General features: G+C 40.4%; 1 protein-coding gene across 4 annotated transcripts; it reads right to left on the bottom strand.

The window, feature by feature from the left end:
- Window positions 1–21,897: 21,897 nt before the first annotated feature.
- Window positions 21,898–57,875, bottom strand: BTBD3 (BTB domain containing 3). 4 transcript variants are annotated; one of them, XM_043602895.1, is made up of 5 exons: window positions 57,681–57,875; window positions 30,268–30,553; window positions 29,686–29,776; window positions 28,976–29,094; window positions 21,898–25,903 (listed from the first exon to the last, which is right to left on the bottom strand). In XM_043602895.1, exons 2-5 carry the CDS (start codon window positions 30,408–30,410, stop codon window positions 24,871–24,873), a joined length of 1,386 nt encoding a protein of 461 aa, XP_043458830.1. In that variant the 5' UTR covers window positions 30,411–30,553; window positions 57,681–57,875; the 3' UTR covers window positions 21,898–24,870. The 4 variants fall into 4 exon arrangements, with proteins under 4 accessions (XP_043458830.1, XP_043458829.1, XP_043458831.1 ...); XM_043602894.1 differs by lacking the exon at window positions 57,681–57,875 and adding an exon at window positions 32,126–32,363 and having other exon boundaries at window positions 30,268–31,894; XM_043602896.1 differs by lacking the exons at window positions 28,976–29,094; window positions 29,686–29,776; window positions 57,681–57,875 and adding an exon at window positions 32,126–32,390 and having other exon boundaries at window positions 30,268–31,894.
- Window positions 57,876–72,089: the final 14,214 nt, after the last annotated feature.

The following is a 72,089-nucleotide window of genomic DNA, read 5'->3' as shown; positions in this document are numbered from 1 at the left end:
AGGGGAGCTGCTCAGGATAAAATGCTGAGATTGCATGAATCCATCTCTAAGCAGAAACCTGAGGCAGATGCCATTATTTTTTCATGTCATCTTAATAGACTTGCTTTAAGAAAACAGTGGTGTGTTTGTGCCAGGGTCCTTGGTATTTTAAATTGGCTTCTGTAAGGATGCTTTATGATGGCAGAATACGCTGTTTGGGGAACCAAATGTTCCCTCAACATTTCACAAGAGTTCCTTTACTCATAGTTCCATTACTCATAGTTTTCCTTCTCTTCTGATCCACGCCTTTACTTTTGCCCTGGCTCAGAACAATCTCTGTTTCCTCTACTCAACAAATACTTCTGAGCACCTGTTTCATGCCAGGCTCTGAGCAGGGCTCTGGGGATAGGGTGGTGTGCAGATGGCAGTCACTGCCCCTGACTCTTAAGGGGCTTGCCACTGAGGCTGCGTTCTGCTAATGACGCTTCTCCATTATTTAATTTGTCAGTGCCCTCTAAACAATGACTCCTTGAACACTGTCTAGGTTGTGTCTACCTCACTGTCCCCAGTCAGAATTACAGTGGCAGGTTTGTAGGGTGAGGGCAGGTGCTCAGCCCATGGCATTGAAGGAATAATTGAATGTTCGATAGGGTAGTTTGCCTGAATGTTATAACAAGAACAGTCTACTTTGTATTTCACACTAACAGCCTTGGTTTTGTTGCCCAGGGCCTGGAGATGAAGAATAAAAGGATTGAAACACTCTCCCAGGAACTCTTATTTCTGTTCTACAAGGGAAAAGATCTTTATTCATTCACTCATTCAGCAAATATTTATTGACGGCCTGCTATGTGCCACAACTGTTCTAGGTCTAAGACAGATAAGCCCTTGCACTAACAGAGCTAACTTGCAACTCTGTAGGAATGATAGGCTATCGGTAAATAAATCATAAATAAACAATATAATTTCTGACCATGATAAGTACTGCTATGGAAAAGATATTAAGCAGGGTGTTCCAGTTACTACTTCATCATAACAAACCACCCCCAAAAGTAAATGGCAATAAACAAACTATTTGAGTATGCTCGTGGATTCGGTAGTTCAGGAATTTAACAGGGCACAATATAGATAGATTGTTTCTGTCATGATATCTCCTCATCTGGGAAGATTCTAAGACTGGGGTGCTTGGCTGCTGCAGGCTAAACCCTCTGAAGGCACCTTGTGCACATCTGGTGACTGAGGCTGGTTGTCACCAAGGATATGGGCTGTGAGTGCCAACTGGAGCCCTGGCCCATGGCCTTTCTATGTGGTTTGGGCTTCCTCCCACCATGGCGGCAGCCTCAGGATAGCTGGCCTTTATTCCTGCTGGCTCAGAGCTCCAAAAGCAAGTGTCCCAGCAGACACTGTGTAAATTCTATCACCTTTAATAACTTGACCCCAGAAGTTACTGTGAGTTATGCAGTGTCATTTCTGCTATGTTTCGTTGGTTTTAACAGAGTCTTTGAGACTGGCTCAGATTCAAGGGGTGGGGATTTAAGCCCCATCTCAGATGAAAGCAGTGTCTAAGAATGTGTAGACTAGACATGTCATAGAGCTGCCAGAGATGATAGAGAGTGGCCAAGGAGTCAGAGAAGACCACCCTCAGAAGGTCAGTTTGGGGCTAAGTTGTAAGTGACAAGAAAGCCATACATACAACAGTTATGGGAGAAATGCCTTCCAGACACAGGAAATATCCAGCCCCCTGAGTAGGGAGCCTACCCAGTGTATTCTACCACATCAGGGGCACTGAGCCTGCCTGAGTGTGAGGCTCAGTGTTCAGAAACCCACCTTCTCATAGACATAAGCCAAAGTCTCCATCACCAACTGCATTTTAGAACATTTACCTCCATCTGCCATCTACTTAGTCTTTTCAGTTGGTTCAGAATGTAGGTGGGGAGATACCCTTTATTGTCACCCTCCACCCCCTAATAACCTGCAGCAACTGGGCAACTGGTCCAGGAACCTGGAAGCATGTCACGGGTGTGTGATTGGTGGGTCACAATAACAAATGGAGATGCTTAGGATGGGTCTGTGACACAGTGTGGGGTTGCGAACCCAGAAAATTACAGATGCTTATGTTAGCCCTGAGGCTTGGTTTTACTATTCTGTGATTAAGCCCTAAGTGCTATGACCCAGGCAGATGGCTTTAAGCCTAAAGTGCCAGTTTCACAAGACTTCACCATGGCAGAGGCTTTGTCCACAGGTGAACAGATATATTCTTGGAGGCAAGGCAGTGAGCAAAAGTGAGTGCCTCGGCAAAGATGCTTACCTTTGCTCCAAGGAACAACCTTAATCCTATGCCAAGAGGGCAGCAAACACCAGTCAACTGTCAGGAGCCTAAGAAGCAAATACTGTCCTAGACTCAACAAGGAAAAGCCTCAAGAAAGGTAGGGCTACATGGGTCCTATGCCAGCTCTGACCCAACCTACTCAGTGTCTTCAAGTTCAATTCTCTCATATTACAAAAGAGGGAAGAAAAGCACAAAGGCAGGCACAGAGTATGTGCTAAGTAAATGATCACATTATTATCTGGGAAGACAAAACTAGTGTTCCTTAAGAGTGGATGGAATGAAAAGAGAGTGGGGCAAGGACACCTCATTAGCAGTGACAAGTATTAATGGAACTGATTCACTGACAGTGGGAAGGACTTGATGAATATTTAAGCCAACAGTCTTTACTAGGATGAAGAGACACTCTCAAGAAGGAGAACTCCTCCATTTGGCTGATGAGCTGACTGGTTGATTTGAAATGGAGGCCGCTCTTTCCCTTTGTACTGTCATGCTCCCAGGAGAGGTTCAATGGGAAAAGACTTAGGGATTGGTTCCTTAGGCTCAGAGCAACCAAGGGGTAATGATATTCCAGGACCACTTTTTCCTTAATAGGGAAAAGCTTACGCTGGAACACTAAACAGCCAGAGAAAATAGATATACAGCTTCTGAAATTAGACAGGACTCGTATCAACCCAATTAATAAATGACACAAGGGATTTGAGTGCAGGGATGTCACATACAAAAGTGTATATTGTGTCAGAGGATAAGGCCCGAAGGAGCTATTGATACCACAGACTGTGAACAGCAATCTTTGATGTTGTGCAGTGTACAAGTTGCACAGCTGTACATGTGACCCTGCTTAGGTGGAAACTTGTAACTTATTAAGCTAATGTGGAAATTCTCAGATCTTATTCCTTTGTCTTTGGAACAGTGGCAACTTTCTCTAGACTAGGCCTAACACAAACTTGGTGCAACATTTTTTCTTCCTGAGACTTAGGGCAGATTTGAGTTTCTACATGATTTCCCATGCTCTTTGAGAGTGTTTCCATCAATGTTTGATTTCCCTTGACAGTGGAGTGACACCCTGCACCTTCCAAGTTGGATCACATGACTTTACTGCTTCTGTTGGTACTCTAAACTTCTGTACTTCACAGCCATTCAGGAATACAACTGGGTCCAGAAGCTATATCCCTGGACTTCTTCCCAGGGTTCTTTCCACTGGAATTTGAAAGTATTAATATATCACCTAACAAATGGTGACTACATTAAGCTTCATATATCCACTTACTGTTTAAATGAATGAATAGAATAGACATTCGACACTTGGGGAAGATTAGGTCCCAAGGTCCTTCGTAAATCTACAAATCTTCAAATGCTATTAAAGCTATAGTTCTCAAACTGGCTAAGAAGGATATGAGATCAATACCCCCCATTAAATTTTTTGTTGGAATCATGAAGGATTGTGTACAGTTTAGGAAAAGCAAATTCAACATACCGATAGATAGTATTTTTAACATAAGCCATAGAGCACAAAGGTCAATAAAACTGTGGTAGAAATAGAAAGTAAACTGAGAGAGCATTTCAAAAGATATAATTAAAAAAAACAGACTGAGTAACTGTCTACTAAAACATGTAATTTTTTTTCCATAAGAGACAGTAAATTATAACTGGAAATTTTAAGTGACCCATTCAGACTCCTGAATATTCCATAAATATAGGATTAAAGTCACAGATGCAAACTTCTGCTGAGTAAGACATTTCACTCTTTAATTTATAGGAAACTTTGACTTTCTGACTAAGAACTGTCTCCTACATATCTATGCATTCTTTTCCTAGAAGCACTAGTGGCTGAATTTTTGGGATGAGGTGCAATTTTAAGGGAGGAGCAAAGCACTGTTCTGTTGAATCTCAGTTGAGTTTCTCCAAAGAGAAAACTCCAATCACACAGGCTGGAATGACATCAGAATTCACTGGCTTATGTGTCTCTAAAGACCGGGGGTGCTGGCTTGATGCAGATGTCTTCAGGATCCTGAGAGCTGTGACATGGTTCTTCTGCAATTCTTTTGGTTCTGTTTTCCCTTGTATACTGTCCTTGTCCTCAGGCTGGCTTCCCCTGTATAGCAAGAAGGCTGCAAGGAGCTCTGGGGACTTCCATCCACTTCCTTATTCATATCCAGAAGTGAACAAAGACATTTCACTCTGACCCTGGTAGACTGATTGTAAAAATGGCTCCAATTCTTTACCTCCACATCCCAGAAACCATGCCCTTGGCAATGTGAGCTTGTAGTTCCCCTCATCATGAAGTGGAGTCTGTTTCTCCACCCCATGAATGTGGGCTGGCCTCACGCCTCTTTTGCCAACGGAATAAGGTGGAAGTAACAAGGTGCCAGTTCTGAGCCTGGGCCTCAGAAGAGGGTCACCTTTCACACTCACTTGGAAGCCTGGCTCCGCTAAAAGAACAAACCTCGGCTGCCCTTCTGGGCAATGAAAGACCACATGAGGCAGAAGCAATCTATCTCAGTTGAGCCCGACCTATGCTAATCTCCAGCCAGCTGACCTCTGTACACATGGGAGAGCCTAACCTGGAACAGCAAAGCCACGTGCAGACCTGCAGCTAACTACAGACACATAGAGAAGCTCAGCTGAGATCAGAACCACACAGCTGACTTGGAGAGCTATGACAAATTGTTGGAAGCAACTCTGAGTTTTTGGGTGGTTTGTTACACAGCAATAGCTAAATGATACCCAGATTTTCTAAGGTTGCCTTGATTAATTACATTGTTTTAAGCCACATGGTCACTCCCAAACCAATGACGATGGTTGACTCTCATCCAATCAAGGCCCACCTTAACCTGTAATGGGGAAGTAGAAGTGGAAACCTGAAGGAACATAAAAATGATCAGGAGGCAGAGAGGAGAAAGGTGGGGATGAATGCATTATGAGCAAACAACTGCTACCATCGCTGCAAAAGAATTCCCAGGTGGGTGATGATGGAATGAGGCAAGGGCGATGAGGTGGCCCACTGGGTGCACACTCTTCCCCTTCACAGCACATTCAGAGTAAATGGGCTGCTTCAGCAAAATTACAAGTCACTAACTTCCCTGAAATTTCTTGAACATTTTTAAAACCACGTCAAATCCACCAAAGCCAAGGTTTTAAGTACTAATGGTTTCTCCCACTCCACATAAAATATATAAATAGATCAAATCCCATGGTTTTAAGCTCAGAAATCCTTCAAAGAAGAGAGCTGATGCACTAAGTAGGGCACATTTCCCCACGAGTATCTACTGTAGGCCCATAACTCACACATCATTTTCTCCAGGTGCCCTTTGCAACAAGGGATCCCTCCTGCAATACATCTAGTGCAATGGAGCCACTTTGTAACTCTGTTTGGAGGTAAGTTACAACACGAGGTTTTACTTAAATATGCTTTTAAAATGCCATGTTCTAAGTCTTTTTGAAATGCAACTGGAAAGGGATTGAAATCATCCTTAAAGAAAGAGAAAGAACAACCATATGAAATAGAAGGATACTAAGCAATGGGTATAAATGTTGCGAAAGAATCATCTAATATAAAATCAGTAATGGCAGTAGGACTTCAAAGAGCAAAGAGCTACTACTAAAGGGAAAGTGAGTAGTGTTTCCTTTTCAGTCAGGGGTAAAGATAATCATGGGTCTCTGGTAACAAACATCCCATGCTCTGCATTTTCTTTTTTGAATCTCCCTTTTACTTTTGTAAGATAAAGAGCCAAGGAATGTATGTGAGGAGGAAAGTCATCTACAGTTCTAAAAAAACAAAACAAAACACCAATTTTTTTGACATTTTAAAAATAGTATTTGGAAGTAGTCAGGTTTTTATTACTAGATAGCATACTAAAGCTTAGGGGAAGCCTCTGGCAACCAACAAAAGAAGGTAATTCCAAGAGATTTTGGTGTGAAAACTGTCCAAATATGCTGGAGAGGATTTAACAAGAACAATCCTGTGTACATTTAAGAAATCATTTGTTAAAACTTAAGGAAAATTGGGTTGGATTAAAGAGCTGTAGAAAACAGGGACACATGAATGAGGGGTTTGCCATCTTGAAAATATTCCTATAACTTGACATATTTAAAGCAACCTTAGTGGATTGTGGTGGTATATTAACTGTATTAACAGCCCCAGTTTATAACAACTGCCTCATCCATGCCCTTGAGTACCACCCTCCCAGGTGACTCTGTGCTTGGACATGTGATTCTTTGGCCAACAGGACAGTAGCAAATTTCACTCAAGTAGAGGCTCGAAAAATGCTTGTGAATTTTCTCATCCTCTCTTGGATTCCTGTCACCCTCATGTTTGCAAGTCCAGGCCAGCCTGCTGCAGCCATGTGAAGCTGGCTGAGTCAATGCAGCCTAGAGGGGTTTGAACCCATGAGGATATTATACTCATAGAATCAAGGAGAAGACAGACACATTCTTAAAATCCTTAAAGGATCTGTTGTCCGACTTCATTTCTGGTGCCAAAATCCGTACTAGCTATCTCTTGGGGCATAACAAAGTAACCTAACATGTAAGGGCTTAAAAATAATGAATATTTATTATTCTATGCAGTTTTTGTGTGGGTCGGAAACCTTGGTGCAGCTTAACAGGGTAGCTCTGGTTTGGGGTCTCCAAAGAGGTTGAAGTCACGATGTGGACTGAAGCGATAGTCAGCTGAAAACTTGACTGAGGCTGGAATATCTGCTTCCAAGATGGCACATGTACAAGGCTATTGCCAAGACACTTCAATTCCACACCACTTGGAACTTCCCGTAGGATAGCCTGAGGGTCCTTACCACATGACTGCTGGCTGCCCACCGACTGAGTGATCCAAAAGAGTAGCTCAGAGGCTATGATGTATTTTACGGCCTAGCAGCTAAAATCACACATCGTAGGGGTGCCTGGGTGGCTCTTCGGTTAAGCGTCCGACTTCGGCTCAGGTCCTGATCTTACAGTCTGTGGGTTCGAGCCCTGCATCGGGCTCTGTCCTGACAGCTCAGAGCCTGGAGCCTGCTTCCGATTCTGTGTCTCCCTCTCTCTCTGGCCCTCCCCTGCTCATGTTCTGTCTCTCTCTGTCGCAAAAATAAATAAAAACATTTAAAAAAAATTTAAAATCACACACCGTTATTTGTGTGATAGCCTACTGGTTTCCCAGGTCAGCCTATCCAGTGTGTGCCGAATCCCACAATGGTTTGAATACCCAGATGTGGGGATCATTGGAGGCCGTCTTGGAGGCTGACTGCCATAATGGTTTTACAGAATTAGATTTACAATTTAGTTTTCAAAGACCTGTGTATTTTTTTCCAGATCAGTCTCTCGTATTACCTGAATTTCCTCTTGGCCTCCCCAGCTTGCAGCACCAAGGGAATACTACTTCAGTGGTTTCTCCTAATATCCGTGGACTCATTGGCTACCACAGCCAAAGGGTAGCATCTCATCCCACCCCTTTCCTTACATCTCTCCAACAGTCAACAGAGTTGGTAGAGGCTAGTTTTCTTTGTCTCATGTTTAATTTGTTGTAACCTCCTCTTCCGTTACGGAAGACATCTGTAGACGCCTCTCCTACTTTACTGGTCCACATAGCTGTTTCTGCAGGAACCTCTCCTGGGCACCTTTTCTCTCTGATGCTACTGCTGTTGCTGTCACTGCTACCTGAACTTCCACCCCCAGATACCCCCAGATGCCCTGGTGTTGAAAAGCCTTCCAGTGGGTCATGTTCTCAGAGGCACCAGGCAATCCATGAACTCGTGTGTTCATCTCTCCAGCAGATTAGAAGGAACTTTCCTTCTGCTCACATGTGTGTGTGTGTCTGTGTGTGTGTTTGTGTGTGCATGCATGCATGTATCCACACTTGCATGTGGAAAAAACTGCACAGTCCCTTAGTGAAATGTATTTTCACATTTTAAGCTACATCTTGCTCCTAACCATGGTGCAGAGGAGACCCCACCTATTGGAGCTTTCATACTAACCTAACACTTCTGGTCTCCTCTCCCAGCCCAGTCCCATTACTGAGAGTGAACAGTAACCTTCCTTACTTATGGTGATTTTGTTTTCCACTCCTGACCCCAAAGCCACTTCCTGCAATCTGGCTTCCACTGTCCCACCTTTCAAGTCTATCAAATGTGTCTCTGTGTATTTGAAACTTGATTGTGGTCCATAAATTCTTACTTTCTTTCTAGTGCAAACAGATCTATCTACTGGACACATAGATCTTAGTACCGAAAGTTTTTGTGGGAATATTTTATAAAATTGTTTAAAGCAACTGAGTTTTGGGGTGACATGTTATTACATAGCAATAACTAACTATACACAAATCTTCTAAGAGTGAATTTACATTCTAATGTTTTATCTTATTGTCTCTCTTAGCACTAGATTATTTCACATGTATAGGACCTTCAGTTTACAGGTTTATTTTAATGGGAGATCCTCCCCCAGTACACACCTCTTTCCTTCTGTGTGTCTCTCTCATTGTCTAATACTACAGTTCCCTGCACCTGGACCTCCACTGCCACCAGTTAGAACTAGATCTCAGATGGTGGTGCAGAGCCAGTGGCGGCTTGGTTCAGCTTTTGGTCTCAAGGATGTGCCTGTATCATCCACTTTCCCATGCCTTTACTTGGCAGGAGCTATCATCAGTGGCAGTAGTGGGATGGTCTTTTTCCACCTCATTTTATGACTCTGAAGACAACCCCCAGTCTATATACTTCAAGCAGGGGTCTCCTCAGAAGAAATAGCTCATGGAGCCCATATGCCTTTCCAGGACCTACTTACTGCTTGCTTTGACTGCAAGACTGGAGCTGCCATCGCATTCACTCTGTGCGTGTGCATGTGTGTGAGTGTGTGTTTCATTCCATTTCCTTTTCCTGGACTTGTTTATTCTGTATTTAATCCCAGCTTTGCTGTTCAATTTTTCACATGTAATATATACGTTCATTACTATTTGTTTAGAGAAGTGGGTAGTTGGGGAGAGAGTGGTGGTTGGGAAGCACTGAAGTCTTCACTCACTACACCATCCTTTGCCTGGAAATCCTGATTTATGTTTTTGAAAGAAGTTCCTCGTTGCTGTTGGGAAAACATTCTAGAGTGGCTAGGTTTGGATACCAGGAACGTGTTAGGGGGCTGTTTCAGGTGAAAGACAGTGGTGATTAGGGCTAGCCTATGGGCAGTGGAGTTGAGGCAAAATAGATGAGAGGTCTATTTTCAATGTCAAAACGGCGAGATTTCTTAACAGATTAGATGTGGGAAATGATGCAAAAAGAATCTAGGATGACTGTGTCTTCAGTATTTAGATGGGAGCTCGTGACCTGTACTAATACTGGGAAGATAGACAAGTTGTTTTTGTTTGTTTGTTGCTGGGAGGCAGTGGTGACAATCGAGACTTTCATTTTGGAAGTGGACATTTTCAGATGCTCACTTAGAAATCCCAGTGGAGGGGCGCCTGGGTGGTTCAGTCGGTTCAGCGTCCAACTTCGGCTCAGGTCGTGATCTCACGGTTCGTGGGTTCAAGCCCTGCGTTGGGCTCTGTGCTGACAGCTCAGAGCCTGGAGCCTGCTTTGGAGCCTGGAGCCTGCTTCGGATTCTGTGTCTCCCTCTGTCTCTGCCCCTCCCCCACTCACACTCTGTCTCTCTCTCTTTTTCTCTCTCTCAAAAAATAGACATTAAAAAAAAAATTAAAAAAGAAAGGAAAGAAATCCCAGTGGAGTTATGAGAAGGCAGCTGAACACACAAACCTGGAACTCAGGTCTGGACTGGGGACATACATTTAGAAGTCACTGTATGTCCTGACCCAAATCTTAGTGGAGTAACAAAAAACACTTCATTCCGCTCACAGATATTGTGGGTCAGTACTGGAAAATGCACAGTGAGGACAGAACCTCGCTGTTCCCTAAAGTCCAGGCCTCCGTTGGGAGTGACATAAGTGGCTGAGGCTGAAACAGCTGGACCAGGAGGATCCACTTCCAAGGTAGCTTTTCCCACTCCTGTGTCGTGCCTGGGCTAAAGGACTCACTCAGCAGGGAATGTCAACCAGAACACCAACATGTGACTCTCCAGCATGGTGGTCTATTTCTTATGTGACCATGCAGAGCTCCAGGAGTGAGCGTTTCCAGTGACCAGTGTCATGGCCTTGGATGACCTATCCTCGGAAGTCACCCAGCATCCCTTTCATTAGGCTCTATGGACCACCCAAGTTCAAGAGATCAGAATTTGACTCTACTTTGCATTGGATGGAATACCAAAGAATTTAGGATCGTGGTTAAAATGGCCACATCTTCCTTATCAACTGTTTACTCATGAGAAAATGAGCTCTGTGACATAGATTTTTGTCTTCTGTTCTGTATTCTACTGTATCCCCAGTACCTAGAAATATGAGTATTTGTTGGATGAATGAATGAGGAATATAAAGCCATGGAACCAGATTAGATCACTGAGGAATAAAGGATGAGAGGAAAGATTACCAAGCCCTGGGTGTGAGAGGAAAGATTATGGAGCCAACATTTAGGACCTGATGGAGGAGAAGCAGACAGAGTTCTTTGCCAAGGATTTCATTAACTCTTTGCAAATCAATCCAGGGGACATGCTTACCTAAAACCCATGCCTCAATCTCTGCATCGTGCAGTACCCGGGAGCCTAGAATTTTCTGTCTTCACGGCCTCAAAGCCACTTCCTCACAAGGACAGATATAGCACCATTATGTGTACCCTTAGCCCCCAGGGGTGGTTCTTTGCTGTTGGATTGGGATAGACAACATTGCATGTATGGGCCTGAGGAGACATACAATCAAGGTTTATAAGAGAAAAGAAATACACTATTCGAAGGGACCCATAAGCTCTTAATAACCACATTCCCCAGTACAGAACCCTGAAGGGCCAATAATTTAAAATTTCAACCTGGCCTTCCAGGTTGCTATGAAGTCCTATTTGTCAAGATAGAATGCTTATTTAGCATGTGTTAGTTTGATACGTAACTTTTAATATTTAGACATAGAATATATAGGTAACTTTGTTTCAATTGCCCTGGGCCCTATAACTGTTAAGGTCAGGCATGGCTAAATGGAGGATCTGAGGTGCAGGGGACAGTGGTGCTACTTAAGGAAGCTAGAATATCTCATACTCAACTCCAATCCACATAAATCCTTTCTGCACTTGCAATTAAAATTTGCTAAAATTAGATCATGTTGCCACCAGGGGAACTGTAAGAATGCCCTAATTAAATCATGATCTAAACTTCCAGGCTTCTCCCAGATATGATTAGCAAAGATCAAGAATTTAGAATGCCTTTCCCATTTAATTAGGAATCTTATGAAGTAGGAGTCTTCATTTAAGCAACTAAACATAACTGTCAATCCCTGCATCTAAGAAGATGCATAATTTAAGTTTTAAAATTCGGACATCTAGCATTTGTGAAAACCTTAGTCTGTGTTTATACGACTCCAGAGGTGGGCTGATCACAGAGAAGCCTTTGTCTACGTGTATGTCTAAAACAAACTAAGTTGACTTTCAAACATGCTTTCAGCTGTACATTACTGGAATGGGTCCCGCTGGCACTGCAGATTTAAATGTAGGGGGAAAGGGGCCTCTGCCTAGGACCTACCTGACAGGTATGAGCTCATTGATCTATTCCTACCTGAATTAAAATATTTTTTTCTTGTGGGAATTTTCAAACATACACAAATGTAGACTGTACAACACAATGAAAGCCAAGTGTTCCTCACCTCGTTCAATGATAATCAACATTCTCTTCAGTTTTTTGTTTGGTGGTAATTCTCTAATAGCCTCAAATCAAATCCTTTTCTTTGACTGAAGGCAATGGGTTTCTTCTTGGTTTGGACTTGCTTTTCATTTTATTTCTTTATTTTTCTTTCCTTATCTTAGTACCTGAATGAGATTCATCCTTCTTTGTGTCATCCAGAATGATGGGATACGCAGATAAATAAATGCATTCATCCCACTGAGGGGTTTTCACAGCATTCGTGTTTGGCCACTTTTCTCCCTTGATTATTGCACAAATGTTTCCATTGTTAACCAGAAAGGAAAATGCTTCTGGGAAGAAATTGGAAAGATGACATCAATTTAACACTGCCTTTTGGGGTTAGCACAGAATGACAGGACAGCAGGAAGCAGTTAAAAAGCTTCCCCTGACAAGAGACAGAAACTAAATGATTCTGAGAGCCTCTCCCAATCAGGCATGGTATTGACAAGAGACCCACTCTGATAATGACCTATGAAAGACTGCATTCTGGACGCATGCAGTAATTTGTTTTTCTAACCAGGGCATCTTAGTGGGAGTTTGGGAAGACTGCACAGCCCTTGTGTAAATGGCAGTCACATGGCAAAGCCTGACAAGTGGCACATGTAGGCTGTAAGAAGCCACTCGTCTTTTCTTGTCTATGGGTCAGGGATTAGGTGTCTGGTGACATTCACCTCTTTGTTCTGACCTATCTTCATTACTGTGACAACATGGCACCTCTGGGCTCTTCTACCTGCTTTGTCCCTACCTATTCCCCCACCGCCTGTTAAGTGGCCTTTTAGCTGTGAGAGGTGAACACAGTTCTGGTAGCAAAGAACTCCCTCACCTTTAACATCTTCATGAATGAATGTGGGGATAGCGGGCAGGAAATGAGATGGATTGTTCAAGTTCAAAAGCTATAGGTGGAGTCCGTGAGCAGCAGAGGAACGGTGCCTTTGAGGCAAGAAGGATAGAAAAGAAAGGATGAACACATGCATGCCAAGAAGACCTCTGGCTCCCCATGCAGGGCAGACTCCACCCAGCCTGAGGGTTGGGCACAGCAGAGCAGTAAGGAAACTTCAACACCATCTTCTGGATTCCAAGTATGTCTGAAGCTGCCATGAACCAGACGTGGCTCTTCCTGATGAAGGACAAAGCTTGTACATCTTTCCAGCTGCTACATGGCCTGACGGCAATACGTGATGCAAAGGAAGCCCTAGTTTCTGGCCTCACTCCTCTACTCTGAATGGTTGGTGGGTCTGGCCTACACTCTGGGCTCGATTTGGAGGCCCAGAAGCTAAAAAGCCTCTAAGAAACAGACCTGAGAAAGTCACCCATGGGGCTCTCACAGAAAGCTTAGCAAACCCACAAAGACTCGTTACAGAGTGTGGGTGGTAGACGAGGGGGGTCTAACAGAGCCACCCCCTCTCCCTCTGGCCACCTGTCACCACTGGACATCACTCACTCACTCCACCCAAAGAACTCCTTTCCTTCTTCATCCAAAGGCTTTGTTTGCATCTCAGAGGAAATGGGGAGGCACCAGTGTACTTTCTCTCACCCCCACCCCCCATTCTGACCCTGTACTATCTTGTTTCTAGTCCCATTCATGCTCACTTCTGAAGCTTTCTTGGAGGCCAAGGTGACTTGCATATATGGAGGATTTGGTGTTATCAATCCAACAACTGTTTACCTGAAAAGGTAGGTAGGTGTTTCTTTGCCCTTGTAAGGAAGGGCTTAGTTCATTTCCCACATGACTTCTGAACTCTGAATAAATGAAACATTAAAGAATGGCAATAAAACCTACCACGAACATCTACAAAACACCCCCAAACAGAGTGTTTTTGCACTCCACGTTGGTCTGTGCACTGTAATCTTACTGGAAATGGCAGTAGTACAATCTGCTTGACTATACTCCCTTGGAAGGTACATTCTTCCTGAATGCAGTTGAGGAGGGAGGAAAGGGGGATGAGAAACTTTAACATGAAGAAGTTTGTCCCAAGAGGTGCTCAAATTCAGCCAGTTTTGTGATTGGGGTGAATGACAGAGTCAGTCTCTGGGAAGCCACCATGTGACATGGTTCCCACTCACACTGAATGTTACCTCCAACCCAAATTATGCCTATAGTCTGGAATTTTTACAAGCGGTAATGACACTCTTACTGGGTGAATGTGAAAATATTTAAAGTCTATCACAATTGTTCTATTTCTGTAATTCTTTATCTGAGGCAAATAAGCCTAAACAAAAGGAATGGCATGAGATTTCTGATAAACCTATTTGTCAAGTAAATCTGAAATGTGAGGAAGGAGTGGACCTATTTAGCAACTCTTTCAGCAATCAAGACTTTGGTTACTAGCAGTAACCAAGTATACTGTCTCTGTAGGGAATGAAAGATCTGGGACACTCCAGTAGTTAAAATTTTCTGTCCTGTAGAAGAAAAACAGATACAAAGTGGCCAGGGCTTTCCTCCAAGAGCACTGGTGAGGGAGGGGTTCTTCAGAGAAGAAAGGAATGGAAGTAGGGTCAAGGGCACTGTCATATTCCCCCAAAGACCAGAGAGTACACAGCTGGCTTATGAATGTTCACGTGAGGTGACAAAGCACTGCTGGAAAGATTAGATAAGCAAATGTTCTGTTGATGAGGCCTTGGTGATATGGTCACAATATGCAGAGAAGATTAAGAAAGCCCTTGGCAAACAGACCTTAGAGGAATACAAGTGATATGCCCATCCCACCGGCTGGTGGATTCACCCAAAACAGTCCTTTCTGCTGAACTTCCCCAGATCAAACACTGTGTGGTCCCAGGTCAGGCATTCCCAAAGAGTTGAGAAATGGGAGAGAGGCTCCAGGTAGAAAAGCTGTGTGAGGTTTCCTGCTCACCTGAGTGAGACCCCATACTTGCTCCCTGCTCCAACCAACCCTCTCCCTCCAGTTCCTTCTGGCCCCAAGGGATGGCTGAGCTGTTGTATCAACCTACGACTTCCTCTTTTCTTCCTGCCCCTGAGGGCCTACCCAGTCTCTCTCCATCCACCTGTACCTGGAAGAAGATCATGAACCATCTAAAGTTTCCTAGGGGTGTTGCTGTTGATGATAATGAAGAAACACACAAGGGAAAGGCTCCTTCCTCTCCACCTCCACAACCTTTTTTTTGCTTTACTAGGGCCTGGTTTTCTGAGTTAAATCGTACAGCAATGCTAATGGGGAAGTATACAAGAGTGGAAGTGATTTCAGTGACAATATTACATCTAACAAGGTGTCTAATACTCCAGGTGAAGGCTCCAGTTTGAGGAGCTGGAGCTAGGGGATGAGATGTGGTCTGATGAGAAGACAGTTTTGCCTGGGGAACTGAGGCCAAGAAGCAACTCGTTAGCAGAACCAACTACGTGGTGAGGACCCTTGCCAAATGGATATTTGGGAAGTATATGCTATGAGTATGAGAAAGATTCCTCCTCCTCTCCCCTATGAAATCCTCATGTTCACTTAATGCCTTTGGGGATTGTGGATTCTCTGTGGGTAACTTCTAGTGGCACTGACTCTGAGGTCCTGGTTAGAAAGGAGCACAGGGTCTGCATGTAGGTACCTCCAACACTGATGGCATAAATGGCCCAATACGATACTCATCTTTTTATCCACAGCCCTTGCTACATGACTCTGCAGCTCTTCTCAGTAAAGAGGTAGAGTCTAATTCACCACCCCTTGCTTCTGGGTGGCCTTGTGACATCTTCTGGCCAACACAACGCGGAAGTGATGGTGCACAAATACTGAGCCCAAGTCCCCAGAGGCCAGGCACGTTCCTTCTTGTTGTAGGTAATTCTCTTGTGCCTTGGCCACTGGCCTGAAGCCACCCAGACCAGCTTGCTGGAGGATAAGAGACAATCGGAGCAAAGTTGCCCCAACGAAGACAGCCAGTACCCAAATGTGAATGAACCCAATCAAGTATGTGTCGCTGCCAAGACAACCCACAGCCGTTCTTAGGCACCAGAGCATAAATGTATTGCCGTGCACTCCTGAGGTTTTGTATTTGTTATGTGATACTTGTGCAACACAAAGCTGCCAAAAATCTATTTTAAGTATGCCATTGTGGGGGTCTGGTGGAAGATGAGAAGAAGAGAACAGAGAGTGAGGGCTACAGAAGAGGCTGGGCACAGGGCTCTGTCAGGACCAGTGGCCAGGAATATCAGCCTGGAAGAGGAGACACTGCACGCTGAATGAACAGGCTGGCACATGTCTGAAGGAAGTGGAATGGTTACAGAGACAGGACTCAGAAGTGGGGTTCCAAACATGGGCGGGCACCAAGACCACTTAATAAAGGTGATTAGAACTTAAGCAGGGGGCATGGTCAAGTGGACTAGAGATGGGACCAGGACATTGCTGAAAAAACTGGATCTTTGAGCTTTTGAGGTGCAGATGGAGGGCTGGGGGGGTATAGGGAGACTGATGAGAGCAAGAATAACAAGCAGAGGTCAGTGTCAAGCAGTCAGGGAGTCAGAGAATAGGCCTTCAGATTCCCCTGGTTTACTTTATCCACTAATGCTGACTGTGGCCTTGCTTGGGGCCAGTTCCAAGATTCATTGAGTTCAGGGCATATGCATGAGACTGATTTCTGAGAGTCTGTGGTGCCAGGGTCCCCAGCAAAGAGCAGGGTGCTGAAGCTAAATGTCCATGTGGGTGTAAGAAAAGGTTCCAAGAGGCTTGTCTATACCTGTGGTTCCCAAATTTTCATGCGCATCAGGATCCCCACACACCTGCTCTGAGCTTCAGATAAAAGTGACTGGTCCCTGAATGAGAATCTCTGGAGAGTGAGGCTCCTAAAAGCGTATTTTGCAAAACAGAGAATCCAGCCCTAAACCAGGGACCAAAAATTAGCTGATGTCAGGGCCCTTGTCAAATGAGGCCCCGGCACTGGCTCAGGAGGTGAGCCCAAAGAACGGGGGACATTCACAGGGAGGGCAGTAGAAAGGAGGTAAAGTGCCAGCAAGACTGTGGGGGGAGGCAGGCAAACTCAAATTCTCCTGGCACACCTGTGTTTACCTGAAGAAAGACAATTAGCCATTCAGTGACTCCTTGTGACATTCACATCACTCATCAGGTCAAACCTCCTTTCAACATGCAACAAATAATTTCAATGCTAAAAATGATTTTAATCCCCAAATATTTGGAGAAGGGGTGATATCCAAAATTGTCTAAGATTGTAAGCCAAGAATAAAGAGCATATTTTGACTCTAGCGGAACAAATACAGGGGATTTTTTTTTTTTTTTTACCAGAAAACAGACTCCTCTTGGAAAATGTTTTCAAAGGGTCTCTCACACACCTGTTGTGTACTCCCAGTCAGCTTTTACACAGCAGTTTTGAGAAATTCTAACTGGTGTGCTAGAATCCATCTACATCATGTCTCTCATTAACATGACAAAGTTGAAATACTTACTAGAAATTTGGTTAAAGTAAGAAATTCCTCAACAATATAGCTCTTTGTAGCTCTCTCTATATACTCCTTAGCTATTCACCAGTGACTTGAAAGAACAACAAAATGATTTTTTAAAATTTATTTTGAAAGAGACAGAGACAGTGCAAGTGGAGGAGGAGCAGAGAGAGCGGGAGACAGAGAATACCAAGCAGGCTCTACACTGTCAGCGCGGAACCTGAAGCAGGGCTCGAACCCATGAAACTGCGAGACCATGCATGACCTGAGCCAAAACCGAGTCAGACGCTTAACTGACTGAGCCAGCCGGGTACCCCCAAAATGATGCCTTTTTAATTGTCTGCACTGACAACTTACGTGTGTGTAAAATGAAAGTAAACTGGTTCTCATAAAGGCATATATGAGGAAAATGCATAGGTTTAATTTGTGGCCTTTTAGACTTTGTTTTACTTAATCAACATATGACACTTCCTGTTTGCCAGGTACTGTTATAAGTGCTTTAGAAACTTTAATTTACTTAATCATCATAATAATTACCTAAAGAAGGCACTATTATTATTGCCATCTTTCTTGAGCAAACTGAGGTTCAGAGAGGTTAAGTGACTGGCTTGGAGTCACATGCAGCTTAGAGCCGTGGCAGTCTTGCTCCAGCATGTTATTAACCAGTGCAGTCTGTTGACTTTTTTCCCTTCCTTTTTTTTTTTTTTTTAATGTTTATTTTATTTTTGAGAGAGAGAGAGACAGTGTGAGCAGGGGAGGGGCAGAGAGAGAAGGAGACACAGAATCCGAAGCAGGCTCCAGGCTCTGAGCTGTCAGCACAGAGCCCAACACGGGGCTCAAACTCACAAGCTGTGAGATCATGACCTGAGCTGAAGTCGGATATTTAACCGACTGAGCCACCCAGGCGCCCTCCTTTTCCCTTCTTTCTAAAAGAATCTTAGAATCAAGAGTGGGTATCTATAAATCAATTATCTACACAGGATGGTAGAGTCAAAACAAAAAAAAAAACAAAACACTTCTTCTCCTTTAGGATAAATGTAAGGCAAGACATCTTCACCAAGCCCTCTTTTAAGTGGATGTCACAACCACCACACGCTGGGGATCACCCTTCCACTTTCCAGAATCTTTGTCATTCTCTCCAATCCCTGGTCCCCTTCGGTCCTCATTTGCATTACTCACAGCCTAGCCCTAAGTACTTCTGTTTTCATTCTGAGCTAGCCTGTACTTCCTAGAGCTCACAAAGATGTTTCGAAAACACAAAATTGTGTTCTGGTCTATTTCAAATCTCTTTGATGTCACTGCTTCATTCTGTGATAAAAGCCAGGTAATTTAGCCTAGCAGATGGAAGTGTGTGTTCAGGTCCAGTTCATTAGCTGGCTCCATACGTGGCACACTGTTAGGTGGCTTCATTCTCCCACATGTCCCTTTTCTTAAGCCACGTGGAGCTGTTTGCCCTTCTATCTGCTCTGCTGTTTTTCTAGAATTCCCTTCGCCCTTCCCTGCTCCCTCCAACTTGCAACACACCAAGCTTCACTAGATAATTCTAATGCATCCTTCAAAACCCAGCTCAAGCATCACCTCTTCTTCCACTGATGTGGATGCCCTTTGCAGTGCTCCTGTCATAGCCAAGTCATTTCTCTCCTGCCCTGCACAGGCCTCTCCAAGTGTGAACTGCAGATAGCAGCAGCAGCAGCAGCAGCAGCAGCATATGGAAGCCTGTTGGATGTGCAATTTCTCAGGCCCCACTTAAGACCTAGCAAATCAGAACTTCTGGGGATAGAGCCTGGCAATTCATGATAATTCTTGTGCATGCTAAGGGCGGAGCAGCACTGCCCTGGACCTTTTGAGAGCACACACCATGTCTTAATGGGTCTCTCTACTGACCAGGATGAAGCAAAGGATCAATAAATGACCAATGAGTGAATGAACATTGGGCTAATCCTTTCACTAATTAAACCTTATGTCTTTCATCTAAGAAACACTGAATAGTCCCTTGATGCCACCAAATGTTCTTAGAGTTGGAATTTGTCTTTAATTTCAAATTGGTTAAGGCTCAGGTGTACTGTTTGTTTTGGCACTATTATACAGGACACTGAAATAAACTTTAGAGCTGGTTAAGACAAGCACAAAAATGTATAGAATCTCTCTCAAAAGTACATTTTTATGTATTCTACTGTACAGCAGAAGGTGGTCCCCTCTGCTTCAAGCTTTAAAAGATTATTTGCAGCTTTCCTTAAATAGTCATCTTTCTTTAGACTATTTTTTGAATATAGTTTAGGAAGGAAAATGCAAATTGTACAGCTACAGTGAAGACTGCTACATATCAAAATATCTCATAGACTCTTCTGGTTTCTCACAACAGTCCTTATGCTATCTGTGCTCAGAAAGCTTTACTGCAGCACTTAATGTTAAAATTAGGAAGGCCACTAGTAGGACTTATTTTTAAACGTTTTTCGGGTATAATATCACTCCTCTAAAACAAACCGATGTAAGAGATAGTCTATTAAATATGAACTGCTTGCCAACATCATAAACACAAAAAAGTACCTTAAATTTTGAAATAATTTTCTGTACTATTGCTCCACAAAGTGGAAAAGGACACCATTCTTGAAGTCTAATACAGCCCCTCCCCCTCCTTCATAGCCTCTGACTGGTTACTACTGAAGCCAGCTTAAAGGAAAATCAGTCGGAGTAAACGGACATTGAAGTTCTGGTAGTTGAACGGGTAACTACAATTGTGCCCTGTATACAGAACTGTTTAAAGCACAGCTTTGACAAAGTAAAGAGCGGATGTTTTGTTTAACTATTTATCTTGAGGTTAAGAACTTTATAGACAGAGTATAAAACAACAGCATCTGCTAGTGAAACTGCTGTCGATTGGACATTTAAGTAAACAGGCAAATAGAAAACAAGGGTCATGAGGACAGTTAGGGTTGGCATAGATGGGAATTACACCTCTCCCACCACTCTCCCTCAAAAAAGGCTCAAGAGAGGCAAAAGAGAGAGATGCCCAAGTTAGAAATGTACCCAAAGGTTCTTCAGCAACTGATCTATGCTGCTGGCTAGTGTCTTATGCTGCTTGGTATTTGGCAGAGTCAACCACTGTCTTCATCCCTTCCTCACAAATACTTCCATCTCACCAACCTGACCATATCTTGAGAAGGTCTTCTCACCAGTGTCTATATTGCTTATAGAAATACATGCGGAATTTCTTTTGAAATATCTCCCCAGTTTCAGTTTTGTTATATTTTTAAAAGTGAAGATGAATGAAGAATAAGAGGAAATGCTGAGCAAAGAGAATACCTGGTCAATAAATGTAAATGGCTCAGAAATAAAAGGCTGAAATGTATTAATTAGAAATCAAAAGTGTACTCAACTTCCATTGAGGCATCTCAAGGACACCCAAAGTGCTCCTCTAACAAAGACTTAGGGTAACCACACATTTTCAGGGCCATTTGCTTGTTTCAGCCTCTACATTGCATGATTTAGGTCCTCAAGAATGCTTTCTCCCTTCCTATTTCTTCCCTTTTGTAGGCAAGCCATAGAGTCCACTGAGAAGAATGTGTAATTTCAGTGACATGTTGATCCTGGGTGCCAGCAAAGGAGCTCATTTCCATTGTTTTGGGATATTGAAAACAACCATATGGACTACGTTTAAATAGTGACAGAGAAAACAGATGACTTTCCGGGATTAGAGACCTTTGCAATTTAGGTTGTATCTGTAATTAAATCTGATTAGAGCAAATATTTCCAGTTTCTTTATTCTCTGGAATAATTCCAAAAATTTTTTAAGAGGTATGCTTTAGAAATTGAACCCTGAGTAGATGAAGTGATTAAGCAAATATATAGGATTTCACAATCAACTATAGTAGAAGAGCAAAAGAAGGCTGCAGAGAAAAAATATAGTACACGTGTATATAATTATGTGTGAATGTGTGTGTGTATATATATTACTTGATATGGACAAATATAATTGAAAACTAGTTGAGCATGTAAAAATTATATTCAAAATTCTCACATAACATTTATTTTTTTCATTCAGAGACTTAAGCTATTATAACGCAGCAAGAACAAGCAGCACTGGTTACATCTAAAGCTAGATGTGATTCATTATCAACACCCCCTTAGTATGGCCAGAATCACAGACATTTGAGCAACTATAGCATCAGAATGCCAGCAAACCACAAATTCCATATAGGGAATATAAATGCATCCATTCACTTCCTCTCATTAACTTAACAGTCAGGCTTTGAACAATGAGATTGATTAACATATCCATTGTTCTCCTATGCTTTTGCCTCAAATTCTTACTTCTTTAGGGATCAAAGATATCTGAATTCTTAGCAAACAAATGACCCAGCAAAACCAGCTCTGTAAAATGTAGTGGCATCAAAAGTGCCAGAATGGATTTTTTACTGTTTCAAGGGACCTACAAAAATGCTAAGGAAAACAAATCTATGAACCAATTTTATTTTTATTTGCATTTAACATGATTATACACATTCATGTGTCTAACAAGATCTGCACTGTTACATTAAAAATACAGTACAATAACATTCAACATGAGGTACTTCATATTTATATATTTTTCCTTCATAAATAATGCTGTAAGCTACTAAATTCAAGCACTCTGATGCACAAGTGGCTAGTGTCTTGAATTAGCTGAGCTTATTTAAACACCTTAAAAAACAAAAAAGACAGTTCAGTGCAATAATTATGTAGAAATTAGACCATTTACTTAAATACTATATTAAGATATGCTTAAAGAATGTTACATTAGAACTGCTAGCCTAGTTCCCCTTTATCCCCAGTATGAACAACAACAAAGACTGCCAGATACATTGGGAAAAGCATCTACAGAGTATTCTGTTTAATAAAGTTGTGTTTATACACTAGAGTTGCCTGCCTTGTCAGAACAGTAAAAGCTACAAAATTCGAGATTACCAAAGAAAATAAAGCAAGCACGTTAGCTTTCATTCCATGTTGTTGAAAATGCAAAAGGGAGAACAGGATTTAAAATACAAAATTTCTCAGTCTAAATACAATTTTCAAATTTAACCCACAGCTCTTGACACCAGCCAATCAGGTGGTGGATGTGTCTTTTCTTTTTAAGTAATAGTAATTAACATAAAATGAAGCGCTGACACCCCCAGTGTACAGGATCTCCCTCTGCTCTCTACCAGCTGTTCCCTAGCCACGTGGAGGGCATCTTGCTAACAGGAGCACTGACAGTGAGCGTTACCAAATGAGCAATCTTCACTCTGAGGTTATCACACCCACCTCAACAATCTGAGATGATGAAATTAGTGCTAAATCAAGTTTTTTCTCCTCTGGCTTAAAAATGAGTGCCTTCTAAACAGGTACATAGTCTACCAATTTGCATGGTAGCTATGAGTTACTGAAATGTTTAACCATAATTTAAAAGCAAAGTCCTTTATAGAAGTATTTCTTAAATTGAAAACATACCTTTGTTTCATAGATACTTTGCCAAAACTACTGTGTGTCATCTCCCTAATAAGAAATAATTGTTAGATAATTTTGGAAAGTTGTCCTGGGAATACTCATCTATAATCACCAGTAACAGCTTCTGATCATCTATGCTAACAGGCATAGGTAATGGCAAACATGATTAAAACATTTCCCATAATCCAGTGTTCTCCTCCGTCAGGGAAGCCAGCCAAAAGCAACAAGCCCACGTCTACAGGGGAAAAAGTGGCCCAGAAGCACAGTGAATAAGATCAGGGTAGTCACTCACTGGGGCCTTCCTCAGGCCAGCAGGGGGACCATTTGTGTCTCACCTCTTACTGGCCAGGCAGGGAGGAGACAATTCCTGAGTCGGCAGACATACCTGCATGCACACGGACGCGCACCGACGCCCACAAGGCGCACACGCCCACCCACCCCAGGACTAACCCCTGGCTCCAGACAAGCCAGCATGGGGCTCACAGAGCAGGAGAAGGAGGCGGCCAGGGACCACACTCTGGGTGGTGGGGGAAGCCATCTCAGGATCACACTGAGCAGAAAAGCTGCTCAGAAACACATGGATACTTTAGCTGGAAGTGAACACACTGGACACTCCCAGGGTCACAGGCACTAAACCATCACAAGCCGTCACTGAAGGAGAATTTTTGGATGAGCTTTCCCCTCCTTTGTTTACATTAGCCACGTACAAATAAGAGGGCTGGATGGGATGCTGATACAATGAATATTAGGTACAATCAAGTATATCACTCCAAACCTTTTTTTTAAAACCCTGCAGGCATATATTGGCACTTTAAGATGGCCAAAGGCCAAATTCTAGCAGTCTAGGAACAGGACATAATTATAACTAACTAAGAAGATAGTATGTATGTGGTCAAAGTAGATCAGATAAAATGTATTTCAGATTAAAAAAAAGAAAATCAACAAATAAAAGTATCTTATTACATTAACACGTAGTGCTACAAAACTAATTGTTACTCCATACGTTTGAAGAACTTTTGGTCCTCTTTTCATGGGAAAAGGGGAATAAGATTCTATACAGTGTGATTTATAAAAACAAGCATATGGTGACGATCAGAAGCAAAGTGGGGAGAAGACTGGCTTTTTTCAAATGGTGCAGTCTACCATGCCATCAAATAAACTATTTGTAGAATGGGACTTTTTTAGGTTTACTTTATAAGCTGTTTTAGTTTAAATTAATAGGCCTGTGATTTCTTCCCTACTGACAATAAAAATTTGTAATTTAGTTAGTTCTAAAAGAAGTAATAGTTTATCTCCTAAACTAAAAGAATAAAAAACTGCTTGTAGAAGTCATGGCCCAAGCAAACATCCAATTTCCTTTGCAGTGTTTAACATTTAACAATCTTATGAATTTAGGATTTGAGAAAAAATAATGCCCAGAGTAAAATATTTAAAATGAAATAAGAGCTAAACATGACTGTCTACTTTCTAAATGTTACTTATTATGAAGCAAAACTTCTTTCAGAAATTGTACACTGAGATTTACCTATAATTTTTGCGGGGGGTGGGGGGAGAGGGAGTTCTCTTAAAAATAACTCTTATCATTGTTGTTCTGGACTATTTATTTCTATTTGTCAAAATAAAGCCCTAGAGGAAATTCAAGGTGATCCAAACCCTTTAAGTGGGACAAAGCTGGGAGGTCAGTGGGCAGCTGGAAAAGAGCACAAATTCTCCCCAGGTGTATAGATGCAACTCTAAAAACCACAAAGGCTTAATAAGAACTTGGCTCTTTTAAGCATATAGTTAAAAGCTGAATGCTGCATTTTTGCCTGTACATAATTAAAAGGTTGAAAGAAATTAGAAACTGCCTACAGCTTCATTCATTATGAACTACCTGCGTGGATCATGTATCTGCAGATGAGCTAAGCATCAAGCAAGTAGGAACCAGATGTGCACCTCAGAGCTCACACTGCTTCAGGAGGTGTTTTCAAGCATAGAATATAAGTTCAGGGATCTGCCCTCCCTGCACCCCAGTGCCATTGGTGCTATCTGAGGAGCACTGGAACTGGACAGTCACCTTGCCACACTGAACTTCCGTCATGCCTTCTTGTCCGAAGTAGCTGAGTTCATTGCCATCCAGTATCACGCTGGCCGTGTAGAAGGTGTCTGGCTCAATCTGCACTGGGTACTCAAACCACACGGGGAAGGTATTGCTGGAGCCATCTGAGAAGTACTTGCTCAAGTTCTGCCCCAGAACAACGCCCTGCCGCTTGAGTTCAATCTTGGCACTGTACTCTGCAGAGCCACAGCTGGAGCCGTACAGCCCAAAGCCGGCGATGAACACTCTCTTGTCAACTGCAAACTGGATGCTGTCGCAGCGGCCCCGGTAACGCCACTGGTTGCTCCGATAGGCACATGACTGGAAGCGGTGACAGCGCTGGGGCACGAGGCCCTTGCGGGCTTTACTCACAAACTGCAACTCAGGCTTTTTGGCTGCAGTGTACCAGAGGAAGATGTCATTGGTCTCATTGAGAGTTAAAACTCCAGACTGTGCAGCACCATTTGCAAAATCATCCAGGGCCATCGTGGGTATGCGGATCAAGTAAAGCGCCTTTCCGAGGACCTTGCGTTTATTTTCAATGCTCAAAGCTAGATCTTGTCGCTGGCATTCCACTTCAGCCCAGTTGAGAGCTGCCTCAAAAACCACAATTTCTTTGGCATTCAGAGTTTCCCTGCGGAGGATACTTTCTAGAGTTTGGAAGTCAATATCACAGAATCCCTCAGACTTGAGAGCTAACTCAGCCTGGGCATCGATCACCTCCCAGCAACGCTGGGTCAGGTCTGGCTCCTCAAACAGGCAGCTCTGGGAGAGGAGCACACAGGCGTTCTTGGCGCTCAGGCTGGTCTCCAGGAAATTAACGCAGGCTCTGGCGAGGTGAGGGACAATGTACTTTTTGGCAGCATAAAGAGTGGCCAGCACTGTGTCAGCAGCCAAGTCAATTTCATCACAATAGATATATCTGAAAGACAGCGCACAGCATATAAATGGAATTTTCACAAAATGAGCGTGTCCAGCAAGAAAAGATGCAACTACTTTCAAGTTAGTTCCAAGAAAATTGTCTTATGTGATAGTTATTACAAAAATGATTAGGGATTAAAGAAACCTCTGAAATATGTTAATAAATTATTAATATTTCAACTCAGCAGTAACTTTGTATAATTAAAGACATTAACTTTGTGTTACCATTCTAGCCTCTATTTTATAACCTGCATTCAATGTCTTCAAAAAAAAAAAAATAGAAGATATTAGAACTGTTTGAAAAAGAACTGCATGTCAGAGTTAATATTAGCGAAAAACAGCAAAGTTTCTGTTATATACATATTATATTTAATCAAAGAATAATCTCCCTATGTTCTAGATGCTATATATATAGTTTTATTTTATAATTTTCTGCATTCATATAGAAACAAATGCCTTCAATACTATAATGTTGGCAATGACTGCATCTTAATGCTATTAACAAAGTATGACTTGAATTTTTCCTAAACACAAAATAAGACCTGAAATTAAACAAGATATTTTGCAAGTAGTTCTAACCTCAAAAGATTATCAAACATGGATTTCAACAATATCTTCCAGTTGCCTTTACATAGAATCCAACATACACTTTGTATCTGGCTCTTCTTTTTTTAAACCCTAAATTCTTTCCTCTCTCTCCCCCACGCATTTCTTCTACCTTCAGAATTAAAGAATATATTGTTTCCAGATATATTTAATTAAAAGACGAAAGCAAGAAGGCCTAAATATGCACTATTTTTAGGATTCTGTGATGCATCCTTATGTCAGGAGATAAAACACTTCTTGGTGATTTGGGGGGGGGGGTGGTGGCAGTCTCTCTAAATGGTATGTAAAGGTAAAAAAAAATCATCTGCTTCTCTTAGACTGCTGTGGTTGAGTACAAGAGTCAGTGAGAAGTACGTATGGGTGAAAAATACAAACTGATAACACTTAAATTTAAAAATTTTTCTAGCTAAGGTGTTTAGCTACTTGCTGTGAAGTTTTCCTTTCGTTACTATATTTTAACTTCATGAAACACTTTTAACAAAAGATTAGCAATGGCTTCTGTGAACAAAGTAAAAAAACCCCACAATAATGACAATAAGTAAAATGCCCACAACCACAAATGAAACCTCCAGTTTTGCTCCCAGGAAGCTCTTTTTCTTCCGACAGGCTAAGCCATGTACCACCACTGGCAAGACCGATTTCACAAAATACCGGCAGCTTAGTGATGCCCTGACCTGAGAACCAGGACCTTGGGGAGGAATCTGGAACACAGTCAGCACTTTGTAGTTCTTACCCTGAACACTGAGCAGTAAGCAGTGTTCCCTTTTTCTTGACAATTCCCTTTCTAGGAATACTGGCTACTCAGCCACACAGTGCACTTGTCTGGAAGACCTGGCCTCCACTACTCTGGAGACAGTGCAGTAGTGATCAACAGTGGCCCAAGGGCAAACAGCACCCTACTACATTTCTTATTCTTACCGCTTTTGCTGGACTGCATGTATCATTTTAAAAAGCTGTATTGAGATATATTCTAGGTAATACATCTGTAAGAAAAGATGCTTAGCAAATGACTTAGGTAAAATGTAACTTTGTAATTTCTTATTCATGTTTCCTAATTATGTATACATGTGGCTGAATCAACAACACAACACTACTGGACTGCAGTGCAGTCAAAATGCTGAACTCGTGTTGCCGTTCTCCTCCGCCAGAGACAATGTCAAATATACAAAGCTGACTTTACGGGGGAGAAGAACAAAACAAAACAAAACAAAACAAAACAAAACAAAACAGAACAAAACCCTTTCCAGGTAAAACTGGTTTCTGTACACATCCCTCGTCACTAACTGTTGGTTGTTAAAAAGTGGTGAATTAGTTTCCCCTTTTGGTAGGTACTTCATATGCTCACTTATCTTTAATTTCCCTATTTCCCACTGTCAAAGTTTCAGTTAGAAGAAATTAGCTTTCAAAACTACACCATAAATAGAGAATTGAACACTTCAAGTGCTAGAACTACAGTACTTATTTTTCGGTAGAAGCAGACAATAAATATATTGCAACATTTTAACTATTTGTGGGATTATTGTCCAACTTGTTGACACACAGAATAATTTTTTTCAACAAACCTATTTATTCCAGTGAACCAAAATCCCTACAGCAGCAGATATCCTTGAATTCCTGATATACTTGGTGTGCTAGAATAAGGATTTAACACAAATCATTGAGTATTATTTAAAATTGTCATCAGATTTTAATCACACTGTCTAGCGCCAATACACATCAAAGAAGCGGATTCTATTTAGCTGATCAACATGTACTGGATTCTGAAAAGCACCATGAGACATAAAAAAACTATTTTTTAAAGAAGTATGTACCCTACAGCTTTACATTTTTATATTACTCATTAAATACATATAAAACTATAGAAAACTATTCATCTGTCTCAAAAATGTCTCCTCTGCTACCAAATGCAAATGCCTCTTATCCTTGAGAAATGGTATGTGATTTTATGTAAGAGTATGTATATGCATGTATATATAAAGATCAGATTATTTCAACACAGTAAGTTTTACATTTGTTGACAGAAAACAGTAACTCCTGGAAAACTCAAATATCTCCTAACTGGTGGTACTTAAATGAGGTATACAATTTCTGGAACTGTGAAACAAAAATATAATATATGTCTCTAAAGACTTCTTCATACATGATGCTGTCAGAGATAATATGCTCTATTAGACAATGCCTACTCTAGGAAGTTATTTTTCTTTAAGTCATTAAAAATGAAATCACTGTACATGCCACTTGCTCCCAAAAATCTCACGCCAAAGTGTTATTATAAATGCCTGCACCATTCCACATGCTTTCCACCGAAAGATGCACAGCAGTTTTCTCCAAAAACATTTACAAGGTAAGCAGCTCCCTCTTTCTTCATCATTCTCCCTTTCTGTTACACAGAACTTACATTTAACTGTGAAACCAGCGGAGTACAGACATGGCATAAACAAACTCTAAACAAACGAACGGTGCTTACTTCAGCATAGCGAGAAAAGCAGCAGGCTCGACATCTGGTATACGGATTTCATCTTTGTCCTCAGCAAGTTCTCCGTAGAACATTGCATGGAACACAGAGCTCCCAACAGCTAAAACATACTGTGGAGAAAGGGAAATCTTATTTCATGCACTAAACTACAAGCATTTTCAGTAAATCAATCCAGAAAAACAAGTCTAGGCAATCAGGTTCAGTGGACATAGAGCACCTACACCTGCTCTTTTTTCAAAGCCAAGGTACAGTGTATCTTGCCGTGAAAGCATGATAGATGTTCACGCAAGCCAGTCTTTACGCTGCCAATTACCTCAAGGCTTTAAGAGATTAATGGACAAGTTCCCTCATTACAAAATAAATAAATAAATGCATAAATAAAATAAAAACGTATCTAACCAATTTCTAAGGGAAGAGTAATAAACATGACTTTCCTAACCTGTCCCAACAACTTTCCATGACTGGAGAGTTAAGAGGGCATGTTTTTGTGTGGGACGTAAAGCAGGGTAGAGAGAAACAAAGAAAAAAATTAAGCGTGGCCAAGACCCTTTGGAGAGGCTGTGCCTTCTCTGTGATGGGTGAAACACGCACCGCCTGCCATCGGCAAGCTGCCCACCCCAACCAAGTTTCATTTCAGGCTCATGGAAAGGGTCCCTCTTTGTAAACCTCAGGACTAAACCAGTAATGCAGCTGTTGCTTACTTTGTGTCCTGGCAACCGCTGAGTCCCACCTGGTGGCCCAACCACAAAATGTACATCTGCCATCAAATCATTATTGAACATCACTGCATTTCTATAAACAGAGGCAATTCATTAATTCACAGCAGTCGGCATTTTTAAAACCCCTCCCCAACATACAAAGCCCACAAAAGAGTCACAAGCTAAAGCAACAGTTTAGTAACTTCAGGGTAAAACTACAAATAAAGATTCCAACTAAACAACTCTGTGATCATTGCAAACACATGGGAAGTAACAACAACAACAAAAAGTTACACAAACTTTTCATCAGGCTAAGGACAAATAAAAGGTTTCTATCTTCAAACCTTCTGTGGTCCACAGACACAATCTTGTCACTTAAATGTTACAGCTTGCAAAAACATTTTTATCTAAGAGGAAAACAGCTGTACTGTTTTGGAAAAGATACAAGGCAGTTTTCCATTACCAGTAAAGCTTCTGGGAAAAGAGGAAACACAGATTTACGTTAAAATCCATTACAGGTTGTGCAAAAGCAGAAACTTCAACACAGGAAAACTTTGCAAGTAAATGTGCTGGCCCGGCACTTACCTTTCTCGAATGGTAGGATAAAGACCCTGCCAGTTTGGGGCCGGAATAAGGTTGTTGTTACTGAGGTTCTGCTGGTGGTACTGCTGGACAGTGGTGCTGCTGGAGCTGGCTGGTTTTTTACGAGGGAATATATCAGCAGCCATCTTCTTCTTCTTTTTAGTCTTCAAGGTAATTATTTCATAACAAACTGGGGGCAACTTGCTGTTGCTGCCGCCGCTGCTGTTGCCGCTGCTGCTGCTGCTATTTGTTTTCTTCGAGCTTTTCTTGGACCTATTCTTTACCGTCTCTGGAAGCATCAAGAAGAAGGTGAGACATTTCATGTTCTTTTCCTTGTCATCTACCATGAGTACAGTGTGTCTCTCTTTACGGCTAGAGATCCCAAATTGGTGTAAACATCAAGGAAAGGAGGCTAGCACGAGCCAAGATGTTAACAGAAACCAACAAGCTGATGTTTTGCTTCTTTTCTCAGCCGGACAAGGTGACCTTTTCACTATGTTGAATAGAAACTGCCTTTAAGTTTTATCCAGTACTGGGTCTGCTAAATACATCTCCATCATGATTCCTATTTCTCTTATTTGCTCATAAAAATAACCCAGTTTCCTAGATCACCTGCAAATGCTACACTGAGCGAAGATGACAGGCAGAGAGCCGCACTGCTTGTTCTCTGAATTAGGTTAGCAAGATGTGCTGGAGCCGCGCGAGTCTGTTCAGCCGGCTGAAGTTGTGTGGTGAATGGATCGGAGGAGAGTAGGTATTACAGCCCTGCAGATGGAGTCAGACAGCCAGTGCTCCGAGCCAATAGCTGAAGTCACCAATCATGATTGGACCAAGCAAAACAGTGACACCTATTGTAACGTGCATAGCTCTCATATTAAAGGAACAGCAGTTGCATTCTGTTGCCTCCTGTATTATTGCATATTTAAATAAGATAAACAACCTATGAAATGTATCTGCAAACCGGAAAGGAACAGTTTGTGCCCACGGATTTCCCTTCAGTAGACATACATTTTAATTTCCCTAGCTAAATAAGCAGGATCAATTAACAAAGGGTAGGGACTGATATGTACTCTGTATTTCTAGTAAAATCTTTATCCCGGCAGCACTTAGTTTCAAATACTTCAAACAAAATCCTCCATTCTTCCAGCTAAAATGGATTATTAATAGCAAAACCATACTAAACAACACATTTATTACAGCTTAATGGAAAGGAATGTTGTTTTTCTTTTTCCAGTCCCTTTGAATGCAAGTTATAGTCTAGTGCAAAATAAGAAAGATGAGGTCATGTGTTCATTTTACCTCCCAACATTTTCTAGTTCCTATAATGATCTTTGACAGGAGTTTCAGGTCAGAAAATACTTTTAAATTAGTCTAAGATTATACCAGTAGTAGTTTAGCAGCACTGAAACTACAGACAAATAAAAATAAGATTCAAATGAGACAAGTCTGCTAATCAGTTTTTAAAAGCTGTAATTCACTAAAAATGTCTGATGGGGGGCCCTGTTCAGGACCTCAAAATCCAGCCTAAATGTTATGGCTACATTTGTCATAATTTTGAAGCATATAATCCACATCTTCTAACAGAAAACAATAATAAGGCCATTCAAGATGATACATGTTCTGATGCCACCTAGTTAAATTTTTTTTTTTCAATTTTTATTTATTTTTGGGACAGAGAGAGACAGAGCATGAACGGGGGAGGGGCAGAGAGAGAGGGAGACACAGAATCGGAAACAGGCTCCAGGCTCTGAGCCATCAGCCCAGAGCCCGACGCGGGGCTCGAACTCCCGGACCGCGAGATCGTGACCTGGCTGAAGTCGGACGCTTAACCGACTGCGCCACCCAGGCGCCCCGATGCCACCTAGTTAAAATGCAGACAGGTTCTCTCCGCCTGGAATCAGAAGAACATAAACTACTACCTATATATATGGTTTTCATAGATGTGAACCCCTCAACAATTTCTAGCTTTGTTGAACAAGAAAAAAACAAAACACCTGCTGTAAGATCCACACATGTTTGTTTATTTTTAAAGAGGGACTAATCAGGAGACTTAACTTCACCCCTAGCTATCTGGACTACTCTCATTTGTTCCAGGTACAGCCGCTATTTGCTACTCCCCCCAGCCCCCTCCGCGACCCCCGAACGCAGACTTCATGGCCATGGTCCTGCTTGTTGCACAGCATTCATCTGAATAATGAGTACCTGACAGAGTGAGGGCTCAACGAATGGAGCTATGATGATGATTATAACTAGTAATCTGCTGCAGATAACACACCGAAATCAAACTTTAATCCCTGGGACCCTCGGTCATGAGACTGAGCCAAGGAATATCCTCTGTATTGTCATCATTATTACCCTTAAAACCCTTACATCATTATTGCAAAGCCAGTGCAAGGCAGACTGTGTATGTAGGACCACGGCCTTTACCACAGGTTATTCACCCCCATTTTAGATGGACCCTGAAGTGCTGCTTATTTACTACAATTATTGTGTTCCCGATCACAGGGCTACCACAAGCATATATATATATATATACATATATATATATACATGTGTATATATATATATACATGTATATATATATATACGTATATATATGTATATATATATATACGTATATATATGTATACATATATATATATACATACACACATACTTTCAAATCACACAACGTTACAGGAAGAGAGCTCTAGAGACTCATTTTTAAAGCCCATGGTGAAAGGTATAAAGGAGGAACAAATGAGCTCCTATTTGAACTAACTCCCAGACTGACGTTAAAATCAAAGGATTTCTCTCCTTGCTGGTCGGCTACAGAACTTCCTGACAACAACCTCCTAGGAAAGCCCCCACGACGGGATGACAGGAAGGTCCTTGGTCCTTCTGACCAGAATAGCCCCACACATACCTGGCTTTCAGGTCTGACAGTAACCAATTAGAATGGAAAGGGAAACGAGCTGCTACAAGACAGACTCACTAATAATTGTTAACCGGACAGACAAAATAGAAAAAGCACAGGGGCACCTGGGTGGCTCAGTTGGTTAAGCATTTGACTCTTGGTTTTGGGCTCAACTCATGATCTCACAGTTTGTGGGCTCCAAGCTGCTAGTGTGGAGTCTGCTTGGGATTCTCTCTCTCCCTCCCTCTTTCTCTCTGCCCCTGCCTTGCTTGTGCATGTTCTCTCTCAAAATACATAAATAAACTTAAAAAAAAAAACAGGAAAAGCATAAAAAGTAGAAGACTTCGTGGTTTTTGCTCATTTCACATGTTGTTCAACACCTTTTACCAAGAAAGCCTCAAACAAACACTGCTCTTACACCACTAAAATAAAAAGTGCACCTAATAGTTTGAGCGAAAATTACAGAATATTTTAAAAACTGCTCTTTCTGAATTAAAGGTTTCAGGTATTTGGACAATTAAGTTTCGTGGAAATATTTTGTGAATATACTAGTTACAAGAAGCAGTCCTAAACTGGAGTCCCCTAAAACCGTGCTGCAAAGAGGGTGTTGCCCTTCATGAGGTGTGGGGGCTGATGAGCATGGCTGTGAAAGATGTGTTCTTCACTATAAAAAAGTAATCCAATTAAAAGATAAAAATGACATTTCAATTTTTGTGGCCAATCTGAAAAGCATGAAAATGATAATAAAATCAAGACATGGAAAACTTCTTAAGAGCTTCATTTTCCTACCACGGTTTAAAAGACAGGTAGTATAAAGTCCTTGCTACTACAAGTGTGGTCCACAGAACAGCAGCATCAGCAGCAACACCATCTCCTGGGAGCCTGTTAGAAATCCAGAGTCTGCATTTTAATAAGACCCTCCAGGTAATAAGTATGATGTTCAAGTTTGACAACACCTCATGTAAGATTAAAATAAGAGGGTTACAGGGTCTCCCAAAGATCCAGTATCAACACCTGGTGCCATGTTTTGCATTCCATTATCAAGTAAATGGAGAAAAAATACAAAATGATTTAATTTGGCTTGGTCATAAAACTTAACCTTCATGTCTTACTCTGAAATTCTTCTGATTAGGCCCAAAATGTCAAAATTCTAGGATTCACGTGTGTGCACAGCCAACTGAGAGGCTTCAAAATATTTTTCAATGCTCTGGAAAAGCTCATACCCAGATTATTTTACAGGACAACAACAGAGACCATTTTAGTCAGAAACATTAAGGATTAAAGAATGCCAAGATGGGGGCACCTGGGTGGCTCAGTGGGTTAGGCATCTGACAGCGGCTCAGGTCATGATCTCACAGTCTGTGGGTTCAAGCCCCATGTCGGGCTCTGTGCTGACAGCTCGGAGCCTGGAACCTGCTTCGGATTCTGTGTCTCCCTCTCTCTCTGCCACTCCCCTGCTCATGCTCTGTCTCTCTCTCAAAAATAAATAAACGTTTAAAAAAAAAAAAAAGAATGCCAAGATGAACGACTTAATATTTATAGAATAATCTACTTCATAATTCTGTTTCAAAAAATTAGTTTTGTGACACAGCAAAACTAGTAATCAAATAATGTGGTTCAGTCCTGGTGCAGCCACAAAAGACTGTGTGTATGTGTGTTGAAGGTGAGGGGTGCCTAAACAAATCATTTAGCCTTAAAGGGCCTCAAGTTCCTCAGCTACAATATGAAGAGGTTCTCTAGAATAGATGACTGTTTTTCAATCTGTACCTTCAATCCACTTTAGTAAGAAATGCATTTTATATTCAGACTCAGTATTCGCACAAATGTGAAAACACACACAAAAATGGAAAGACCGTTCACAAAACAAAAACTCTTAGCATGTTATGACAGTATAGATATTATCTTATTTTTCTCTTTTATTTTTATTGTTGGTCTGGATTCATTCCATTGATTTCATGACCACAGTTTAAGTAATAATGGTCTAGCTTTATTTTTAATAGCTTTCAAGTTTTCATATTCTAGGGTTCTTTTCTATCAAGAACTTGCACTTGAAGGAGGATATGGCAGCTCAACAAATAACATGCACAACTGGGAGTGTGCATTTATTTTTCTAGAAAGAGAAGCCATAGTTATCATCTGTCCTTCAGAGTAATCCATGATCCAGAACACAATAAAATATTATGAAAATCTAAGACTGATGTGAATATACAAAGTATTTATATCACTTTTCTCTCTGCTTTCTTTTCTACAGTCTAGTTCATTCAACACAAATTATAGCTTCTTTTTCTCCCTTGAAATTAAATGTAAAGAGTTCAAACTCCATCTGTTGAATCTACAACCCAGAAACATTACCCACTATGTTGAAGAGTGAATAAATCAAGGGTATCAGCTCGAAATCTATTGTCATATTCCACCTCTAAAATTTCCTTACAACAACTAGCGTTACACCTCCTGAATTTTAAAGCTGTTATGAGACATGGTTAATCCGCCCTAATATATTGGTCAAGGAGCCACCAATCTTTTATGAAGTATACGCATGTATCTCCCACTTTTCAAAAGTTCACATTATGGACTTCGCTCTTATGAAGGACCTACATTAATACATGTTTTCACTAGCCAGAGGAAATACAAAGAGAAATTTTGCTTTTATGAAAAAAAGCACAACAGGCCTTCAGCATTTGTTTTGCAGTGAGCCATTCCAGAGGCAGTACACATTTTGAGAAAAGTGGCACCACCACTCCCCTTCCCCAGAACTCTACTCAGCATCAAGCTCCATAGCTCTGAACTCTATGAGCATCTGTGCTTTACACCTTGATTTATTTTGTGCATCCATTAGCAACATGTGTCCTAAAGTATCAGAAAAGCCAAAGAGAGGTTATTTTTTGGGGTGTGGGAACACTCAAGACTTTTTCCAAATAAACTAATGGTAATTGCTTCTTCTTTGTGCCATTTTGGCCTACAAAAGGTTTCACAGGTACACTGTACTTCTGGATAGTAGGGGAAATATGTGCTCTTAAAATACAACATGCTAATCATGTAACATGTTAAATGACTGGCATACTGAGCAAGATTACGAACCAAACTCAACAAGTTAGCTAGTAAAAGTGGATTTTAGATAATCTTTACAATTGTCAGAAAGTTCAATCATCTTTCTCTCTTTTCATTCAATTCCCAATAATAACAAAATTATCAACAGAATTTAAGTTCACTTAGATCATCCTCTTCACCACTGGAAGGTTTGCCAGACATCCCTCTTTATTTAGTAGAAACCTGTATATTCAGTTTGGGACCTGAATGAGATTTGGAACAGAGAGGGACAATACAAATTAATACATTTAATGCAACTCTGTCCACAGATAAAGTGACTAGGTGTCCAGAAGATTAAGGGAGTTGTGAATAGTTAGGGAGGGGGGCAATGTCTGGACTAGAATAAAGATTTCCAGACTGCTTGCCTAATGTTGTCTGTTCCGCTCTAATTTCCATCCACAGTTAATTATCCCCACATTTTTACATAATGCTTTATTTTCATATTTTTATCTACTTTAAAAGAAAAAAAATATGCAAAAATTACAGATATGAAAACCATGAACATGTGTATGTGTGTGTACACACACACACACACACACACACACTCCATACCCTGCAGAAAGAATTCTAGGGCATTTTCTGGAAAGAAATGGAGAGGAACTCTAACAGGAAGGAACATAATGCCTAACAGCCATGAGGAAGCTGCTGAAACACACAGAAGAGGCTCTCCAGGTAAAACGAAAGTTGGAAAAACCAGGCACTCGTGGTCTACCCCAACAAATCCTATGTCAACAACCAAGAATGCTGGCAACTCTTGTTTAACTTGCTCTAACTCTGGACTCCTTGTCTGAACTTGCATTTGGTTTACCAAAAGATATCTAAACAGCTACAAGTGAAGTTAACATGATAAACTGTGGAAAGGATCACTTCTAAAAATTACTGATAGACCATCACAGAGGAGAGAAATTTCAATCTAACCTGATTAAGTCACAATGGAACAGGGTATTGTTTTTGCTTACTTTTCAATACTGAGCAAAAAATACGCTTGTGATATAAGAGATAAAAAAGATAAGCAGCAAAATGTTGGCAGTTCCTAAAAATAGCAACAGCTGCTGGAAAATAGGCGATATACTTTCTAAATTTAGAAATAAATATGGAGCCAAGCACTGGCAGCATGGTATAGTGAAAAAAGCAAGAGCCATCAAGAAGTGACCTTAAGGTACTGAATATCCATGAGTCTCATTTTATTCATCTGCTAAATGGGGTAATTATACCCATTCAGCCCTTTCAGGTTTACTGTGAAGGCAAGATTACATGTTTGTAAAAGCGTTTTGATAAAAGTCTAAAATGCTTCCCAAAAGGTAAGCTTTCACTATTAGTAACAACTGTACCCAAAGCAGGAAATATTTGTGATACAATCTTCCAAAACAACAAAAACCCAAAAATTAATCTGGCTCCCTGCCCTTATAATCTTCCAGGCCTCACAACTAATGACATTCCATCCCCATCTGCAGGCTTGCTCTAGCCTCACTCACAGGCCAAGAGGTCCTGGGTTGCTGAGGCTCTTTGTGGGGATTTTGCAGGTGAGGTTGTGTTGTACACTGTGATTAGGTCCCCACCTGATGCCTAAATCTACACCTGGAACCCATACTCCAGGCCAGATGTCCCCTGGAGTTCACGCCTGTGAGACCGCCTGTTGGCAGATGCCCTGCTGGACCCCTTTTCTGAGAGGGCCCAAAGCTACACAACTTTACCATCTACGGAACTAGCAACTCGACTTGACCTCTCTCAGCCATGACCTAGTTTGAATTATAGCACCAAGGGTGAGAACACAAGCATTTCGGTGAAGCATACCTCAGTGTGGCTGGAAGGATAAGGCTCGTGGACAGTTTCATTAAGTTATTTCCTTCTCACCACACAGAGCTCCAGTTAACCTTCACTTGTTCTTAAACTTAGAAAATATGCCCAAAGGTAGAATGTGACTATCTCTGAAGGCAGGAACAATGATTTCTTTTTAAAATTTTGTATGATATTTAACATGATATTTGATGCTTATCTAAGCTGTGTCTGTATACACTTGTTTGGAATACTAAACACCTCACTGAAATCCCAAGTCATTCTCTATCATGTTAAATGAGGTGATTGTGAGAAGAAACAGTATATAAAATTTATCATATGAGAAGAAACAGTATATAAAATTTATCATATGAGATACTCTAAAGATAACTATTTATTTTTTTTATTTTTTAATGTTTTTTTTATTTTTGAGACAGAGAGAGACAGAGCATGAGCAGGGGAGGGGCAGAGAAAGAGGTTGATACAGAATCCGAAGCAGGCTCCAGGTTCTGAGCTGTCAGCACAGAGCCCAACGCAGGGCTCAAACTCACAGACTGTGTGTGTGTGTGTGTGTGTGTGTGTGTGTGTGTGTGTGTGAGAGAGAGAGAGAGAGAGAGAGAGAGAGAGAGAGAGAGAGAGAGAATCCCAACCAGGCTTTGCACTTACTGTCAGTACAGAGCTCAATGCAGGGCTTGATCTCACAAAACTTGAGATCATGACCTGAGTCAGACGCCCAACTGAATGTGCCATTATTTAATTATTAAGACCTCCCCTGTTTTAACGTCTCTGAAATTGGATTTACCTTATAATTGATGGCAGCTAATAGTACAACTAGTAGGACTTTTTCTTCCCTTTCTTATTTGTACATAAAATAATACCATGTCTTACAGCTGATGACACCTTATAATCAGTGAAATAAGGTAAAAGATGCACAAGTCAATGGAAAGAAAGGATTCTCTTTAGATTGGTTAATTATTCCCCCAACCAGGCAAGATGGCCTCTCAAAATTCTGGCTCAACTACACTAGAATAACTAAGCTTTCATCAAGAAGTCCTTTGTTAAAGTTTATAATCACAATTCTCAACTGAGTTTGCTACTTTGACAACCAATAATATGCAGAGAGTCTAGATGGAAATTCCAAAATGAGATTTTCCATCGGTAAGAGATCCAGCATTAATGCAATGCATTTCTCCTATTTTCTCAGGGCACAACAACTATACACGTACACAAACCTGGTTAATAGAAGCCTGTTAATTCTTTGGGTAATGTTTACTAAAGATATTTTACCAATCAATGTAAGATTAACTTACAACATCATTACACATAGATTAAACCTGGAGCTAAATGAGTCCTTAGAAATCATTATTTTCAAACAAATAGAATCTACATTAAAATGCTAAAGAGGGAGACATATTGTTACTATAATACAATGATTCTATTCTATGTATTACTTTCACCTAGGTACCTAAAAACAATTTATCCAAAGAAAAGTAAAATCAGGCCTCAAGAAGTCTCTTGTGAGAAGGCCAGAAAGAAGACTACAGTGATCCAACAGGGGACATTAATCCTACTAGAAATGCTGGAATGGAACAATCTTGCTGTGACCTTCTGTAGGTTGGTTGTTGGCTTCAGTTCACAGGAAGAAAATTGTGTGCTAGTCAAAGAAAAACATTTTTTCTTAGTTTTTTTTTTTTATTTTAGCTTCAGTGGGTGATTTTTTTTCCCTGATATTAGGAATAACTAAAAACATTTCCATAGTCAGATCATTAAAATAAAATCCAAAGCCCTTCTTCATAAGGCCTAACCTAAACTTAACCAAAGAATGTCTTGCTGTATTTGGGAAAGTCACTTTTCCAATAAGCACATGGAATGGGACAATGCTCTAATCATCAGATACTGTATATCAATACTGGTTATTAATGGGGTAAATATTGCAGACCAATTTCCCTAACATTCACAATTCTACTGGTAAAAAAAAAAAAAAAAAAAAAAACTCTACAAGATGAAAAAAAAAAAAGATTACCAAATACCAGTCATCTAAATATGTGTTGTGCCCTTAGTCACTAAAGGGTGCTTAGAAATGAACACTGCTCTCCTATCATTCAATTTACCACTACCTCCTAAAACACCTGAAGTAATGATATACATGATATTAGGTTTAAAATTTTTATCACTCTAAAGTGAACAGAATTAGGTTTGGTAAAGGCAAGGCTGAGGGTGGCGGGGGGGGGGGGGGTTGGCAAGTGAGCATGACTTTTATTTATTATTTTAACAAAATCACATAGAAAAAGACTAGTTACCAATGTGGTGATTATGTCATCATAATAAATACATCGACAAGGGTCTCAATTAATTACTATTTAATGAAATGCCTTCCTTCACTTTTACAATGTATGTGTCTGGAATGAAATATAGTTATTTTAAGCAAACAGTGCAATATCTAAAAATAAGAAATCTGCTCCACTGAGATAAATTGTGCCACGGGAAAATACAAACATATGAGAAGTTATACAAGGCATCTTCACACCCAATTTCTAACCTATCTTTTCTAGAGTAGGGACCACCAAATGAAAATGAAAAAGGCACATACATTCTAAACTAAGCCACAAAAATGTTTCCTAACAAAAAATTCAAGTAGAATTAGAAGCCTGTGACAGAGGATGATTATAGAAACCAGCTTCTGGCAAAAACTCACAGTAAAATCTATCCTAAACCCAAATTTAAAAAATAGGTTTTATGCTACTTTTAATTAGCTGTTAAGTACACAATTCTCCATGACTGTTGTGAAGGACACTGTCCTATAAAGGTTGGCAAAACCCTCACTATATCAACACCAAGTAACATTCAGAAATTGCCCCCATTTGCTGCAGAAAACAGTAATTTGGCACTGATAAAGTATTCCCTTGTTTCCATCCCTCATGCTGCTGTAATTGGAATAAAGTTGAGAGGGTTCTGTACTTAGTTTCACTGCATGCACCAGAAGCAGAAAAATAAGGTATTTCAAAGAAAAATTCAATTGTAATATATATTCAGCAAGCATTTCTTTTTTTAATTAAGAGCTACTATATAAGTAGGTCAGTACTTGAACTGCCCAGAGGTACAGAATAAAAGAAGTTAATTTCTCATAAAATAATGCTCCAATGAGTCTCACTTAGAAAGTCAAAAGTATTCATAAGAGTATGTTTTTAAATTTGGGTTTCCTGAATCTCTGCATCACAAAACAACAGGTAGACAGTGTTTACATGTGTACGTTAACTATAATGCAATTAAAGATTAATGAACATTCAAATCCAAATATATCCTCAACAAGTGGCAATTCAACTGTTTAATTCTGTTGTTGTTTCAATAACAGAGAAACAGCCAGTTCACCATAATTCAGAGGTACATGGACCCATACATGGGTTTCAGACCGTCTCTGAAAATGGTGATCACAATTTATAGGAGTTAGGTCTCTGCATACGCATTCTAATAGCCAGCTATAGGGAAGCCGTGATCCACTAAGACTTTAGAATTGGAAACGTGGTTGATATCACTATTTAAGGTAACATTCTCTCATAAAGTTTAAAATATAGCATCAAACAGGAAACAAAAAGGAATATTAGGTGGCATGTGGCCAAGTGCATGTCAGGACTGCAGACCAAATATCTCTCCAGGAAGAAATGAAGAAATTCTGTCTCATCTTTCTCAGAGAGAGGAAGCCTCATGTTTTGCAATGCGTTCTGAATCGCCATGACATGGCTGTGAGCTAACTTGTCCTCTTCATGAGCTCACTTTGCAAACAAGACTATTCCCACACTGCAGATGAACTAATTGTCTCCTGCCATCCTCACTGCTCTTTCTTCCCTACAAATCTACCCACCAGAAGCCTATCTATCCTTCAATGTAGTCCAAAGACACCTCAACAAGGAAGATTTTCTGGTACTTAGAAACTATCCATGCAGTACTTTCTCACATTCCATTTTGCCTTATGGTGTCTGATTAGAAGACGTTCTCTGAGGGCTGCATCTCTGCATCTCCCAAAGAGAGCTAACAGCACCACACCCACACCAGGCTTTCAATCACTTTGTAACAGGAAGGACCTAGTCCAACACATCCAAGTCCATCTAGAACCCTAGATGGCATTTGTGGAGTACAACTGGTCCTGGGCTTAAAATGGTCTGAAACTAAGGTTTATGATGTTTCTAGCTGCCTGAGCTGCAGGCTTATGCTAGGTACAGTGGTAAAGAACCTAGACATCTATTAAATGTGTCCCCAGGCTCTCCTGAACATGTCTAAGCATAAATGTGGTTTTGTAATATCACATTCATCTTGCAGCTAGGCCAACTGACAATACTAAAGTTCAACTTAAAGCATGTTCCCACATGTGCTTAAAAAGCAAGGCTTTACTTTACCAGAAGTGTAAAACTTACTGGAGTAAGGATATTCACATATTCAAAGTGTGAGTTAACCATGGCAAGACCCAGTTACTAGGACAAAGCTGCCTTTATCAACTAGTCTCAATTCATGGTCTGGCATATTTATTTATAGCACCAGTAGAGAATTTTAGTGATTTAATGAACTGGAAAGGATAATAAATTCTCGGCAATTCACATGAAAGGAAGAAAGCAGTCATATGAATAATCTAAAAAAACAGATAATTAAAGAGACTTTTCCTTTGAAATGTGTTTCGTCTATATTTAACATTGAATGGATAAATTTCCACTACATTAGACACACCCAATCTTCAAACAAAGTGATAAAACAGGCTTGTGTGTACAGGGCTCGGTATATGAACAGTCTGGAAACTCACGCCTACATGGCAAACAAACACAGTGCCAGGGATGGGCAATGTCACATTAAGATTACTGCGGAGCATGAGCACAAGTAGAAAAGTACACTTCTTACACATGTCTCTACACCATGCTTTACAAAGAACCAAAGTGTTAGGTAAAAAAGTATTTGTTTTTTTTCCCAAAAAAATAAAGAATTCTCAACTTCGGTCTATATATTCTCTTACAATATTGGAGTAAGAATAAATGGAGATAGTAATATCAATAGTGGAACAAGTGAATATATTAACTGTGGCTGCAAAAGCTCTTGCATGTTTATAAAGGAAACTTTTACCACCAGCAAGGATTTTAAAAATCATTAGTAGGGTTGACAACATTAACAAACTGTTATAAACCAATGGCTTGAATTGTGTGTTGGCAAAAAATAAAAAACGTGGATTTCTAAATAAGTTAAATTTGTTATAAAAATGTATTTTTTGGAAGGTGGGATAAGGTAAATATATTGTTTTGTGCCTGCTGTGTGAGTATGCATGATTTTAAAGTATTAAATAGCATTGTAAGCAGTTTTGAAATGTACTGGTGAAGAAAGTATTTGAAGTAGGTACAAGTGAATGAAGCCCTCTGAACCCCCCTAGAAACATCTGGTAGTGGCGATGCATAACCAAGAACCCTCGAGAGGAGCCATCTGCTCCAATTAGAAAAGGGAAGGTTTTGTCCAGAAGCTCCAAAGAACTGGTCCACAGCCTGGCTGTGTGACTCTTTTCACTACTGATGCTGCTAGTTCTGAAGCCACCTAAAGATCATTCCAGTGAATCCTGAGCAGCCAAAGGACCAGTCAAATCACCCTTCTTTCCCCATTCTTCCCTGCCCAAACCTAGGGAATGGGAGTATTTATGAATAGTGGTGAAACAGCTTGGGCAAATGCAGATTAGCTACTGTGCATACCTTTGCCTTAATCAATGCAGTTTCATGGGGAATCTCTGGGAGATGCAGCAGTAAAAACTGTTGATTTAATTACGCCTTAACCCTTGAGCACACATCTTTTTAATATTCTGTGTGATGAAATGGGAAGTATGCTTAAAGCATTTCTAGTGAAACTGAAATAGAATGGTTGCCTTGAGGAAAAAAAAAAAATACTCCTGCAATTGTTTGTGTTAGAGCTGAACCAGCCACTTTTTCCATGGAACACCATTGAACTTGAGAAAATTTGCCAAATATGCTTATTCACATTTAAATATCTACCAGACATTTTCTCAAAAATGAAGTGAGACTGTCACTTCAAACAAAACAAAATTATTGCCAATGATAAAATTCAAACGTTCGAGCAAAACTTAAAATTTTGGAAATCTTGATTACACCACAGTGAGTTTGAGTTTGATAGCTTCCCAATACTTAAAGACTGTTTCTAATGAGATTGGTGATTCTGTTAAATGAATGTAATTTTTTTATATTGTATTATGAAACATAACATTTGAAGGATTTGCATAACACACTGATCCAATGTTTTCTAATAATAATGTAATTACAGTAAAGAATCATGCACAGGGGGAAATGGTCCATTCAAAGTAAAAGACCAATGAATTTCAGTATAACAAGAGTACACTGATGGTTTTACATTTCACATGGCAATTAACCTTTAAAACTACCATTCAGGGGGGCCTGAGTGGCTCAGTCTGTTGAGCGTCTGACTCTTGATCTTGGTCCAGGTCATGATCTCCCAGTTTATGAGTTCAAGCCTGCCATAAGGCTCTGTGCTGACAGCACGGAGCCTGCTTAGAATTCTCTCTCTCTCTGCCTCTTCCGCACTCATGCTCTCTCTCTCAAAGTAAATAAACTTAAAAAACTTTTTTTAAATAAAAATAAAAATCTACCATTCAAATTTTGATGAGGTATCAAACATTCACAATAATCTGAAAAGGGTATTAAAATGTCTTTTCTTTTCCGGCTGCCTATCTATAAGACCAGATTTTTGTCATAGGATTCAAACCAAAATATTTATTTTTATTTTTTTAATGTTTATTTATTTTTGAGGGAGGGAGAGAGAGACAGAGAGAGAGCGCGCACGCGCATGAATGCGAGAGGGGTAGAGAGTAAGACATAGACTCTGAAGTAGGCTCCAGGTTGTCAGAAAGGAGCCCGACACAGGGCCTGAACCCATGAATTGTGAGATCATGACCTGAGCCAAAGCTGGATGCTTAACCAACTGAGCCACCTAGGTGCCAGAAAATATTTATTTTTAAACATGTAAGTAAATATATAAAATTTATCTTTGCTTTCATTTCTGCACCAATAAATAACAACAGATATAACCCATATAAACAAAAGTTCTCTGGATTTCTCAAAATAAAAGAATCCTGAAACCAAAAAGTATGAGAACTATGGATGCCTGCCTAGCATCCTAAGGAATTTGGATTTTACTGTAAGCATATAACGTGGTCAGTCATTAGAGGTTTTTAACAGAGTCTTTTAAAAAGGTGTTTATACATACCATCTTTTGGTCTTACTCTTCTAGAAAACAATAATCCTCAAAACATAATTCTCAACTGCTCACTCCCCAAAAAATTTTTTTTGTAGATAGAGGACGCAAGAATAACATGACAATCTCTGCCACAAAAATTAACAGCGAAGAACTATTATTCTATTTTTTCTATGGCAGTTTGGCAACTTAGCTTTGCTCCAGCCTCCCAAAATTCACAGAACATGAAGTGCATGATTTATTAATTGACACCTTCATGATGTTGAGATCTTCTAATGAAAATAGATTTTGAGCAGACAACTGTCCCTAGAAACTTCACATAAAGCAGTAAGAAAGATGCAGATATGTCTCCCCAATAATCTACTTTCTCCTATATTACATTCCCTTAGGAGAATTAGAAGTAGCAACCTCTGCTGTTTCCCGATGGGAAGCATGGCTGCCAACATTAAGAGAATTTGCTGTTCAACTTTTTAAACCATGTTTATTTTATTTCTGGGAGACAGGGGGAGTGGAGGAGAGGCAGAGAAGGGGACAGAGGCTCTGAAGCAGGCTTCATGCTGACAGCAGCAGGTCTATACGGGGCTTGAACTTAGAAACCGAACCATGAAATCATGACCGGAGCTGAAGTCCACCGCTCAACCAAGTGAGCCACACAGGAGCCCCTTCACTTTTGACCTTCATTTAAAGACAGACACATTAAGTTACAACATGCCTCTCTCACACTAATTTAATACCTTCCTATATACTACAGTATTTGAGGTTATAGAATATCAAAATCTGTATACGTATTAAGTAGTAGAGAAGTTGTTGGAAATAAAATTTAGGTTAGGACTTTGATGAAGTCAAAAGGAAATATTTAATCTACCATCAGTAACTTTTCATTTAAAAATAGCCTTTTCTAGGGCACCTGGCTGGCTCAGTTGGTGAAGCACGCGACTCTTGATCTCAGGGTTATGAGTTCGAGCCCCACGCTGGGTGCAGACCTTACTTAAAAATAAAATCTTAAAAAAAACCCAGCCTTTTACTAAAGAGCTGGTGTTCAAACACCTTCTTAGCTTCACTCATAAAAGGATTTCAGGGGTTGTGTATGTTGGTAGAATTGTGATCCTCATAATTACTCTATACCCAACAATTATATGTTATTACAAAGACAGTAAAATCAGAATACAGGTTGTCTGAACTTGAGCATCTGATTTTCCTATAACTCAAGACAGATACCATTATATATTGACATCCCCAACCGATACTCACCTGGTAGAATATATCACTGCCTGGTGATGATTTTAAGTACCTGCCGGCAGCTGTATGCTAGCAAGAACTCAGGATCAAATTTGGCATTTTGAGGAGTCTTTCATGGCACTGACAAGAGAAAGTAGATAATAAAGTAACCTAGAATTTCAGGTAAGCATGGGCTGGTCCTGTAGGTCCCAGAGAAATACTGTTGAATAGTATTAAGTTAACTAGAAAATCTACTAATTCACATAAAGAAGTTCCACAACACTTATTGAAAGATGTGAAGCCATCTGGGGGATAGGGTGGGGAGTCCGCCGTAAGAAATGACCAGCAGGGACTGGAAGTGACTGACTGCACACTGCACACTATCCCTCCAGTGCTGACTGCCTGCCCTCCAACAGATGGGTGCTAGCTTCTAGCACTTACTTACCCTGTCTCCTAAGATCCCAGAAGAAATCATGGGAAGGGAGGGAGCACTCTGGGACACACCCATGGAGAATGGATGTCCCACGTGGGAGGTGGGGGGAAGGCTATATGCAAGAAATAGCAACATTCAGCAATAGCTGTTTGGAGCCTGAACCTGCATCTTGAGCAGGAGGTACTTCTGGGTAGATTCTCGCCATTTTTAATCTTGACAATAAGATTTTGGGAAAAGAAGCCTGCTGTAGGTCTAACTTAAAATATTACCATCTTCTAGACTTTCCAGGAATATAGATCATTCCCCAAATAAGACATCTAAATGTAGTTTGACTATTACACTTGACTTTTTACTACATTTTCCATGAACAAGGGTATGAAAATAGGTGGGAGTCTTGGTAATCTCTTATCTGTCCAGAGACCTAAAGTAAAATAATTAGTCCCTCACTATAGAGTAGGTATGTTTGCTGGTGCTGAGTAGGCAAGAGCACCACTTCCAAAACAAAACAAAACAAAACAAAACAAAACTGAATGCATATAAAAGGTGGCAATTAAAAAAAAATCTTTAGAAAGAAAACAAATGTTTACATATGTTCCCAAACCATGTGTAGAACTTTAAAAACATGGCATGTTTTCTAACTGGGCTATCAATTAATAAATAGCCTAAATTAAGGGTTATTTTGTGATTCAGCAACAGAGAGGCAGGTCAATGCTCTCCATTCAGACTTGGCCAATAAGACCTTGTTTGGGGTTCAAAATAAAATAATTGTAATAAAACCCAGATGCTAATATGAGTTTCAAAGGCAGAGCAAATTTATCAGGCAGATGCATTCAGAACAGTGTTGCTTCAGAAATTTTATTTCTTTTTTTTAATTTTTTTTATTTTTATTTTTTTATTATTTTTAAAAAAAAATTTTTTTTCAACGTTTTTATTTATTTTTGGGACAGAGAAAGACAGAGCATGAACGGGGGAGGGGCAGAGAGAGAGGGAGACACAGAATCGGAAACAGGCTCCAGGCTCTGAGCCATCAGCCCAGAGCCTGACGCGGGGCTCGAACTCACGGACCGCGAGATCGTGACCTGGCTGAAGTCGGACGCTTAACCAACTGCGCCACCCAGGCGCCCCTGGAAATTTTATTTCTAATGTGTAAAGATAATCACGGCTAAAACGTTTACGCCCTCTAACTGAATATGGGGATTGCTCTTGCTCATAAACTACTACAGAAAAATTAAGTAGATAAAATACAAGGAACTAGATATGCCTAGGGAAAAAGAAAGTAAAGACTGAAGAAAAATTGCACATTTTTGTATTTAGGTAACAGCTATTGGGTTTATGCATTTCTGGAGATACATTTTGGTTTCCTGTCTATTCTTTGGTTGCTTATATGATCTCTAAAAAATCATCTTTTTCCTGCACATGACATTTATTTGCACAGCAAATGCAACAGGATAAACCATACAAACACTTCCTGCTCTATCAAAAGAGAAGGGAAGGGAGTCTGATGTTTTTGAGGTACTATGGAATTGGAAGGACACAAAAGGAGGCTCTAGAAACACCGTAAGCAAAACTCTAAAATGACTGCTATAATGATTGCTGTGGGGATTGTAGTCCGGGAAGCTGAAGGTAAAGGACTTGAGATGCTTTGATTCTGTGGATTCAATATCATGTTCAATTATGCGCTTCTCTGCGGCTCTGAGTGGTTTCAAAATCACTTTATAAAAGAATTTATTTCAACCTTAAGGAATAAAGTTTAAAGGGGACATAAGAGATACAGAGATGTCCTGAACAACAAGAAGGCGCAAAAGGAGAAAACAAAAAATGGCTACATTCCATTTTAACAGATTGGTTAAAAAACAAATATAGTAACAGTCAATCACTGATATTTACCAGGGAGTTCAGACAGGTAATTTGAAAAGTTCCCAAAGTGAGGCTGCTGCCCACCCTTGGTTAAGAGCTGAAATCCGAGAGCAGGTTCTAGAATATAATTCACCTGATTCAAATATGAATAAAGGCTGTTGGCTAGGCTTTTCTGACAATTAAGAGACTTGTCCCTACACATTGGCACAATTTAGCACTTAACAGGCAGTATCCTACTTAATCCTCATAACCAGTGTATTATTACATCCATTGTAAATTATACATGTTCTGGAACTTCTCCATTACTGGTAGGGTGTTAAATCATTAATGTTGGACCCAATAATGCCAAGGACTATGCTACTTTATAAGAAAATCATTGAAAAAGAAAAAAAAACAAAACAAACCAGAAGGCAGACTGCATTCATTCATACAAAAATACTTACTGAACACCTTCTATGTACTGGACGCATGTGGCACCTTAATGAACAGACATAAAATATTTGCCCACACAGAACTTACAGCCTAGCAGGAGTGGGGAAAGACAATTCACCATCAGTCAGTCAGTCAGTCAGTCAGGTTGTATTTTAGAAGGTAATAGATGCTACAGAAAAAGAAAATGCAGAGCACTGTAAGAGGGATCCAGGCCATAACTTGCAATTATATATAAGGTAGACCTCACTGCCGAAGTGATATTTTAGTGAAGACTCACTCAAAGGAGGTGAGGAAACTGGCCATGAATGTATCTGGGGAGAATATATTACTGGCACAGGAAAAACCCAACACAAAGACTTGAAAGTGGGAATGTGCCTGATGTGTTTCAGGATCAGCAAGGAGGTGAAGATGACTAGCATGGAAAGCAAGAGAGGGTGGGAAGTGGGGAAGAGGTCAGAGTTAGGGCTAGCCAGATTGTATTGGGCTTTGTGAATCATTATGAGGAAATCTGACTTTTATTCTAAGTAAGATGGAATGCCATGGAATGGTTTTAAGTGTAACCTGACTTCTGTTTTAAAAAGATCGCTCTGGGGGAGCCTGGGTGGCTCAGTTGGTTAAGCACCTGACTCTTCAAAATTTCGGCTCAGGTCATGATCTCCTGGTTTCTGTGTGTTTCCGTAGTGTAGAGGTTATCACGTTCGCCTGACGTGATCTCCTCGTCTGTGAAATGGAGCCCTGTGTCTGGCTCTGCACTGGCAGCACAGAGCCTGTTTGGGATTCTCTGTCTTTTCTGCTCCTCCCTCACTAGCACTCGCCCTCTCACTCTCTCTCAAGATAAATAAACATTAAAAAAAAAAAATCACTCTGGGTGGCTCAGTCAGTTAAACACTCTTGACTTCGGCTCAGGTCATGATCTCACAGTTTGTGGGATTAAGCCCAAGTCAGGCTCTGCACTGACAGCACAGAGCCTGCTTGGGATTCTCTCTCCACCAACCCCCATTCATTCTCTCTCTCTCTCTCTCTCTCTTTCAAAATAAAATAAACTTAAAAAAAAAAAAAAAGATCACTCTGGTTGTTATTCAGATAACTTGTTAAAAGGAAGCCAGGGAAGGAGAAAAGAGAGGTCACTGTAATAATCTAGTCAAGAGGCCTGGAAACTTAGACAAAGATGCACAAACAATAAAGGTGAGGAAAGGGGCTGAAATCCTGGATTTACTTGGAAAACAGCATTCTAGGTACATTTGAAGATAAGTAGGATTTGCTGGTAGTCTTGATGTGGAAAGAAAGAGAAGAGTCAGGATGATTCCAAAGTTTTTGGCTTGAATAATCTGAAAACTGTACCTACCACCCACCAAAACGGGGCAGGCTGCAAGGAGAGTAGGTGTGTAGAGAAAAGCAAAAAATCAGTTTTAATCCTGTTAAAATGGAAGTACCTTTTATGTATTCAAGTTAAGAAGTCAAAAAGGTAGTTGATATGTGCTCCAGAAGTTTCAGAGCACTATCCCTGCTGGAGATATCCATTGGGGAGTCTTAAACAGCTACGTGGTATTTTATTGAAGTCTCCCAACTGTTTATGACAAAAGTCCTACAGGAACTGAGCCCTGAAGCATTCCAAATTAATAGGTTGGTGAGGAAAACCCAGTGCAAATTTTTAAAAATGACAGAAAAAGTGAAACTAGTGGTCTAGTAGTTTAAGGAGGAAAAGTAGCTGCATGTGGAATCTTCAAAATCAAATGACATATGTCAAAAGAGAGGGGATGATTATATCAATGCAGGCAATAGGTAAAGATGAGAACTGACTGCTGGATTTAGCAACTTGGAATAGTTTCTTTAGAAAAAGTCCTAGTGACTCTATCCTCCCTCACCCCAGAGGACAATTACAGATTGAATATGATATTATAGTTCAATTTGCTCATGAATTGAATTTGTTTTTCTAAAGAATTATCCAAAGGAGGGGAGCCTGGGGGGCTCAGTCAGTTGAGCCTCCGACTTCAGCTCAGGTCATGATCTCATGGTTTGTGGGTTTGAGTCCCGCATCGGGCTCTGTGCTGACAGCTCAGAGCCTGGAGCCTGCTTCGGATTCTGTGTCTCCCTCTCTCTCTGACCCTCGCCGCTCACGCTCTGTCTCTTTCCCACAAAATAAACAAACAAACAAAAAAAAGAATTATCCAAAAGAAAGGATTTACTGCAATTTAGTATTTGGGACTCAAATCACTTGATCCATTAAGAAATACCAGTGATACGGGCACCTGGGTGGCTCAGCAGGTTAAGAGTCCACCTCTTAGGGGCGCCTGGGTGGCGCAGTCGGTTGAGCGTCCGACTTCAGCCAGGTCACGATCTCGCGGTCCGCGAGTTCGAGCCCCGCGTCAGGCTCTGGGCTGATGGCTCAGAGCCTGGAGCCTGTTTCCGATTCTGTGTCTCCCTCTCTCTCTGCCCCTCCCCCGTTCATGCTCTGTCTCTCTCTGTCCCAAAAATAAATAAACGTTGAAAAAAAAAAAAAAAAAAAAAGAGTCCACCTCTTCATTTCACCTAAGGCCAAGATCTCATGGCTTGTGAATTCAAGCCCACATCTGGCTCTGTACTGACAGTGCAGAGCCTGCTTGGGATTCTCTCTCTGCCCCTCCCTGCTCACACTCTCTCTCAAAAATAAACATTAATAACAAAAAGAACTACCAGTGATAATCTTTTACTAACAGTAATTTGTTAATATATAATTCCTATCCCTTCACAAAACAAGACAAAAGAAAGCAACCTCTAGGTAAATTGTAAATAGAATATGTATTTCATTTCTACTGATGAGGAATTATGATAAACCAAAAACCAATATTTTACTACTGTTTTTCCTATTAAAGAACACAGGTTTGCACATTACCACCATTACTATTGATAACAAATGCTCCAGAAGCATTTTATAACGTTCCAGAATGTTAACATTAGTCAGCATGCCATAAAACCAAAATATAAGGTATAATTATTAGAAAGAAGTAGATTTAAGTATCATTATCGGTAACTGATTATATAACGAGGAAACCCAAGAGAATAAACTGCTTTTAGATTAAAAGCTCTTAGAATAGCCAGCTATAAATAAATACACAAAAATCAACAACCATCTTATACTAATAACCAATTTGAAGAATCCATCACAATGGCAACAGAAAGATAAATACTGAAGAAAAACATTAACAAGAAGTATCAGGACTTCAGTGAAAAACAAACAAACAAACAAACAAAAACCCTCTGTTAGGACAGCTAGAAGGTCTGAATAACAACTTTTCAGGTCCCTTAATAGAGACACTGACTACTGTACATGTAGATAAGAGTCCTCACCAAAAATCAAAAATGCACCTAACTGTAGTGGAAAACTGCAACAAAATCACAAATGTGGATAGCAGAAAGACAAGTAGCAACTTACGTGACCTAGAAGAGTGACATAGGGTAGCAAGCTAAAATTAGGTTAATAAAGTTTGTTTAGGAAGCTCTACATCCCTGGATGCCCTTCCAACCTAACTTGCTGCAAAGGTCTGGCTGACAGTCCCAGAACCCATCAAGAATGGAGATGGATTCCTGACAAAGTAGATGAAACAGTTAAGTCTTTGGGTTGTAAACCCACAGGAACCTTCCCCAAAGTGACCTCTATACAAAGAGGATTCTGAAACCTCTGCCAGATCCCTCCGGGAACACTAGCAGCTAGATCCTTTCCTCAGCTCAGGATGCTGGAAGACAATCCTCTGACCAGACCAAGAGGAAAAACCCTACAGTAGGCCCCAGTGAACAACTGAGAAGAAACAGTAAACAGTCAAAAGGCTGCCACTGGGGAGGAAGACTCAGGGGATTGGGGATGGTGGGGAGAGGGGCAAGGGACCATTTATTTTACAGTAAGCCTTTTGGATTTAAATTATGTGCCTGTATTAGTTTAAAGACAGCAAGATGGTAATTTTTATCTGAAAGGACAGATGAATGTACTTCTGACTTTTAAAAGAATATCGTGACTTGCTCTACCAGGTATTTTCATGTATGCGAAATCCACAGTACAAAATATTTGGCATTAAGTTTAGAGATCAGTGCATAGATGAGTAAGACCTAAAACAGAAGCAGACCCAAGATTAAGTCAAGATCTTAATAAAGGAAAAGACCATAACCAATGAGGAAAGGATGGACTTTTAAGAATTGGTGCTGGGGGGTGCCTGGGTGGCTCAGTCAGTTAAGCATCCAACTTTGGCTCAGGTCATGATCTCGCAGTTAGTAGTTACTAAGTTCAAGCCCAGCTTGGGGCTCTGTGCTGACAGCTCAGAGCCTGGAGCCTGCTTTGGAATCTGTGTCTCCCTTGCTCTCTGCCCCTCCCCCACTCATGCTCTGTCTCTCTGGTCTCTCAAAAATAAATTAAAAAAAAAAAAAAACCTTAAAAAAATAAAAAAAAATGGTGTTGGTAGAACTAACTGGTAAGGAGGAGGTGGTATAAGACAATTCATATACATACATTAATACAGAATTAAACCTAAAAATCTAACATATTTCCAAAATTTCAGTTATATTTACCTCACCTCTGGGTTTTTCAAACATAAATGTGTAAAAGAAAAATCATAAAAGACAAGACAAAGCTTGACTACATTAAAGTAAAACTATTTTGCTGTTTGGAAAACACCATTAAGTAAATTAAGAGACAAACAATGAGCTGTGGGGGGAAAATCACTGCAAATATGATAAAGGCAGAATACTATATAAAACAGGTATTCAAAATTATTTTTCTAAATCACCAACTAAGAGTGAAGAGGGCAAAGTACCTGAACAGACAGCTTTGAAAAGGTAAACAAGAAGCAAATCACTAAGTTCACTACTTACCAAAGAAGATAAGTTAAAATAAGATCGCATTTTTATAGAAAATTAGGAAAGATTAAGCACTGGAAGGCTGACACAGTGGGAGACCATTAGGTGCATAAGGGAATCAATGTGTCTTAGCATAAGCAGTTTGGCACTGTGCCTCAAGAGTCATAAAAGAGTTCACCTCTGCCTCAGGAATTCTGCTATAAATCCAGCCCAAGCAAGTCAGAGACCCCAAGACTTTCAGGCATAGGCATTTATCCCAGCTCTGCCTCCAAGTCTGTTCTTACTTTCTGAGCCTACTTCCTTTGCCAGACAGACTCTGTTGAAGGCCTTCCTCTATGATTCATTCCATCTCTCCAAATCTCTATGCTGTAGGCATTATTAGGTAGAATTGGGTAATTAATAAAGTTCACTCCAACCCAAAGTGATCAAGGTCAGATTTGCAACCAGTATTTCATACCAAATTTTCAACCACTAAAATACAAATATGTCAAACAACAGAAAACTCATTAAATAAACTTTGGCATATCCATCATTACAAAATCTTACGTTCAGGGGCACCTGGGTGGCTCGGTTGATTGAGCATTCGACTTTGGATCAGGTCATCATGTCGTGGTTCCTGAGTTTGAGCCCCACACAGGGCTCACTGCTATCAGGGCAGAGCTTCCAATACTCTGACCCCCTCTCTCTCTGCCCCTCCCCCACTGGTGCCCTCTCTCTCAAAAATAAGTAAACAAAAAAATATTTTTTAAAACTTATGTTCAAAGATTTAAAGGCACAGAAAAGGTTAAGCAAAAAGGTCATATTTAAAACTACAGAAGAAACTGAAATGCTTTTTTTCTTTTTTTAATATGCAGACAAAGAAAAAGGGACAAATGGAAACATACCATCACATGAACAGTTTTACTTCTGGATGATGTGATTGTGAGTTTTGTTTTCTTTGTTTGTTTTTTTTTAATTCCCTAAATGTCTACAGCAAGAATAATTTATTTTAAAATGTTTAAAAGCCATAGAAACAACAGATCCTCTCAAATGGGAGTTGCTTAAAAGCCCTCAATTTTGAAGCATGTGATGCAAAAAGGAAAGATTAGGTGAGAAGTTACTATCTTAGCAGAGCATTACTGTTGAACTACAAGGTCCATCAAATGAGAGGGATTTCCATCGTTATTTTCTCAGAGTAAAATGGGAAAAATCAGCCTTTCAGAATCTGCTTGATAGTCCAGTTAACAGTTTAATTACCACATAGAACAGGGGATAGTTGCAAGAGAAAACCTCTTCAACTCTCAACGCATGCTCAGAATCACTGGCCTACTAAAAGCATTTTGGAATTGATGGGATTGAATTCTGATATTTACACAGTAAAGTTTGAAAGGTTTCAAAAAGCAAAAAGCCTAAGACATGTAAATGATATTTCCGTACTTTTTTGTTCAGAACTGTTTTAACAGTTCCTTGAAAGGCAAACTGGAATTCGATGGCTATAGGATACCTGTTTTGAGCATAAAATTATCTGTTTGGATGTGTTTTCTGTGTTGGGGAAGGGAAAACAGTGGGCAAATTTGTAGACAAACTGTGTCTTTCCTTTGTTAAAGTATAACACTACAATTGGTTTAATTTATGTAAAGAATCTAGGCAAAGCACTTTCTAGGAACCAAACTGTTTAAAGGCTGATAATGACTTTTTTTTTTTGCCACAAATTACCAGAGATTTTTTGCATGACTGTAGGATTATATTTCACTTTTAAAATTTCTTAAATGTAAGATGTCTTAGGACTTTGGAGAAATGATGTATGCAATTCTTAGGTCTGTGTGCCCCAAAGGAAAAAAACTGTTTCAGAAAACATCGTTTCCACTTCATTTTGGAACTTTCTTAAACAAGTTCTCAGCGCAAAAACAGGGAAAAATGAACATTCCTCGTAGCTGCTAGCAGTATTAATGCCAAGCAACACCATTAATAGTTATGTAATTACTTAGAAAGAAAAACTGGAACTGTATGAGCTCACCCTTACCTGCGCTGAGGCCAAGAACTGAAAGAGTGATTCAAATTCTTCAGAAAAGAGTCCTATTCTGAAACCCAAAGGTAGGAGGACCCGCCCACTTCCCCTGGAGGACTCGTTGCTATAGGAACCCGCAGTAACCCTTCAGAGCCAGAACAGTCCGGAGGAGGGGGATCCTCCCAGGGATTGGGGGATGGTTAAAAAAAAAAGGGAAGGGAGAAAGGGTAAAGATGGGGGAGGGGGGGAGTTGAGAGGTTAAAAGACAATGAAACCCCTTGGGTATGACAGGGTCAGAGAAGGAGGGCTGAGGAGCCCCAAAGGAAACTCAAAACATCAGTTAGAACAATGTCCTGGACGCTACAGTCACATTATAGTTAAGTTTAAGTTTGAACCATTAGAGACACTTCCCTCCCTCCCCGGTGGCAAACAAACCACCCTTTGTCGATTCCTGTGTTTGGAAAATGAAGCTAGACTTTTATCTCCTCCATTACAAACTGAATGCTACTTCCTAAAACTGAAATCTTGACTTTCTTATATTAAACCACCGGTTCCCAAACTATGCTTGCACATTGGAATCACCTAGGGGGCTTTAAAATATACGTTGTTTTAATTGGTCTTGGGTGTGCTACTTGAGCATAGTTTTAAAACTCTCCAGTGGTTCTCTTCTTCAGCCAATTTTGGCAACTACTGTACTCCGTGATTTGGTGAGGTGGTAAAGAGTATTTTTAAAAGAGGGGAAAAAAAGAAAAAGAAAGCACAATTATCTCCCTTTGTCTTTTTAAGGCTAATAATAGAATTACTGGCTTTCCCCAAGCACACACAGGACAATAGGTTTCTTGATAAATAGGAATCCCCAGAATGCTCTAACAATACTTTCTTTGAGATAAAAAGACTAGGCAGCATAATCTTTTTCTTCCCAAGACAGCAAACACCGTTCTTACCCAAACACCAAACTTATACACCTATTTTAAGAGCGAATGGGCCATGAATGACGCTCACAACTTGGGAGTACGAGCTCCAGCACCAGAAGAAAAACAGACCCCCAGTAGCCCACCGTCATTCGCTGGGGTTCTGCGGCGACCAGGGCTGGGCAAGGACGGGGTGTGGGTCCCTGAAGCCCCCAATCCGGGCCCCGCTGGCAGCGCCTCAATAAAGTTACTCAGGGAAGTTTGTTCGCGTTTCCAAGCAGGCGCCTCCCCGGGCCAGGGGCGCGGCCCCCGCCACCTGCTCGGCGCCAAAGCTCTCCGGCCGCGCCCCCTCCCTGGACCTCCGCCACCTCCGCGGGTCGCGCACACTGCGGGCGCCCGTGTGACCGGCTGGTGCCCGGGTGGGCTCGCTTCGCCCCCCTAACCCCCGCGTCCCTCGGCTGCAGCTGGCCCAGCCCCTCGGGCCACAGCGCCAGGACCTCTTCTCGGGCCCGGCACCATCCCGCCTGGAACCCCTCGGGAAGGCTTCCCGCGCGGCCAGCGTTTCCCGAGCGAAGGCGGGGTATCCCGGCACCCCGCATCCCGGAGCCCGACACCGACCGGCGGACCCGTCCCAGCCCAGCCGCGCACGGCCCCTTCGGCCCGGGGCCGGGAGCGCGCCCCTGGCCAGGCGGTCCGGTGCTGCGCACGCGCGGAGGCGCCCGCCCGCTCACCCGCGGCGCCCTCACTCACCGTCCGCGCTCTTCGTCACCTCTGGCGTCGCCGCCGCCTGCGGTGCTTGCTGCTCGCCGCTCGCCACCCCGGCCCGGTGCCCACTCCTCAGGCCCCGGCCCGGGCACTCGGGGATCCAGCGCCCGGCGGGCTTGGCGGGCACCCGCACGCAGGGCACGCTCCGCGGGGCCGCGCGCGCGCGCCCCGGAGCCGGGAGGGGGTGGGGCCAAGCTGGCCACGCGCCTGGAGGCAGCCCTGGATAAATAAGGGGCATGCGCACTGCCTGTCCCTTCCTGGGGTCCTGTTTCTGGGAGACTGGTGACCCTGGACCAGTGAAAGGGAGAAGAGGCGAAGAAGGCCAGGAGACCTCCCCACTGTGAAGCGCATTCGCCCTTGTCCCACAGACTGCAGGTGTTTTTCTCGGGTGCCTTCATCTAATGTGTTAAACATTTATTGAGCACCTACTTTGGGAGACCCTTTGTGCAGGACCAGGGCGGTCTCCATTAATGGGGGAACCATTGGCTTGAGATTGCTTTTCCTGCAGTGATTGCATCGTTCTCTTTGAACAGATAAGGCGAGTGCACTACACTCTTCGGCAGTTTGGGGAAGGAGAGTTGCTGCTGGATCGGGGTGATGATAAAACTTCACTGAGAAGCCAGAAAGAATAAGAGCTGGAGTCAGAAGTTCACCTGGAGAGAAAGGTGAATGAATACAAAGGAATAAGTTGAAAAAAATTATATATGTGTGTATACATGTGTATACATATATGTGTATACACACATATATATACGTGTATATGTACATACACACACACACACATACACACCCTGCACACCCTGTTGGGGGTTAAAACCTGAATGTATCATTCATAGAGCCGAAACGATGGGTGGAAGAGTAGTTGAAGCTCCTCTGGAAATCATTTTTAACGCTTAACCTCAAAATTTTGCTTTTTTTCGTGAGTACTTAAAAAATGTTGAGGATGGGGGGAGAGGGGAGGTGGTGGTCTGAATAACTTAAATATATAAAGACTGGAGACCTACAATGTAGTATATATTCTGGTACGAAGTGGTAGTGTCCTAAATTCTAGTGTTGGCACCAGGAATGGAAAGCACGGAAAAGTTTTCAGAGATTGTGAAGAACAAGATTCCCTAGCTTTTGTCACTGCCTTTTCGGGGATACGGAGCTGTTTATAATGACAGACACCTACTTCATTCAATTAGATCATCATCTTTGGTAGGTATTTATTAGTGGATAAATTAGACCTCTAAGATATACAGCCACAGTTACTAAATGTTTCTTTTAACATGAGATGAGTCCTGGAAAAACTTACTTCTACTCAGTTGAAAAACGTATGTGTGTGTGTGTGTGTGTGTGTACACACATTTATGCATATGTGTATATATGTATGTGTATATGTGTGTGTGTGTGTGTGTGTATATATACGTGTGTGTGTGTGTATATATATATATATATATATATATATATATATATGTATGTATAGGCTTTGGAAAACAAAAACCCCTTTTTCTAAAGCCCAAATGTTTCATAACAAACTGCTGATACTGTGCAAATTACTAGTGTCTCTGAGTCTTACTGTGCTCATCTGTAAAGTGGAATTATGATGGATATGGAATTAAATGGAATAATGGAACACATTAATTTTAATGTGTTACTTGGGCTCTGCCACAGTACTCAGATATTCTGTCAAGCATATTCTAGATGTTTCTGTGAACAGGTATTTTTTCAAGGTAAGATTAACATTTAAATCGGTGGACTTCAAGTGAGGTAGATTGCTCTCCATGATGTGGGTAGGGCTCATACAATCAGTTGAAGGACCTAATAGAAAAAGACAGACATCCCCTGAATAAGAAGGAATTCTGCCAGCAGAGTGCCTGTGGATGTGAGCTGCAATCTTTCCCTTGGGTGTCCAGTCTGCCAGCCCACCCTCCAGATTTTGGACTTGCCAACCTCCACAATCATGTGAGTATAAGTCTCTCTCTCTCTCTTTTGATAGGTAGGTAGGCAGGTAGATAGATAGACAGCCATGTTGGTTCTGTTTTTCTGCAGAAACCTGACTAATATCCCTTGCAAGTCTCTGAAGATTATGTAAATTAATTACCATCTGAATCTGAAAAAAAGAGATTATAATCTTTAATTTGTGAGGTTATGAAAAATTAAATGAAAATAGGTAAAGCATGCAGCATATATTAGGGTCTGAATTACTTATGAATGAATAGCAGAGGCAAAACCAAAAGAGGAGAAAAGGTAGATATTGGCACTGTGATAGCATTTCCTCAGTTCACTGAGTAATAATTTTAAATTTAATAAACTGACTTTAGAGATGACAGAAAATTTTGGTCTTCCTAACTCTGACCTGCTAAAAAAGTGATACATATGAATATTGTAATTATTTGCAAGTAAATGCCAAATGAGCTATTAAGATAGACTTTAGTTATACTTTTAAAACACTGGACATGCAAGGCAGAGATATGAATTCACATCTGAATATTTTATTCCAATTTAAGTGTCAGTTCAATTCACTCTACTTGCTACTTTGGAAGGAGAAATCTAAGAAAAGTTTACTTTTGAAATAATTCCCAGTCCCAGAGTAGTGCATGATACAGTATTGAGTGTATTATTGAATTCCTTTTGGGGCAGGCCCATAGCTATTGCGAGCTTGCAAAAATGGATAAAATATTCCATTTAATCTACAAATATTGCCACTTATTATGTACTAGGCAACATCTCTGCCCTCAGGGAATTTATCAAACAGCCTAGAAAAAAATGAATAATCATAACTAAAAGGCAGAATGTGGCAAATTCTTTAGGAGGAACATAAATGAATGGGTCAATCTTACCTTGTTCAAGAGATTGATGCTGGGGGCTCTCTCTCCTAAACCTGCCTCCATTGTGGCCCCCAGCTTTGTGCTGTTTCCTGTGGCGCAAGCCAGAGGGGCACAGCAGCAAGCATCTTTTAAAACTGTTTTGAGCAAAGTTGATAAATATCAAATAAAATAACATTCCACATTCCACTGCCTCACTTGCTTCTGAGCTGTCAGAGGTGGTAGGGTTGAAGAGACATTATCACTCATTCAGGTTGTGAGAGCTCCTGTTCTCTTTGTTTTCTCTGTATTGTTGTGGCTGTTATTTTGTTTAAAGGAGAATTTAACTTTACGTGAGAATTTAACTTTGGAGTTCAAAAAAATACCATAAATTTTTCCTGACCTAATGGAGATTTATGAGGAAAAACAAAACCAAAAACAACCTAAAATGAAAATAACAAAAGGTGGGGTTTGGGTTCATAAAAAGATAAGGAATGATTGAGTTGGAAACTATTACACAGGTTGACAAAGATGACCCTACTGTTTGTCCGATAACAGTCCTGTCATAACGTGACCTCCTTTTTCCTTTTGGCTATAAATGAAATATTCCACCATGGGTGAGAGTAAACTAACTCCAGGATTTACAAAATGTAATGATTCTGGAGAAACTACCTAGCATTTTAGTAATCATTAAATACTGAGGATGGGGTGCCTGGGTGGCTCAGTGGGTTAAGAGTCAGGTCTTGATCTCATCGTTCGTGGGTTCGAGCCTCACGTCGGGCTCTGTGCTGACAGCTGGAGCCTGGAGACTTTCAGATTCTGTGTCTCCCTCCCTCTCTGCCTCTCCCCTGCTCATGCTGTGCCTCTCAAAAATGAATAAATGTTAAAAAAGAAAAATTTAAATACTCAGGATATTTTATTTTGAGAGTTTGTGAATATATTCATTTCAGGAGCTTTGCCACGGTGAATGCGAAATAAATTAATCTGGGATTAAAGAAAACCCTATACTAGAAAAGGAAGAGTTTTAATAAAATCGAAAGGAATGGCCTCCAGCCATGGATGTTAATTATCATCTGATGAATAATAATGATGATAATAGGAGATGTGAAATAAGTTAAAATACATCCTGGGCCAGATTTTTTTTTTTTTTAAATTACAAACCCTGGAATGTTGCCTTATAAATTTAACCAGTGTGCTAGCATTAAATGGTTTAAAATTAGACTTAAAACACAATGAGCTCTGTGCTATTCATATGTAGCACTCACCATGCGATTTTTTAGTAACGCTATTCAAATGAATTCAATTTTGATCAGTATCACAAGTAGAATGTCGATCACCCAGTAGAGAGAATGGCAGTATAAATGTTTCTTCCTATAAGCATATTTGATCATGAGAAATCAGAATTAAATAATGTGGCACAATATTGGTTATTCTTTACAGGCTTTACCTCCCTCTTTAATATTTTATGCCACTGATAAAATGTGATCAATTGACACTTTTCAATATGCTGACTTTTGCACATTTTAATTATACGTTTATTTTTGAATATTAAATAAACTTTACATCAGCATGTCCTTTAAAATATTAAATTGAGGGGCACCTGGGTGGCTTAGTTGGTTAAGCATCTGAGTTTGGCTTAGGTCATGATCTCGTGGTTTGTGGGTTCAAGCCCCACATCGGGCTGTGTGCTGACGGGTCAGACAGAGCCTGCAGCCTGCTTCGGATTCTGTGTCTCCCTCTCTCTCTGTATCTCCTCTGCTCACACTGTCTCTCTTTCTCTCTCTCTCAAAAATAAATAAAACATAAAAAAATTTAATATAAAATTGAGTATAATCATAAAAATTAAATGCATATAAATGATTTTGCATAAGCAATGATAAAAACACTGTAATCAATGCAATATTGGGTTAAAGAGGGTTTTTTTCTTTAAAAATGAAACTCCTACAGAACATTATATCCAGTTTTGTGGAATGTAAACCCATACTTCATTAGGGAAGGTTTTGTAAAGTCATATGAATATTAAAATAATTATTTCCATACCTTATACTCTAGTTTAGTGGGACAGTCTAGGTCAGTGCTATCTAACAGAAGAAAAAAAGCCACAAATGCAAGTACATATGTAATACTAAGTTTCCTGGTAGTCGCATTTTAAAAAGTAAAACCAAACAGGTGAAATTAACTTTAATAATATATTTTACTTAATCCACATGTTCAAAATATTATCATTTCAGCATGTAATAACTATAAAAATTGTTTATGACATATTTTACATTTGTTTTAATACTGTGTCTTCAAAATCTGATGTGTATTTTCCACTTACAGCTCACCTCTATTTAAACTAGTCAAATTTCAAATAATTAGTAGCCACATGTGACTAGTGGCTTTCATATTGGACAGCGTGGATCTAGGACTAAGGTCACTGGTTCTCAAACGTGGCTCCACATGGGAATCACCTGAGAAACCTGAAAAAACTTTCGATGTCTGGGTCACAGTCCCATGATCCTAGTGTATTTGCTCTGGGGTGTCACTTCGGCATTGGGATTTAAAAAAAAAAACTCTTCAGGTGATTCTAATACACAGCAAAGTTTGAGATTTACTAGTCTTGTTTATTTTTTTTTTAAGTATTACCAAAACAATACTATGAAAGCAATGACAATTGTACTTTACTTGAAATCAATAGCATTTAAAAGTCATGCTGAAACATACTAATGGTGTAACATATATAATAGCATAGATGACATATTTACATTACTACTATTTCTAAATATAATTAATAATTGCTAGTAAAATTCCAAAGCTTTGATTAATTTGGCCAGGAGTTCAAATGTAACATGAAGATTCCAGGTGAGGATTTAATCTCAGTATTGAGTGAGATTTGTTGAATAGTGGCATTTCTATATGTCTTCTCTGAATTTTTTACTTTGTGTTTGTTTAGCAAATGTCCTAATAGAGAAATCACCTCTGACAATGGGGTCATAAAAACTTTCTGTGATGGCTACATTTGTTTCATATGTTTAACTCTTGTGTCCAGTATCCTATTGTTAGTATAAGAGCTAACCCACACTCATGACAAATATTTCTCCTCTTGTTTTCTATTCTAGCAGTCTTTGTCCATCTGTACTTAATATATTGGTACATCTAGTATTTCTCAGTGACAAACCATCCTAAGACTTAGTGGCTTTAAAACAACAACCTTTAGGGGCGCCTGGGTGGCTCAGTCAGTTAAATGTCCAACTTCGGCTCAGGTCATGCATGATCTTGCAGTCTTTGGGTTTGAGCCCCGGGTCAGGCTCTCTGCTGAGAGCTCAGAGCCTGGAGTCTACTTTGGATTCTGTGTATCCCTCTATCTCTCTGCCCCTCCCCTGCTTGTGCCGTTGTCTCTCTCTCTCTCTCTCTCTCTCTCTCTCTCTCTCTCTCTCTCTCAAAAATAAACGTTAATTTTTTTTAAACAGCAAAAAAATAAAATAAAATAAAATAACAAACTTTATTACTTCCATTAAGTCTGTGGGTCCACTGTGCCATTCTGTGTCTGGGCCAGGCTTGGCTAACTTGTCTGAGCTCTCAAGCATCCACATTTAGCTAGTGGGGTACCTAGAGGCTGGTCGATCTAGGATGGTCTCAGCTAGAACAGCTCAGCTCTGCTCTTTGTGGTCTCTTATCCTCTAGCAGGCTAGTACAGGTTTGTTCTGAGAGCAGTGATGGCCCTGCAGAGAGGGTGTAAAACTACACAAGCATATTTTCAAGCCTCTGTATCAAGTTGACACTGTTTCACTGGCCAAAGCAAGCCACAGGGGCAAACCCAGAGTCAGTGCAGGAGGGTACTACCAAAGGGCACAGGCATTAGTGCAGTCGTCTGCCATGTCTGGTGTTTGATTTGATTCGTCCTATCATGTTTTATTCTGTTCATTGCCAGTTGTTCTTACTCTGCAATGTTTTTTGGTTTTTTTTGTTTGTTTGTTTGTTTTTAACTATCTTAGCTGCAGTGTTGAATATTTCTACCTGTTATAAATGAAATCTTTCTCTCAAAGTTTTCTTAGTATCTGCCTTTAGGAACTTTCCTTTGTGGTTTAGTCATTTTTATGCTTTTAAAGCCTCTTTTTAAATTTGTGTAGATAAATAATGAAAATAAATATGATCTTTGATCAAGTAGACAATCAGTAAATAGATACAATGTGTTTAAAAGACTTCATGTATTATCTTGAGATCAAAAAAAGTTTTAAATGCTTTATATTTTGCCAAAGTTCTAAACCTGATTTCAGAACAATTAAATAAGTGAAAAAATGTTCATATGAATAAAATATTGATGCTCACTTCCTGCTTGTCCATTGTCTACTTAACACTTGTATTTCAGCATGCATTTTTCACTGCATTTCTTTTTTTTTTTTTTTTGCTTTTTTTTTTTAAATTTTTTTTTTCAACGTTTATTTATTTTTGGGACAGAGAGAGACAGAGCATGAACAGGGGAGGGGCAGAGAGAGAGGGAGACACAGAATCGGAAACAGGCTCCAGGCTCTGAGCCATCAGCCCAGAGCCCGACGCGGGGCTCCAACTCCGGGACCGCGAGATCGTGACCTGGCTGAAGTCGGACGCTTAACCGACTGCGCCACCCAGGTGCCCCACACTGCATTTCTTTACAATAGATGGTTTAATTCATCATGTAAAACCATTCTGATTGAATTTTGAGGAAAATATACTAAAGGGTTATATATGGAGAGCTTCGTAAACCCAGACATTAAATAAAAGCCATCGTATTTTGTCAGTTGGGGATGTGACTAAGCTATGTTTTAAGAAATAAAACAAGTACATTTCTGTCTCTGAGGTTACTTATTTGGTGGAGGTTCAGAGTCCTATAGAAACATTTTTTTCTTTTTCCCTATAAATAAGCATTATAAATTGTTTGTTACTAGATTATAACCTTGTAAGAGTAAATTACAGTTGATAGAGCTTTGAATTACCATGCAACATTTTGTGCCTACATGAGTAAATGACAAAAAATAGACTAAGAAAACACCACATACTTATGTTGTGCTGTTTGCCCTTTTAAAAAGGATGATTACTATGTAACTCCTCATGAAGCTGGAGAATATATTCTTTCTTGGACCAGGGGAAGCCTTATGGATTCTAATTTTCCCAAGGTTAGCTTTGTGGGTTTGGAATATTCTGAAACCTAATGTGACAGCATTAAGCTGTATCTTACCAGACTCTCTTGCACTGATTTTCCTTAGAATCAAACTTCCAAACAGGATTTGGTACAAGTAGTTTACTTGGAGGTGATCCAGGGAAGCACTGGTTGTGAAGTAGGAAAGGAAAACAATGAAGGGGAGGCAGCCAAGTTACAGGCTGGAGTTCAGTCATGCAGGGAAAACTCGGAGCCAGCATGGAACATGTACTTCAGGGATATTCCAGTCAAGGACCAGGGAGCTGGGATCATTATCTACTAACCCCCATTCATCAAGGAATGAGAGAGCTGGAATCATTATTTACCCATCTAGTCTGTCAGAGACTGAGGGCTGCTCCCAAGGAAACCCTTCCCTGCACTTTGATTTAGCCCTTGCTCATAAGCTGAAGGTGGTTTTGTGGCCAGAAAAAAAGGCAAAGAATGTCAAGTGCTACCAATTGTAAGGCATCTTGCACCAGTGAATGTAAAGAAATATGAGCATGGCAGCACCAGTATGCACCAGGTACAGGGGGACACAAAGTGGCATCCTGCCTTCCCAGGCAGACCTGAATATCCTCTCCTTCCTCTTCAATGATTACCTCTTTTTCCATGTTTTCTGTTTTCTTGTCTTCTCTGATCCTCTCAGAATTCAATACCTTCAATAATGGTAAGCTCTAAAGAAATGCATACCACACAGTGACCCACTGTGCCCGCAGGACAATAGGGTTTGTCAACCCCACAGGCTATTTTCACATCCTTGGTGCACCTGACATCCGAACTGTATCTAGAAAGTTTGGAAGAACTTGTATGAAGGCATAGACATCTTGGAGAAGACCCAAAGACTGAAGCATTAGCAGCTATTCCATCTGAAGCTCAGTTCTCAACTGGAGTTAATTTTAACCCCCCCCCCCCCCCCCCCCGCCCAGTTCCCTCCTTGGAAATGTTTGACAGTGGCTGGAGACATTTTTGCTTGTCACCACTTTGGGGGAGGGTACTGTTGACCTCAGGTGGTTGGAGGTCAGCCATGCTGCTAAATAACCCCTTCCACCCAACAAGGAATTAGCTATCCTAAGAGTTCTGTTGTGATGCTGTTCAGACACTTGATCTCGAGAAACATCAGTGGGAAAGGGAGACGCTATAGGTCATGCTTTACAATTTCCTTTCCTAATCTTTACTCCCCATTTTTACTCTGGCAAAGTTTCCATTGATTTGTAAAGGTGTTGCTAAGCATGTTGGGAGACACAGAAAGGAAGCTCATTATGCTTCCTGAAATTTTGCTAAATTGAATAAGGGAGTAGCAATCTGACCTTTTAAAATGTTTCCAGATGCTAAGCCACAGATTGAAATGCTAAACCCAGAGAACCAACTACTACTGATTAGTAGTGCTGTGGCAAAAAGGGCAGTTTTCTTTTGACAAACCAAGTCATGAAGGACGGAAAGATACTGACACTCAGTGATTAATTTCTGGGAATGTGTTGAATGAATCAAATTATGTATCATTTGATGCCATTAAATTTGAGTTCCTGCATTATATGTGGACCTTTCGCTTTTCAAACATTCTCAGTGTGTGAAATTGAATGTGCCATTTACAAGCTATCATGTAATTTTCTGTTTTCTGAAACAAAAGTAACAATCTGGGTACATTAAAGACCATTATATAATTGACAAACCTGCTTTTTAAAACTTGACCCAAAACACTTAAAATTACTATCATTTGTCAAAGGGAGTTATTCTTTAACAGTGCAAAATCATTTAAAAATTAGAATTAAAACCTCCTTTTGCTTTGTTCCAACAAGAATACCTTCCATGTGTATACATTTTCACAGTTTACAAAGTTACTTTTCATGCCCACTAACTCACTTGGTGTTCAAATCAACCCTATGAACAGGTAGCATTTTCCCCATTTTTAAAATGAAGAAGGTAAAACTCAGAGATCATAATTTACTGATTCAGTTATGAAGACAGAATATCCACTATTTGTAATATATATATATATACATATATATATATATCACTTTATATTACTTTGACTTGATGTTTAATATCAAGATTTAAATGTTTTATCAAAGTAAAACATACACATAAGAAAGCATGCAAATTATTAGTATTCAACTCAATGAATTTTCCCAATTTAAAAACATCCAGGTAACCAGCACTCAGACCCTCCCTCTCCCAAAAGTTTACTTCATGCACCTTGTGAACACTACTGACCATTTCACCCAGGATAACACTATCCTTTATTCTGACAGCATTCATTTATTTTTGCCTGTTTTGAACTTTATGTGAGTGGAATCATGGTATGTATCTTTTGTGTCTTCTTTTGCTCAATGTTAAGTTTGTGAACTCCATCCAGATTATTCAGTGTGGTTGTAAGTTGTTCTTTCTCATCATTATATAGTATCCCTGTGTGACTGTTTCAAAGTTTATTCATCCATATGATCATTGATGGGCATTTTGGTCCTTTCTAGTTTTTTTTTTTCCTATTACAAACAGTGGTGCTCTGAATTTACTTATACATGTCTTTTGATGGCCACAGGTACGTATTGCTGTTGGACTTAAACCTACATGTAGGATTGTTGGGTCAGAGGATATGCATATACTCTGCTCTGGTACACATCTCCCAACAGTGGTTGTATACATCTACAATCCCACCAGCATCATGTGAGTTGTCATTTCTCATCTTCACCAAAACTTCACGCTGTCTTTTCCATCTTACTCATTCTTTTAGGTATGGTATTATGTCATCGAGATACTAGATTTCAATTTTAATTTTATTTCTTTTAAAGTTTTGTTTATTTTGAGGGGGCAGGGAGAGGGAGGACGAGCTGGGGAGGGGCAGAGAGAGAGAGAGACAGAGGATCAGAAGCGGGCTCTGTGCTGACAGCAGAGGGTCCGATGCGAGACTCCATCTCTCAAATTGTAGGATCATGACCTGAGCCGAAGTCAGATGCTTAACCAAATGAGCCACCCAGGTGCCCCCTCAATTTTAATTTTAATAGTTGGAACCTGAGCCTCTTGGTATCACTAACCTGTAGGTTAAACACTGATTTTAACACTGAAATTTGCTTTGTTTTCCTGTGTCCCCAGTTACATAAATGCAGGGCCTAAACACACTTCACAACAACCCAATTATTTCCAACTGTCCATTTAGCCCAGAGGGACTTTCTTCTGGATTTTGTCTCTGACCACTCATTAGTTTGGTGCCCACAAGGTGTGTGGCAAGTGGTTTAACCAGTACCATGGATACCAAGCCCTTTAGGTAAGTGCTGTGTCTCCACCGAGAGGGATTTTGCCCAGCATGTCAGATGCCAGAAAGTTCAGTGAGGCTGAAGAGCATGTGCTACGTTCCATTCTGTTTTCCCTGTATGGGAGTACTATTCCACGTTCCACTAGAAAAGTCTTTGTTATCTGGTCTTCACAGCATTGTCTCTGCCTCTGCTTCTATCCCCTTACCTTGATCCAGTTGGCCAATCCCCATCCCAATCCCACATTCCAGCTCATGTCTCATGGCTTTCCTCTCTTTCTCTTCAGGGTCATTATACTTGATTGCTAGAGAGAGCTTGGAAAAAACATCCCCCCATTGACCTTTCTACACATCTCTTCATCTTTCCCATTTCTGACCCAGGAACTCACAAACAATTTCAATCTAACATAATCCCCTGCCTCCCATGAATGGGTGCCTTCATGACCAGTCACAACTGGTCTCCACATCACAGTTTAGCTTGGTCTTGGATAATGTGCTATAAAAATATTTTTTTTCATAAGAAAGATGCTTTGGAAGTCAGAAAATCATGAGCCATTCATAATAAAAAGAAGTATCTCTACACTCTCCCTGAGAAGTTACAGAACTACTCAGGGTGGATAGTCACTTAATCTTTCTAAGCCTCAGTTCCCTTCTCAATAAATTAGAGATGATTATAACCCAGAACCCTCTTCTCAAATACTTGTAATGATTTAAAATGTGATAAATAGCTTGCAAACACCTAAGTGCTTCACAAACTGTTCAGTGATGTATACATATAAGAAGACATAATTATTGTGGACATTATTCTCTTTATTTTGTTTACATGTTGGCCCTAATCATTGGCATATGTTGGCCCTTTGCAGAATTCTGACTTGGCTTTCAATGCTTCTGGCCCTGATGAATGGAGTGGCCTTCTTTTTTTTTTTTTTTTTTAATGTTTATTATTTATTTTTGAGAGACAGAGTGCAAGCAGGGGAGGGTGAGAGAGAAAGACACACAGAATCCGAAGCAGGCTCCAGGCTCTGAACTGTCAGCACGGAGCCCGATGTGCAGCTCAAACTCATGAACCATAAGATCATGACCTGAGCCAAAATCGGAAGTTTAATTGACTGAGCCACCCAGGTGCCCCTGGCCTCATTTTTTATTAAGCCTCCCAGGGGTTTCCATTACAATAGCCTATCCATTTTTAGGAAGTACCCAATGAATGAATGAATGAAGTTTTCAAGGAAATGACTAGTCAACCTTGTCCTTTCTTGCATTCAATCAAAATGAATTGAGTGTCTTCTCTGTGTACACCTCCCATGACTAGTCAGTAACAAGTACCAGGATGCAAGTAAGAATAGAGACAGCTGCCTCCTTGGAGGAATTCACAGTTTAGGGGTAAGAAACCCTTCCAAATAAGTTTTATTACCATGTGGGGAATACTGTATTGGGGGTTATGTGCCCAATGAGGTGAAGTCTTTTTAGAGAAGTGAGAGCCAGTTTCAGAGAAGGCCCTTGGATCCGAGAGGAATGAGTGGGAGTTGCCCAGGCCCACAGGCAAAAGGTACGCATTCCAAGCCAAGGAAACAGTTTATGTAAAGAAAGAGTCGGAAAGAGATGGCATGTTTGGACACAGTCCAGTAATACTGGAATTTATAATAGGATCATAGGTGTAGTGGGAAATGAAGGTGGGCAAGTGTTAGAGTATTCCTGCAGGGCCTTTTATATTGTCCCAAATATTTTAATTTTGTAGGGAGAGGATGGCACTGAAGAGTTTAAAGGGGAGTGATATATTCAGAATTTAGTATTAGAAAGACCACAGTGGCAGGGAGGACAATAAGGATGATATTGCAAGAGTCCAGGTGAGAGATGACCAGTCCCTGATCCTGGTCCGTAGAGGAAGGAATGAAGAGAAGGATGGAAATGACAGAAAATAACTAATGCTAATGGGATATTGTGATTGACTTGATGAGTGAAAGGGATATACCCACCTATAGTAGGAGCATGAAGAGTGTTCAGTCAGGCACTGTGTGAGTAAGTCAACAGATTGGCATTTACTGAGCCCTTACTTTGGGCAGATGAAGGAGCTAGTCACTGTGGTGTATCTATAAAGATGAGGAAGATATAGACCTCTGGCAATTAGTGACCAAATAGCTGTATTAAGTCACAGAACAGTAATAATTTAAAAAAAAAAAAACTTCTATCAAGGAAAGGTCAATGTGCTATGATACCCTCAAGATAAGGATGAATGACCCTGATTAGTCAGCTTTTATTTTAGGGAGCTGGCAATTATCATTCTAGGCTTGGATTGTTCATGTCTCTATTCTTTGCCATAATAGATTCTATTCCTTTAATGGGAAACCAGTAAATGTCTTTCATTCTCTCTTTCTAACGTTTGAAAATGAATAAGACTCAAAAAAGTTCTTTTAGGATCTTTACAGAAGTGGCTGAGCCAACACAGTGCCCATCTTTGCTAGGTGACGGTTATTTTGAAGGACATGTAAGTAAGTAAATTCACTTGCTTATCTAAAACATATATTTTGAGAATTTTGTTGTTAGCCAAATCTGTCCTGAAGCAAATCATTTACAGTTAGAGTAGAAGAATATAACCCTTCTCAGAGGACATTGAAATGTGCCCACAAAATAACAGAGAGTGACTTCAGACAGATTATACACTTTTCTTAGAGAAAAGTGGCTTGGAATTAGTGGGGATGATAAATGAAAGCACTAGATTTCTTAGCTACAAAGAAGATCACACTGGCACCAAGTCTGATAAGTGCTTCCATTAGGACCGTGGAAAATTCAGTGGAAATCTATGTAACCCCTAAATGGTGCATTAACTCACACAGTGTTTCAGCATTAGGTTATCTATTTGGACAGATAGTCCAAAAGAACTTAACAGAACAATATTAAGGAAAAAAATAATTTCCTGGAATAAAATGTCTGAAGAGAGTGATAAAATTATTTGCTATCCCTTTCAAGTATAATGGATATGCTAATCATATCCATAATAAGTTTTCATTTCTTTTCCTCTAGTAATATAAATTTATAAGGAAGTTCAAGATTGATTTACTTTCTTGAGCAAAGGTAGGCAGGCAATATAAATGAATAAAGAAGGTGAGCTAGAGACTATTAAATTTGCCCCTTTGTAAAGGAACCTGCTACTTTTTCAGCCCTTTTCTATAGTTGCCATGTGGGAATGAGAGGTCTCAAGTTATCAGGCC

This window comes from Prionailurus bengalensis, chromosome A3 (genome assembly GCF_016509475.1).
Source record: "Prionailurus bengalensis isolate Pbe53 chromosome A3, Fcat_Pben_1.1_paternal_pri, whole genome shotgun sequence".
Classification (NCBI taxonomy): Eukaryota; Metazoa; Chordata; class Mammalia; order Carnivora; family Felidae; genus Prionailurus; species Prionailurus bengalensis.
The sequence above is the reverse complement of the archived record's forward strand: the minus strand, read 5'-3'. Positions and strand labels throughout refer to the sequence as shown.

Coding starts and splice junctions, on each gene's coding strand:
- BTBD3 (XM_043602894.1), bottom strand. CDS start 30,611: ATGGTAGATGACAAGGAAAAGAACATGAAATGTCTCACCTTCTTCTTG. Junction 29,777..30,267: donor TATCCTACCATTCGAGAAAG/GTAAGTGCCGGG, acceptor CTCTGTTTATAG/AAATGCAGTGATGTTCAATA. Junction 29,095..29,685: donor AGCGGTTGCCAGGACACAAA/GTAAGCAACAGC, acceptor CTTTCTCCACAG/TATGTTTTAGCTGTTGGGAG.